The sequence below is a fragment of the Bidens hawaiensis genome, unplaced genomic scaffold (genome assembly GCF_021521415.1).
Source record: "Bidens hawaiensis isolate Kalapana, Puna unplaced genomic scaffold, B.hawaiensis_p1.1 tig00001206_1, whole genome shotgun sequence".
Classification (NCBI taxonomy): domain Eukaryota; kingdom Viridiplantae; phylum Streptophyta; class Magnoliopsida; order Asterales; family Asteraceae; genus Bidens; species Bidens hawaiensis.
In genome coordinates, this window is record NW_027491069.1 from 1,431,751 (window position 1) to 1,503,839 (window position 72,089).

General features: G+C 36.0%; 6 protein-coding genes and 1 pseudogene across 6 annotated transcripts; 5 read left to right on the plus strand and 2 right to left on the minus strand.

The window, feature by feature from the left end:
• The first annotated feature begins 552 nt into the window (after positions 1-552).
• On the plus strand, positions 553-3,034 carry LOC143564599 (phosphatidylinositol:ceramide inositolphosphotransferase 1-like). Its single transcript, XM_077051827.1, has 12 exons — positions 553-730; positions 830-919; positions 1,123-1,209; positions 1,327-1,395; positions 1,504-1,584; positions 1,905-1,976; positions 2,093-2,150; positions 2,221-2,323; positions 2,401-2,496; positions 2,577-2,623; positions 2,716-2,828; positions 2,923-3,034. Exons 1-12 carry the CDS (start codon positions 698-700, stop codon positions 2,998-3,000), a joined length of 927 nt encoding a protein of 308 aa, XP_076907942.1. The 5' UTR covers positions 553-697; the 3' UTR covers positions 3,001-3,034.
• A 1,118-nt stretch (positions 3,035-4,152) lies between these two features.
• LOC143564606 (fructose-1,6-bisphosphatase, chloroplastic-like) lies at positions 4,153-7,258 on the plus strand. Its single transcript, XM_077051836.1, has 4 exons — positions 4,153-4,560; positions 5,513-5,737; positions 6,294-6,800; positions 7,172-7,258. Exons 1-4 carry the CDS (start codon positions 4,153-4,155, stop codon positions 7,241-7,243), a joined length of 1,212 nt encoding a protein of 403 aa, XP_076907951.1. The 3' UTR covers positions 7,244-7,258.
• Positions 7,259-8,905: 1,647 nt separating this feature from the next.
• LOC143563813 (uncharacterized) lies at positions 8,906-9,820 on the plus strand. Its single transcript, XM_077051274.1, has one exon. The coding sequence runs from the start codon at positions 8,906-8,908 to the stop codon at positions 9,818-9,820; it is 915 nt and encodes a 304-aa protein (XP_076907389.1).
• A 1,858-nt stretch (positions 9,821-11,678) lies between these two features.
• On the plus strand, positions 11,679-12,563 carry LOC143563820 (uncharacterized). Its single transcript, XM_077051280.1, has one exon. It carries the CDS (start codon positions 11,679-11,681, stop codon positions 12,561-12,563), a length of 885 nt encoding a protein of 294 aa, XP_076907395.1.
• Positions 12,564-18,399: 5,836 nt separating this feature from the next.
• On the plus strand, positions 18,400-19,341 carry LOC143563835 (putative L-type lectin-domain containing receptor kinase S.7). The gene has a single exon (XM_077051295.1). The coding sequence runs from the start codon at positions 18,400-18,402 to the stop codon at positions 19,339-19,341; it is 942 nt and encodes a 313-aa protein (XP_076907410.1).
• A 975-nt stretch (positions 19,342-20,316) lies between these two features.
• Positions 20,317-24,542, minus strand: LOC143565563 (O-fucosyltransferase 19-like). The gene is made up of 7 exons (XM_077052508.1): positions 24,029-24,542; positions 22,324-22,396; positions 22,171-22,241; positions 21,985-22,073; positions 21,762-21,894; positions 21,444-21,676; positions 20,317-21,325 (listed from the first exon to the last, which is right to left on the minus strand). Exons 1-7 carry the CDS (start codon positions 24,512-24,514, stop codon positions 20,581-20,583), a joined length of 1,830 nt encoding a protein of 609 aa, XP_076908623.1. The 5' UTR covers positions 24,515-24,542; the 3' UTR covers positions 20,317-20,580.
• Positions 24,543-66,110: 41,568 nt separating this feature from the next.
• Positions 66,111-72,015, minus strand: LOC143563846 (UPF0481 protein At3g47200-like; annotated as a pseudogene).
• Between the last annotated feature and the right edge of the window lie 74 nt (positions 72,016-72,089).

A 72,089-nucleotide genomic window follows, 5' to 3' on the forward strand; every position in this document is an offset into this window, starting at 1 on the left:
ACTTAGCACTAGGGAATAGATCGGAATTGTATTGGTATCGAAAATCCTGATTCTGAAAATCGTAAATTTTTTGTATCGGTATCGATACCGGTATTTAAGATAAAATTCAGGAAATACTGGTACCATACCAGTACCGAAACTCAAAACTTTGGTACCGATTCGGAAACGATGGTACCAAACCGGTACCGGTACAGGTATAGAATTCGCTCATCCCTATTTAACACAACTACATTCTACAAGGGTTGCCTTTGTTAGTTATAAAGTAGAGGGGCATAATCGGAATAATGGTAAAGTAGGGGGGGGCGGCTTAATCGAGTAGTAAAAGCCCCCTTTCTTTGTTTGTAATCTGTATCAACGGTCTTCAACTTGCGTTTCTTCCAAATCATTTACACAATTCTCCTTCCATTATTCTTCTTATTCTTCTTCTAATTATTAATATTAATCTTCAATCTCTCTTCTTCATCAATTTCCTTTAATCCCTTCAAATATTTCACCCTCAATTCCACCCATATCATCTCAATCAATTCGCAAATCGCACGATTCCAAAATTAAAACCGCTGTCACACGATCCAACACATTAATTTCAATTTCGTGTTCAAAAAAGAAGTTGATTTTCGTTAATTTGGTTAAGAGCGATGTGGACGTTGACTACTAGGTTTATGATGTGATATGGCATTGGCGTTTATTCCATCTAACGATGTCGTTTTACATTGGTCGCGAGGCTTCCAAGGTATCTCTATTATTTCTTTTATTATTATTAATTTGTCAGATTGAATTCAAATTATTTAATTAATGGTGGTTTGCTGATCTGGGTTTTTAATTTGAATAGCTTTGGAAAAGAATTTGTGCGGAAACCACAACAGAAATCAACCTGCTTTTGGAGAATTGGAAGTATATTTTAGGCGGATTAATATGCCAGGTTTTATTTATTTATTTATTTATGTATTTGATTTATAAATGAAGTTGATACTGATGAACAGTTATTATAAACCAGATCCTTTGACCCGACTTTAAAAAGTTGTTTCATTTCGAAAAGTTTGAATCTTTCGGGTCAATAAGATTTAAAAAGTTGATCTGTGATGCTGTTTATATTAACTTTAGTTTTTTGGTGTATTTTTTCAGTATATTCATGGTCTGGCAGCTCGAGGAGTTCATTATTTTCATCACCCAGGACCGATTCTTCGGGATACCGGATTCCTTCTGCTTCCTGTATGTACAGCTTAAGGCTCAATCTTTTGCTTATATGCGTGTTAACGGTTAATTAGTTATGTGGAAAAAAATTAGTTGTTTGTTAATAATTGTATTTGTCATTCTATGGTTTTGTAGGAGCTCGGGCAAGAAAGAGCATACGTTAGTGAGACTGTGTTCACATTTGTCTTTCTATCCTTCTTCCTGGTAATCTTGATTTGTATTTAATGTGCTGAAATTTTTTTATTAGTTATTAGTTATGATTGTTATGTAAATAGCTAAATATTGTCCTGTTTGACTTTTCTTCTGGTACAGTGGACCTTCCATCCTTTCATATTCAAGAGCAAAAAGATCTATACAGTTTTAATATGGTGCAGGGTCCTCGCGTTTTTAGTTGTAAGTGGCAATTTGTACCGACGTATTCACTCAGTTTCGCAATAAATGATTATGTTTATGTGCTTTCGGGTGAAGTAAGTTTAAGGGTACTAGTATATACTTTGGCACACAATCACACATTTATATGTATGTATCTTATATATGTATACGTAGATGCAACTTGTAAGTATGTATTTATATAAGTAGTGTATACATCAACTTGTCTGGTATTTTAGATTTTTTTTTTTCAATTTGAACCAATACTCTGTTTCATCAGAAGTACTACAAATTTTATTTATAGAGGACCCTTGAAAATTGTAATTTTTTCCTATGTTATGCAGGCTTGTCAAATTCTTCGTATAATAACATTTTATTCAACTATACTTCCTGGTCCAAACTACCATTGTCGCGAGGTACCTTAATCGTTTTCTGTTAAGTTATAATTTGTTTGTTTGATCTGTAAACATCAAAATGTTAATAAAGTCGAATGAAGCCTCAATAGTTGAAACCTTTTTTTCATGTTTTGCAGGGTTCACGTCGTGCAACACTTCCTCGTCCAGATAATCTTTTCGAAGTTTTATTAATCAGTAAGTTTTATTTTCTTCTGAAACATAATTTCTTTCGGTTGGTTTCTGATGGTGCTATGTGAAATTGCAGTTCCTCGGGGCGTTCTTTTTGGTTGTGGGGATTTAATATTCTCATCTCACATGATCTTTTCTCTTGTATTTGTTCGGACGTATCAAAAATACGGTACTCGGAGGTAATGTTGCAAACTTTGACTCTGTTTGATGACATATTGTTTGAAGTTCCTAAACAGCTTTTGAATCCTTGTTGCAGATTTATAAAACAGTGTGCTTGGTTAGTTGTTGTGGTTCAAAGTTTATTAATTATTGCATCTCGTAAGCATTACACAGTTGATGTTGTTGTGGCATGGTAAGCTGATGTTTTCCACATATCTTCTATACAAATGCAATATCTGTCATGTAAGTTTAACAAAAACTTTTTTATTGCAGGTACACTGTTAATTTGGTTGTGTTCTTTGTCGACCACAAGTTGCCAGGTTAATATCATACATAATCATGGAAATATATTAAATCTACTACTTTTGTCTCGTGAACATGACGTGCTAAACATGTAATCGGTACATTGCAGAGATGCCTGATCGTAGTCTAGGTACAGTTCTGTTACCTGTGAGCAAGGATGGCCGAATGAAAGAAGAAAACACTAAACTTGTGAACGGGAACTCGGGAGATCCTGTAGATCGGGTATAATTTGTCATTACTTATTAGCAACTTCTTTTGGTTTACATTTATAAAGTTGCAGGAATAATTTAACTTAATGTTGGTGATATAATTACAGAGGTTGAGAAGTCAAGCGAATGGGAAGGTGAATGAAGATGGTGACAATGTACACATTGAAGTGGCGGATGGTTCATAGACGATGATGGTGATCAAACCGAGTATGGGTATGATGCGTTATATTGATTCAAATTCAAAGACCTGCTGAACCCTGATTTGTATCTCTACGTAAGAAAGAAGGTTTTGTTGCTGTATTCAATTTGATTTTGATTTTAATTTTGGTTTTAGATTCCGGCTAGTTGTATTATGAACTTGGTTGTTATTGTTATTAGCTTTTCTTATTTTTCAAACTGTTAAAAGTTATTATACTATTGCTTATTCAATGGAATTTCAAAGTGTATATGGTTCCACTCTTGTTGAAACGCCTAAACATGTCTAAAACAAAGTTGTTTTGTACACTAATATTTCTAATGCACTAAGTGGCGGAACCGAAACCAACGATTCTTGGCTTGCTTAGTACTAAGTGGTGGAACTGAAACCGTCCAAGAGGGCTTATAATGTCAAAAGAAAAGTCAGTTTTCCTAAACAGTTGCCCTTTCCTATTAATGGTCTAACAGGTGACCCGCTTACCACTTTTACTCGTCGTTTTAACAATTATGTGGTGAGCGCGCAAATTTCTTTTCAATGAGTCGTGTCTGCCCCAATCTTTCCTTTTGTCGCCTTAAAACAACTTGCAACATTTTGATTGCGATAAAAATCGGTAAGATGTTCATTAGGTACAAGCGAAGTTAACTATATGTTACATTGTGTGTGCACTTGGTAACTAAATTGAAAGTTATAAATTGAAAGTTATAAGTATCACTAGTTTCGTTATAAGGATTATTGTCCATATAAGGACGTGCGTATCGGAGGGAGGGGGAAATTGGTCCACCAGCAAATGACCCAACCATCAAAAGTTTTGGGGCTTTACGTACAAAGCGTTGGAGATGATTTGAAGCCCAAAGCGCTCTGAGGGTGGTGTTCCCAGCGCTCTGGGGGCGTGTTGCACCCTCAATGACACCCACTACACTTGTTGTAATAGATAGTTTAAAACATTAAGATCTTATTTGAAAATGATTCAAAAGAATCTCTCTTGTATAACTCCTTCAAAGATCACAAATGAGTGGTGGGATACCTGGGACCCAACTGAATACACCCTCTTATCAGCCTTACATTTTCCATAACCCAATCTCTTCTTATAATAAACATACACACATAATAATCAAAACTACACAAAATCTTCTCATCACCCATGGCAGCCACTACATCTTCAAACCTCCTTCACTTCTCCAGTTCCCACTTTATTTTACGTCTTACACCTCTCAAAACCACCCTCTTTTCATGCTCCAAACGACGGCCCGTGGCGTCCGCCTCCGCTGCCACTGGTGGAATCCGGTGCATGGCGGTGGCATCAGAGGCGGAATCCGTAAAGAAAACAAGTTCTTACCAAATAGTGACATTAACAAACTGGTTGTTGAAGCAAGAGCAATCCGGTGTCATTGATGCTGAGCTTACAATTGTCTTGTCCAGCATTTCGATGGCGTGTAAGCAGATTGCATCGTTGGTCCAACGAGCTAGCATATCGAACCTTACTGGAGTCCAGGGAGCGGTTAATGTTCAGGGTGAGGATCAGAAGAAGCTTGATGTTGTATCCAATGAGGTTTGCTATGTTAATAATAATTACTGTTTACGGTGATGAATACCAAATAGTAACGTTATGGCCCCAAGATATATGAAATTATGAATGTTATTTTTAAGCAACTTAGTGTTGCTTGCTACTCATTTGCCTTCTATTTGGATGTAAAAATACACTTTAATTACTGCTTAGGGTTCGTTCGTTTCACGGACTTTTTTTAAAGGATTTGGAATTGGAATGGAATGGAATGTTTGAGAATCCCTATCATGTGTTTGGTTGATTAATATGTATTGGAATTGGAATTGGAATTGGTTTCGAGCTGACACGAGTTTTCGCACTTGACAGGGTTGGGTTTCGGTTTCCTTTGTTTCTTTTTAGTCGGTTTCAAAGCACTGGATGGGTTGGGTCTCGGTTTCTTTTGTTTGTTTTTGGTCGGTTACGGATTCGTTTTCGGCCTTTTGTTTCGTTGTGGTCGGGTTTTTCAGTTTCATTTCTGTTCGGTTTCAGTTTTTTTGTTTCGTTTTGATCGATTTTTTCGGTTTCCATCAATTCAGTTCAGTTTGTGTTTCGTTTTCGTCGACTTTCAGTTTCGGTTCATTTTTCGTGTTTTTTTTTAAGAACGAGAGCAAAGGCGGAAATGTTTTAGTTTTTTTTCATTTTTCGTTTTTTATTTATATTTTGAGTTATGATTTTTTTATTAATTTTTTTGAATTTTTTTTGGATGGGTTTTTATTGTTAATAAGAAAATCCTTAACAATCCTTTAAAATAGGTGGGATTTTAAAATCCCATGAAATGCGGGATTTGATGGGATTTAGTTTCCATTCCCATTCTTTCATTTAATGAAACGAACATATCAATTCATGGTATTTAAAATCCCATTCCTTAGAATTTCTTCCAAATCCTTGAAGCAAACAGGCCCTTAAGGTTTTATGATTATGGGGAGTTTAAGTGGTTGAACATGTATGAATTGATTAGGTGTTTTCGAATTGTTTGAGATCAAGTGGAAGGACCGGAATCATTGCGTCCGAGGAGGAAGATGTGCCGGTGGCGGTGGAGGAGAGTTACTCAGGCAACTACATTGTGGTGTTTGATCCTCTTGATGGATCATCCAACATTGATGCTGCTGTGTCAACTGGTTCTATTTTTGGAATATACAGCCCCAATGACGAGTGTCTGGCTGATATCGGCGATGACTCTACGGTAAATTAATTAATTTAGGGTGGGGGCAGACTCAAGATTTTTTATTGGTGTTTGTTTTTTCGATGCTCGGAGGTCTTTCACTCGACATCCAAATTTTTGGTTTAGTATGGTTGGGTCATATAAACAGTGATTATTTGCAAAGAAGGCGGTAAAACTAAGAGTTACAATGAGGTAATCTAACAACAAAAACGCAATGGACCACTTAATAACATTTAGAAAAATAACAGAGTATTGTTTTTTTAATTCAATGTATAACTAGTCTTTTCTAAGTTAAAAAACTCGGTGGGCGTCGATTTCAAAAATCTCTAAGTGTGAAAATGAGGAATACAAAAACTACAAGTCGATTGACCCCGCATCCTATGTAGAATGTTCATCTATAGGATGAGGTACGTTTAACGAGCCCAAACGAATTTTATCAAGATTGTTAGAGATACTAGATAAATGAGTGGAGTTGCAACATAGTATTAATCGACGATAGAATTTTAAGCCCAATTATTTGCTGAGAATATATGCAAAACTTGTATTTAAAATGTCTGACCATAGTGTCAAAATGCAGCTTGACAGTGTGGAACAAAAGTGCATTGTCAATGTATGCCAGCCCGGAAACAATCTCCTAGCAGCCGGTTACTGTATGTACTCAAGCTCGGTAATCTTCGTGCTCTCAATAGGAACCGGTGTCTATGCATTCACTTTAGACCCAATGTACGGCGAGTTTGTACTCACTCAAGAAAAGATTCAAATTCCAAAATCCGGAAAGATTTACTCGTTTAATGAAGGAAACTATCAACTATGGGACGATAAGCTCAAGAAGTACATGGATGATTTAAAGGACCCGGGTCCTTCGGGGAAGCCATATTCAGCTAGGTACATTGGTAGTTTGGTTGGTGATTTTCATAGGACGCTTTTGTATGGAGGGATTTATGGATACCCGCGTGACAAAAAGAGCAAGAACGGGAAGCTTAGGCTCCTGTATGAGTGCGCACCGATGAGCTACTTGGTTGAACAAGCTGGTGGAAAGGGGTCTGATGGGCATCAACGGGTGCTTGACATCCAGCCAACCGAGGTTCGTGAAATTACAAACTAGTGGCGGCTCAACGGTTAGAAAAAAGATAAACTGAAACTTGGGGCCCATATTTATGTGGCCCCAAACTCAAGTTTTGATGACAATAACAAAGAATTAATTAAAAATAATTTATTTTCTTTAAAACTCATTTTAATTTTAATGAATAAGTGTTTTATATAAGTATATACAAAATAAGGGTGCCATCATATTTTCATGTGATTGAATCATAAGTAACAGAATATTATTTACGAAAAGAACCACGATTTTATAATCTGCTTATGGTACAAAAAGACTGAGCCCGCTCTGTTTGTAGATTGGAGCGATCTTGCATAAACGCAAATGATTTGAAATGTTGGATTTTGTTTTTTCAGATTCATCAGCGAGTTCCTCTATATATTGGAAGCGTAGAGGAAGTGGAGAAATTAGAAAAGTATTTGGCTTAAATGTAATATATATATATATATATATATATATATATATATATATATATATATATATATATATATATATATATATATATATATATATATATATGAAATTAAAGTTTGGTTAAAGAGGTGGTGTTCATGGCGGATCTTTGTCATGATCTAGTTCGTGCAATAATGGTATGACAATGTAAGTATAATCAGTTAAAAATAACTACCATACAATAAACTGTAATTTTTGTAAGAATAACTAATACGTTAAATAAAGTTTGCGCCCAGATGCATAAACCATGCAACTGTAATGTAAAAGAACAAATATAAACATAATATGTAAAAATAACATATTTGAAAAAACAGTTTAACCTATTAGTATATAAACTAAACTTATTAATATTTATATATTAAGTATAGGGGTCTTATTGTAATTAATAGGGTTAATATGTAATTATTTAGTCTATAAATAGGGAATGATGTGAGACAAATTAGTTAACGATTCCATATATTCATTCGATGTTCAGTATTGTTAAGTTTTGTGTTTGTGTATCATCATCATGTTCTATTCAATTGAATTGTCAATTGTGAATTGGGATTTGTTCTACAATTGATTTCTAACTGTGGATCAGAGCCAAGGTTTGATAATTCTTTGATCATCAGTCGATTGGATTTGAAGAATTGATCAAGGGTTATCTATCAAAGTCAGAAAAAATTGATCAAGGGCTGTTGAAAATCATAGTACGTTATTTGGTTTTTTGATTCCAGTCCTAGAACATCAAAGAATAAGGGCGTTTGTGTCGGCCTGTATTTTCATAAGGCAGAATCAAAAAGAAATATTTGGGTGGAGAAATCGATTATAGTGGTTAAAATCAAAGGCAAACAAAAGGACTGTCCACTTTTTTAATTGGTTCTCCATTATCAAAGTGGTGAAATTAGTTTTCAGTTATATGTAAAGTTTCATGTGGGCTGTTTGAATTTCTGATACAGTTTGTTGTATTCAATAATTAAATATAAGTTAAGAAGGTTTTAAATCTCAAAGGTGTTCAATAGTTTGAAACCTTAAAGATTGTTAAGAAGTTTGGAGTGTAAAATATTTGAGGGTTCTTGATATTTTTGTTTTCCAGAAAAGGTTTTAAAGAATAGTTGGTTTGATTTGTTAAGCAACCGAAAAACCCGTATATTGTTGTCGGTGGAGACAAACAATTGGTTTTGATTTGCTTTGCAACCGAAAACCCGGATACTATTCTTAGTCGAAACGGTTGGTTTTGATTCACTTGGTGACCGATAAACCTGAACACCGTTGTGTTTTAGAGTAGTTGGTTTGAGTTATTTTGACTGAAAAACCCGTGTATTGTTGTCGGTTGAGACGAACAATTGGTTTTGATTTGCCTTGGGAAACCCGTGTACTACTCTCAGTATAAAACGGTTGGTTTTGATTCATTTTGTGACTGGAAAACCCGTAAACTGTTGTTGTTGAAACAGTTGGTTTTATAAACCGAATACTGTTTATAGAATTAACAGTTGGTTTTGATTTGTCTTAAGTTGTAAGGCAATCGAAAAACCGGTGAACTGTTATTGTTAAAGGTTGATATCGATTTGATCCGATACTAGTAAAGTTGAAATCAAAGTCGATCCGAAATCGGTGATAGTCAATTTGTCAAAATTGGGAAAAAAAAAACTCAGAAAATGGTTGGGTGTAAGGATAAAGAAGTTGTAACTTCAAAGGAAGGAGGGACACCCATGAGTTTTCAATGCCCTGTGTTAAACTCCACAAATTACACCATTTGGGCTATAAAATTCAGATCGATCTTTAATGTCCATGGAATTTGGGAAGCCATCGAACCAAAAGAGGGCACCGAAGTTGATGAGAAAAAGAATAATGCCGCAATTGCATTACTATACCAATCGATTCCAGAAAATATGGTATTGCAAGTTGCTAATTTTACTTCGGCCAAAGAAATTTGGGATGCGTTAAAGATTCGACATGTTGGAGTTGACAGAGTTAAAGAAGCGCGTTTAGAAACACTAGAGTTAGATTTTGAGTCTCTAAAAATGGGTGTTGACGAGTCACTTGATGTTTATGCCGGAAAAATTAGTGAGATAGCATCACAAGCAAGCAATCTTGGGCATACTATGAATGACAAGAAACTGGTCCGAAAACTACTTAGTTCGGTGCCAGAAAAGTTCATTCAGATTGTTGTTGCAATCGAGCAGTTTGTTGATCTTGGTGCAATGCCATTCCAAGAAGCCGTTGGAAGATTGAAGGCTTTCGAGGAACGCACCAAGAAGAAAATCAAGGAGGAAGACATGTATGGCAAGCTCTTATTCTCCAAAGAAGACGGAAAGAAGAAAGCCAATGACCATAAATGTGCACGTTGCGGTCACGAAAGTTCAAAACAGGTAAACAGAGAACGTGCTCAAGACAAAAATTGGAAGTCATGGAAAAATAAAGGTGGGAAGCACGGTCATCAAAATAAAGATCACATAAGATGCTTCAATTGTAATAAACTTGGACATTTCAAACATGAATGTCCAAAAAGGGAGAAAAGAGTGGAAGCAAACCTGATCGGAGGGAAAGATGACGAACCAACGGTATTGTGATGGCAACCGCATCTTGAAGAAACGAAGTCCTCACTTAAATTAAGTTTAGTTTAAGGGGGAGTATTAGTATATAAACTAAACTTATTAATATTTATATATTAAGTATAGGGGTCTTATTGTAATTATTGTAATTAATAGGGTTAATATGTAATTATTTAGTCTATAAATAGGGAATGATGTCAGACAAATTAGGTTAACATATTCCATATATTCATTCGATGTTCAGTATTGTTAAGTTTTGTGTTTATGTATCATCATCTTGTTCTTGTTCTATTCAATTGAATTGTCAATTGTGAATTGGGATTTGTTCTGCAATTGATTTCTAACACAACCTAGATAGCGCTCCTCGCGAAACATCTTTTTCCAATACTCGTCCTACTTGCCATTATTCACTGGGCATGTGCTGATATATCCACGGGCAAGAAAGCGATCCTCGACTTCGGATATGTTGTTTCTCATGGTCCCGATCTTAACTGGAAGTCTGGAACAACGCCACGAGCATGTGCACTTGGATAGGCATCGTGTGCAACTTTGATGGGACATGTGCTATTGCTGTCCGAATTCCTCGTGTTGGGCTTTCGGGCATGTGACAATCCCTACTTTTTGATTCGTTAATTAATAATTGAAAATTTAAAATGCAGAGTATCAAATTTTGCTAATAATTTATAAGCAAGTCAATTTCGTTAGATTATTAACAACTATCTTACGTTATAACAGAATTCGTAGAGATGCACGATATAAAATTACGTCGTTATTCATCTTAAACAATAATTAATCGAGTGATAGAAACAATATTCATTATATTTAATATTGTATGAGGTAAACCATTTAAAATACGTATTGAGATACAACTTTAATGCTCTAGTTCGAATACACGGTTTGTCAACACGATATTACCAAATATCAACCAATATTTAGCGTAAGACATAATTATCATACGAAACATACATATTAATTATTATAATATTCCAAACTTATAAAAATAAATGGCTCGGTTGGGGAACATTAAGCGTTCAAACAGGTTCGTGTCCATGATTACCCTCCTTCAAACCCTAACTATATAACCCATGTTATAGCCATCTCTCTCTCATTTTATTTTTCACGCACCACTACCGAAAACCCTAGCCTCATTTTTCAACTTAACCAATTTTCCGGCGACCTTGTACCATGGCGGCTGAGTGTTCTTGGAGCAGATCGGCTCCTATAGATGTGATTTCCGTCTATAGCGATGATGGTGGTATTTGAAGGAGTAAGTCATGGTCATCATAGGACAGTTAGCTTTAGTTGCTTTCTGTTGGAGAATAAAGTGGTAGTGGAGATCTTCTCAAGTCTTCATTTTACCAAGTCTTGGGTTAACTTATTTTTGTTTATGTTAGTTTGTTCCTTCTTTTATGCAAGTTATTATTTCTTTTCTTGTATTTATAGGCGTCTGCCTTTGATTAATGAACAAGTTAAGTTTTCGTTCTATCTTTGACTACCAAATAACAATTGGTATCAGAGCGAATTCTTTCATCTTTATCACTTTCACACAGGTACGATGAGTAGCAAGAAGCTGAAGGTTCCCATATTCGAAGGCCACTATGAACATTGGAGCGAAATGATGGAAAATTTGCTGCGCGCAAAGTAGTTGTGGTCTCATTGATCCGGGAATCATTGAGCTGGCTGTAGGAATCGCTCAATCAGAGGGAAAGAGAAAGAAGTTAGAAGATCTGAGGGCGAAGGATTTGTAGGTGAAGCATTACATGTACCAGGCTATTGACAGAATCACCTTCGAGCATAATTTGGATAGAAAAACTTCTAAAGCCATGTGGGAATCAATGAAATTGAGGTTGCTGGAAACGAACGTGTCAAGAAATCCATGTTGCAGAAATTAAGGCGTGATTTCGAGATATTGGAGATGATGAAAGGAGAAACAATACCAGAATATTTCGGTAGGGTTTTAACAGTTGCAAACCAGATGAGAAGCAATGGAGAAGTCAAGTCCGATGGAAAAATCGTTGAGAAGATTCTCAGAACGTTAACTGAGAAATATGTTTATATTGTGGTATCTATAAAAAAGTCAAATGACATTGAAGCCATGACAGTTGATCAACTTCAAAGCTCTCTCGTTGTTCATAAGCTGAAATTCAAGAGAGGAGACAAGGAATATGAACAAGCCTTGAAGATGGAAGAAGGTTTTGGAAGTCGTGGCCGCGGAAGAGGTCGTGGCAGCCTAAGAGGAAGAGGTCGCGGACGAGGTCGTTCCTCGTTTAACAAGGAGACGATCGAATGCTACAAGTGTAACAGATTAGGCCATTTTGCTAATGAATGTGACCAATCAAAGGAAGCCAATTTCGCCGGGTTTGGTGATAATGAAGAAGTCATGTTGATTGCGAGTGTGGAAGAGCATGTGCTAATGGCTAGTGATGGTGAAGATAACAAAAATTGCATCTGGTTCCTCGATTCCAGTTGCTCCAATCACATGTATTGTAGTAAAGATAAGTTTGTTAACTTTGATGAATCTTTTAATACCACTGTGAAGCTGGGAAATAATATAAGAATGAATGTAAGAGGCAAAGGAAGCGTGAAACTTAGTTTAAACAGAACTAAATTTGTGATTACAGATGTGTACTACATCCCGGATTTGAAGAATTGTTTATTGAGCATTGGACAACTTCAACAAAACGGGTTGTCATTTTTATTTCAATCAAACTATTGTAAGGTATATCATCCTGAAATGGGATGTTATTTCAAAGCATCATGAGCACTAACCGATTGTATCCTCTAAATGAGGATTTCAAGGTTGCTGAACCACACTCAAATGGATGTAATCACACTAGTGTCGATAGTGAGGAAAGGCTATGGCATGAGCGACTGGGGCACATCAGCAAGACTTACCTCGAAGAAATGATAAGAAGAGATATGGTTCGTGATCTGCCAAACTTGGAAGTGAGTGAAACCGTACGTGAGCCTTGCTTGGTTGGAAAACAAACACGAGTAGAAATCCCAAAGAAGGTTAAATGGCATGCAAATGAAGTTCTTCAGTTGATTCATTCAGACATTTGTGGACGTATATCCCCTGTGTCCAATACGGGTAATCGATATTTTTAAAGTTTTATTGATGATTAAAGTAGAAAAGGATGGGTCTATGTGTTATCAAAAAAGTCTCAAGCACTTGATAAGTTTAAGGAGTTTAAAAATAAGGTTGAAAATGAAAGTGGGAAAGTGATAAAATGTTTACAGTCCGATAGGGGAGGGGAATATTTGTCAAATGAGTTTGTTGAATTTTGCAAAGAAAAGGGTATTAATAGGCAACTAACAACTCGGTTCACACCTCAGCAAAACGGGGTTGCCGAACGCAAGAATCGTACTGTTATTGGAATGATTCTTGCCTTACTTGCCTCCAAGAACATGCCTAAGATGTTCTGGGCAGAACCTGTGGTTTGGTGTTTTTATGTTTTAAATAGGACTCCAAGTAAAGCTAATTCCACTATGACACCTGAAGAAGCTTAGAGTGGATCAAAACCTACTGCTGATCACTTCATGGTGTGGGGTTCTCTAGCCCATGTTCATGTTCCAAAGGAGAAGAGAAAGAAGCTTGACGCTCGTAGTCAAGTGTGTAAGCGAGGAATCCAGGGCCTATCGGTTGGTGGATCCTCAAACCATGAAGATTGTTGTGAGTAGAGATGTAATATTTGAAGAAGATAAGTCTTGGGATTGGAGCTCAGTTAAAGGGAAAGAAAAGGAAGAGGATCCTTTAACATGGGAAATTATAATGTAGAAGAAGAAGAAGAAAATCAATCAAATGAAGAGGTTGAAAGTGTTGAAGAGGAATCCATGGGTAATGATGTTGGGGCTGTTGACCCTGGCCCTAGCACCATTAGAGCTAGGGGTAGGGTGAGAAAACCTCCTACTTACTTGCAAGATTATGTTATTGATAAATTGCCCTTTGGTATTGAAGACGAGTTGAATGCTGTGATACAAGAACAAGACCCCATACGATTTGAAGAAGTTGTGAAGTATGAGAAGTGGAGACAAGCCACGGATGTGGAGATTGAATCCATAGAAAGAAATGGTACGTGGAGTTTAGTAGATCTGCCAAAAGGTGTCAAATGCATTGGGGTGAAGTGGTTGTTTAAGACAAAATTAAATGAGAAAGGAGAAGTGGAGAAGTATAAGGCAAGACTCGTTGCTCGTGGTTATGGGCAGCAATATGGTGTTGATTATTCTAAAGTGTATGCTCCGGTGGCTAGAATGGACACCATTCGAATAATGATGGCGATGGCAGCTCAACGCGGCCGGGATATTCGCCAATTGAACATGAAATCCGCATTTTTACATGGTGTTTTGCAAGAAGAGGTGTGTGTTCAACATCCACAAGGATGCGTGATTAAGCACAATGAACACAAGCGTACAAACTCAATAAGGCCTTATACGGTCTGAAGCAAGCTCCCCGAGCTTGGTTCAATCATATTGAGACTATTTCCTAAGTGAAGGTTTTAGAAGAAGCAAGTTGGAGCACACGTTGTTTACAAAAGAAGGACAAGGTGGAAAAAGGATTCTTGTAAACATCTATGTCGATGATCTGATCTTCACAGGAGATGATGAAAGATTGATAAAGAAATTCAAGGATTCTATGAAAAATGAGTTCAAGATGACGGATTTGGGGAAGATGAGGTACTTTCTTGGTGTCGAAATAATGCAAAATCCTGCTAGAATTCACGCGTCTCAAAGAAAGTATGCTATGGAGGTATTATCTCGCTTTAATATGTTGGATTGTAATGCTGTGGTGAATCCAATAGTTCCGGGTAATAAATTGAAGAAAGGCTATGGGGAAAATGTGGAAGAGATTACATTCAAGAAAATTGTAGGGTGTTTAATGTATCTTACTTACACCAGACCTGACATCCTGTTCGTGGTTAGTCTTATCAGTCGGTTCATGTCTGGTCCTACATCCATTCATTTTGCTGCTGCTAAGAAAGTGTTACAGTACTTAAAAGGAATAGTGAACTTTGGGCTATGGTATAAAAGAGGGGGAAAAGGTGAGTTGAAGGTCTACACTGATAGTGATTTCGCAGGAGATCAAGATGATAGGAAAAACACGTTTGGGTATGTGTTTCTTTGGGATGGCACTGCGTTTAGCTGGGCTTCTAAGAAACAAAGTATTGTTGCTCTTTCATCTACCGAAGCTGAGTATGTTGTAACTGCTGCGTGTGCATGTCAAGTTATGTGGGTTCAAGGTGCATTGAAGGATCTTGGAGTTGAGGTGAAAGCTGGAACTATAATTAATTGTGACAACACATCTACTATCAAGCTATCGAAAAATCATGTCTTTCATGGAAGATGTAAACATATTGGGGTTCAATTTCACTTTCTTCGTGAGTTAGTGAATGATGGAAGCATAGAGTTAAAACATTGTGGAACTCATGATCAGATTGCAGATATTTTAACTAAGGCAGTTCATAAGATTAAGAAGTCAACTGGGATTACTTTCTTTTGGAAGCAAACTTGACTTGGTTGGTATGCCAAGTTTGAGGGAAGGTTTGAAGGAGTAAGTCATGGTCATCATAGGACCATTAGCTTTAGTTGCTTTCTGTTGGAGAATAAAGTGGTAGTGGAGATCTTCTCGGGAGGATCAAGTCTTCATTTTACCAAGTCTAAGTTTAACTTATTTTGGTTTACGTTAGTTAGTTCCTTCTTTTATGCAAGTTATTTCTTTTCTTGTACTTATAGGCGTCTGCCTTTGATTAATGAACAAGTTAAGTTTTCGTTCTATTGTTGACTACCAAATAACAAGTGTTGCAAGGTGGTTTTGGCGATAGAAGCCGGAAATGACGATGGCAGGGGTGATAGTTGGTTTTGAGCGATGGTGTAGCTGAAACTCAACAACGATAGCAGCAATAAAATTACGCTAAATTTATCTAATTTTCATACATATATTTAATTTAATCACGTGAGTCTACGAGCAGAGCTTTAACTACCCGAATAAACCCGACCAACGTCATAGTATTACAATCGAATTAATAAAGATAAAATTGCCAAATATATTATAAATGAACACCGATAAATAATAATATAGCTATATACATATTTAGTTGACAATAAACGCAAGTTGCTCATTGTTAGAGCATTCTCCGTTCATTTTTCATCTACATTGTTATAATCATGATAAAAACATTATTTTTTCTCTCTCATTTTCAATTAAATAATATTTTTTTATACTTTTCTAGCTCCTTCACTTACAACTAATTTCAAAAAACATTAGAAAATTATAGAGGCGAACAGTGCGTTTCTTCAAATTTAACCTTGAATAGTAACATTTTTCTCTATCCTCCTCTTATAACCACTTTTAACTATTTCTAAAACTAAAAACATGGAGAAATCCCTCACATAATTTTAAGAATGGATTAGGAATGCTCTTAAGTGTTATCGTGATACCTACTAATGGTATTATTATTATACTAGATTTAAAGCCCGTGTCACACACGGAATGGTCCAAATTATAAAATTACAAGTAAAACAAATAATTCCATAACATATATGAAAAAATGTATTACATTTATACGTGTATCTATACCATGTGTACATAAATTGGTTTTATTCTTCGACCGAATTCCACATGACAACCTTTTCTCTAACCGGTGGTTCAACGAATTCAGGTTAGGTTACATTATTCGCCCACTTTTTCAACTTCTTCTTCGTAGTTCGGGTTCGTGTCGGGTTTCTGGCACCACCTCTTGAACATCTTCTTCGGTTTGAAGGGTTTGACTTGAAATGCATTGTTGTTGGAGGTATGCGCTATACTTTAGTCATTCTGTCAAAAGTTAAAACCGAACCTTGCATGACTCCGAGATCGGGTTAAACTTGGGATCCATTTTGGGTTGTATAGCAAATTTGTAGAAAAGAATGGTTGAAATTTAGAGAAGAGAATGGTTAAATTGGTTTGTTTTTAGTTGAAATGGGTTATATATGTGTATTTATATTATAGATAAATAAATTAAATTTTATTTAAAAAAAGTTGCCGTTCAATGGTAAAAATAAGAGAATGATGATAATGAGTGTTGTCATTAACGTCGGTCACGCGTGACCAGTATAGGGGTGGGGAGGTGTTTAAGGGTCTCGCGCGAGGGGCGGCCAGCCACATCAGCTTCCACGTCGGACCCCTGACTGGTGTGACGGGCGTATATCTTAATATCGACTTGCCTTAGGGAATTTTCTATATATTTATTTTTACTTGATTTTTTTAAATTTTCAGCTGGTGAAAATAACCAACAATGATACATAACCTAACTAACTTTGAACTCATATTCAATTTATATTTTTGGACGGCATAAAAGAGGTCAATTAATTTCAGTTTGTTTTATAGAAACTTGGTTGCATGTCACCTCCATTGTGTAGTGTAGTGATTCTATGTATCCGACCACTAGCTTATCCTTTTGTGTTCCTTTGAACCACAAAAAAGAATTAAAAATGGGAAAGTCACGTGAAATAAAGGAAAATGTAAAGAAAGGTAATTTATTGTACATGAGGACTGAGGAGGGATACGTATCCTAGGAACAGCTGTCCCCGACCAATTATATACATTTTCACATTGGCCACTCATCTTCACAAACATTACTCCTTTTTCCCTTGCAATCAACTCCGTTCTCACTTTGCCATTAATATAATCATCAATCAATCTTACATAAAAACTAAATAATAATAATAATAATAATAATAATAATAATAACCAATTAAGATTTATAAAACCCAATTTGTGTTTAAAAAAACGATCAAACACCAATTTGGATGCAATAATAAACTTTAAATAACCAACGAATCCGACTAACCATCAAAATTAAGATAAATTTGCCATTTTGATCAGGTTAAGAGTTTCCTGATTTATTTAAGGTTTACATTTGTATTCCATTAAAAACTACTCTTAAATTTTATATACTTCAATAAAGAAATATAAAAATATAAATAATTTATCACGCACATAAATCTAATTCTGTAACACATACAGGTTATTAAGTTAACAGATTCTCTATCAAAAGTTTTATTTCACTTTAAACTCCTCAATAACTAAAAAGGTAATACATTCAATCACTTTTTTAAACATACTATTATAATGACATTTCAAAAATCTTATTATAAGATTCAATACAAAAATAATCTCAAACCATAAAAAAAAATGAACAGGTTTACACAGTGTTGTCAATCCATCCATTACAAATGCTTCAGTTTAATTTCTATTTCTCAAATAAAACCATACTTACCAATTCAGCTTGGAAATTCCATCTAAACCAATCAGAAAGACCGCAAAACCCCTACTAATAATAGTTAAGCGAAAACAAATAGAAATAGAATTTGGAGGTGAATAAGTGTCAACAAAACAAAGTAAAGGACCATGTGATAAAAAGATTCCACCCCTCTTTTAAAGTTTTTATTAAGTATTATTATTATTCTTCTTACTACTTCCCAAGTCAGCAAAAGTAAGAGAATCAGAGAGTCTAGTCTATAGCAGAAAGAACCCACTCACCCTCACCCTTTCTCTCTCTACACCACAACTTCATCTTCATCTTCAATCCTCAAACCCTAGCTTCAATTCCTCAATAACAATGTCCTCAAGGTACCTTCTAATCCTCTACTTCTTCACCATTCACCTCAAAAACCTAACCGCAGCCTCCAATTCATCCTTCTACTTCAAAAACTTCACTCACACCTCATCATTCGACTCCCTTCTCACTCTCTCCGGCGATGCCAGGGTTTCCACCGACGGCTCGTCGTTGCAACTCACGGCGCCGTTTCCTTCCAGTGCCGGTCGAGTCATTTGCAATAACGCCGTTCAGTTTTACTCAGGAAACCCTAGGAAGCTCGTCTCGTTCTCCACTTACTTCTCGTTTTCGATCTCGTCGGATTCCGGTAACGGTAACGGTTTAGCTTTTATTGTGTTTTCCGATGATAAATTGAAGTTCGTGAGTGTTGAATTTGATACGTCGGTGGATAATAAGGATGATGATGCTAATGGGAATCATATTGGGATTGATTTGTTAAAATTAGGGTTGAATAATGGTACCAGGTTGCAAGTGTGGATTGATTATGAATCAATGTCAAGAAGGTTAGAGGTTAGGTTAAGTAAATTTGGGGAAAACCGACCGCTCGATCCGATATTGTTCCAGCACGTTGATTTACCGAAAATCTGGCCCGAAAATGAGGGGTTTTTTGTGGGATTAAGTTCGGTTAACCGGAACTCTTCACAAGTATGTAACGTGTACTCGTGGAGCTTCAAGAACCGACGCGCGCCTGATTGGATGCATTCCGAGCCGTTGGACCCGAGTTTGTTAAAACAAGGGGGGGATAAGGTGAAGGCTGATAAGAAGAGTGATTGTGTTATGAGGATTCTTTCGGCTCTTATACTTGGGATCGGGTTAGGGGCGTTAGGAAGCTTTGTTGGGATATTTTTGTGGACGATATTGAGCAAACGGCAGCCGGTTTTGCCTGAAGAGTATGCGATGAAGCCTGTGGTTCATGATAAAGGGTTACCAAATGCGAAGCAATAGGTAAGTTTCACTAGTTTGTTTAGATGCTGTTTCATGTGAATTGTAAATGATTTTGCTTGTTGTGATCGTGTGACGGTTTCGTGTTGTTATGTTACTATATTTCGATGATCAAAATGTTTTGGATTTAGTGTTTGTTTATGGTAATTGTATGTTATGGTATTTGATTTTGTTGAACAGAATGTTGTATTTTTGCACTTGAAGATGTTAGTGGTAGGTGTGGTGGGTGTTTTAGTGCATTGGCATGTAACTGGTTTCTTGCTTGTTGGTTAGAAAGGAGAAAGTGTTAGATTCTGATCTGGAAAAAAAAATTTTATGGTGGAGAGGACTTGTACATGATGCATGTAATGTTGTACTTGTTTGGTTTCCATAAGATTATATTAAGACTTTTTGTTGTGATGATTGGAGTGCTTGAAAGTTTAAGTTTGGCAGCAATAGTGGTGGTAATCATAGGGGTGATCTTTAGAGAGATTCACTAATTTGTTGAGGGAAATTTACCAAAATAGACCTGGTTCAACAACTTTTTCCAATATGGAAATGAATTTACAACCTACAAATCCTATAGATATGGTTATCAGAGACCTGAATCCGACTCGCCTCCTAAGCAGAGGCATGGAAATTCGTCTAATTCACGACGTTTATGCTTCGGTGCGACACGTGTCATGCTGTAAGTAAATAACTGATAAATCCACCTAAACGTGTAGGCTAATTTAGAAGGGGCTTAGCGGCTGGCCAATAAGTCCATGTCACTAACCGATAAATTCATGTTTATTTTGGCTGATGTCTAAGATGCCTATAGGATATTCACTGGCCGAAAAATCTCATGTCTATTTAGTAAAAACCGGGCCAAGCTAGTCTATTTTGATAGCTTTCGCATTTGTTGATCACATAGTGAAGGTAAAAAAGAAAAGTACAGCCTAAAAGTCTTTGTTTACGTATAGTGTAATTGGCTTTGGGGCGATTGGGTTTACGTTTTTGAAACAAGTTTTATGATTATTATAGTTATGAAACAACGAATGAATGAATGTACCATACTCTTATACAACAACTGTGAAACAGCATAACCAAAAAAATAACGAAGCCTTAACTACCCGAATGCTACTATTTAACTCTATAGGACGGAGCTACACTGACTCTACATTGCATTGTCTGATAAACTACACGTATATTCCTATACAACAAAAATGAAGTGCTCCCGTAAAAGATATTAAAGAATTAATAATAAGAAAAAATATAACGAATCTATTCTGATGGCCGTAACGAATTCCCGATGCTGCTTGGTCTATCATCAGGTAAAACCCGGATAGTTTTATTTTTCGAACCACCACCGCATATACACCCGGGAAACGGGTTTGCATAAAAGCTCTCTTCTAGCTTAGGAGACGGGCCAGGTTGCCTCTTATATGGTGCACCCACTCGGTCTTTATGAATCGTCTTAACCTGAGAACTAAATGTCTCCCATGAGATCTCACCCGCGTCCAGCTGATCGATCAGCTTAATAAAATGTAGTCGGTGAGGGTTTATCGTTATACGGAACCCTTTGAACATCCGGTGCCCCTGGACCGCTTTAGCCATGTTCCCATTATAAGTGTAAGCAAACACATCGCTCTCAAGGGCCACATTGTAATCAAGGGCGGCTAGACGGTTCTGGTAGCGGTTAAGTGTGGCTAACTCCTCGGTGGTGGCTAGGGTGCTATGTGAATAGACGTTCGGGTACTCGGCTCGGAAAGCATCCATGCTGTTATTACCATATATTTCACCCGCGACGATGTATATTTTGGTTTTGGTAGGGTAGCCCATGGCTTTAAGAAATAAAGCAGCTTCTCTAGGTGACATAGGACACCCTCCTTGGTTTCTCTTTTCTGTGGCATTAATGTCTTTTTCTTTCCAATGCTTCACATCATATCTCATTGTTTCAAGTATTTTAGACTCTTCTGCTGTTAGGTTATGGTTGCACCCTGTGAATGCAAGCATATCCTTCTCATACCTGGAAACCGCACAAACGGTTAGGTTCGATACAACAAATAGAGGGTGGTTAGCAAAGCAAACCATATCTTGATGTTACAACAAATATAGTTATCATGAAACATAGTGCGGTGCAGTACCTTAAATGTAGCGCGATATAGGGTTGATCGTCCCTCCTAAGTCTCTCAACAAGCTTTCTACTTAGGCTCTCAATCTCATCCGAGTAACGAAGAGCCTCATAGTTTGCAAGGCACCGGAGTTTCTGATACATTGATGGGAGACCATTGTTAACGAGCCTTGCATCAGAATGCGTGAATTTAACTACTTTATGTTTTCGTAACACCGCCTTCATTTCTCCTCTATAATAACTTGACTGAATCATAAAAAATGATACAAGTTTATATCAAAAAATGGTTTACAGTTTACACAGATGGAAACGTTCGACTTTGAGTACACACCTTTGACCACGAAACCGGAGCCTTGACATACGGCTTGACTTTTGTGTATTCTCGTGGTAAAGACTCGACAATTTCAACTTCATCTTTCAAGTCATCGATGAAATGCCTCCAATCGAAAATGTCCTTAAAATCACTATAAAAAGGAAACAAAACATCAACCATGAGTTCCTAACTCATATAACTTGATACCATTAAATGTTGTATATGTATCATTGTATCCTACCTAGTATCTGTCCAAATCGATTGATGATCAAGAGACGGGAGAACCAGAGTGGCGTTCATCATCTTTGCGACAGCCACCATGTCACATATCTAACAAATAAACATGGTAAATGTTACTAAACATTAAATGAATTCTTGAAATGCAAGATTTGAATATACAAAGTTTGAGACGAGAATGAGAACTCACCCCTGTCCTCATTTGATTCAATCCGCCGTTAGCGTGGACGAGAAGATACCCGTTTGTTGAAAAGCTACTCTCTGCATAAAAACTTACTTGAGTTGGTTCTACACTAAATATAAACATTTTAAAGTTTGAGCACTTGTAATGGAAGTCACTCACTGCTTCGATCTCGAGGTCTAGTGATGCATTGATGATACTGACTACTGTTTGGTTTCATCCATATTTCAGGTACCTACGAGGTATAAACTTTATTAAGTTACTATTTTTTAATACTAATTGAACAAACTTTCATTACCATAAACGAGAATGGTACAAACGTGTATGATCGGCTAGGAGCTGAGTACAACAATTAAAGTAAAATTTTTATTTAAGTACCTAGCTTATCATAAATGAAACAATAATTTGTGATTTTATTAAACCAGTTACTTAATTTGTATTTTATTTAAAATTTAAATCAAAAAAATTTTTTATACATAGTTTATATTTTATATAGTTCTATAATTTATACGTTACTTTTATACTGCGTGACATAGTGGGACATTTGAAACATATTTTAATTAGTGTGTTTCAAACCGTGATGCCTAATTATGATTTATTAAATAAATAATATAGTTATGGAATATTAAGTGCAAAAGTATGACCCGTTTAGAAAATTAAAAAATAAAATAAAATAAAACTCGTGTAACTTTGTAAGTACAAAACGAGAAGAATTTGTTTTTTACAAATATAAATAATATTAAAATCAGATGTGACATAACAGTCAATTCCCCGAAAATAAATCTAAAGACGCGTGACTACGTTTGTTTGTATAGACTGATAATATACATATTTTTCCCGTTACTTTTAGGTCTACAACTGGAACAAATGAGGGCGAATACGACAGTTAAGAACAGTACAAATGTGGGTACAAAGGTAATTTAAGGCTAATGAATAATCTTGTTCTAACGGTCAACTAAAGATTCACATGAGGACTTCCACTCGGCTTCCATTTTGGTGATTATCCACTCTTTGGCAGGCTGCCCATCAATTATTCTCATGCCGTCATGGGTCAATATAACGGAAACTTCATATAATATTAATTTCCTTTTTATTAATTATTTATTTGGCTTTATTTTACCTTATTGAAATACATCATTTTAGTCTTTTTCATTAACCTTAACTTTTGTATAGGGTTCCTTTTTATAAAAAGGAAAACCTTTTTACTGCTTCTCCAAAAAGGAACTTCATTTTTATTTCAAAACCATGTTTTATAAAACAAATTTTCATGAAAAAAAATAATAATTAAAAAAAAAGAAACTTTAATCTTCTATATCGACTTCAAAGAACTGCAACTTTGTTTTCTTTAAAGACGGTGCTGCTTGTTGCTCGCTTACTTTAATTGGATAGTTTGTGTTTAATAATTTAATTTTAAGAAAATTGGGAATAAAAAAAATACCTTTTATAATATTTTATAACCAAAATTTCCTTAACTTTTTAAAACTAATGCTAGTAGTTTTCGGTATTTTGAGCTAAACCAAGCTAACTCGTATAATTCCAAGTCGATTTGATTCAAGTCAAGCTAGCTTGTATATTTTACATTCGAGTTGAAAAACTAGCTTCTATATTTTACTTGTTAACGGTTTATCTTTGGTTTTCAATTTTTTAGCCGAATTTTCATTATTTTCTCAAAATTATTCTGAATCTTCTGTATTTCAAACCAAACCAAGCTAACTCGTACAATTCAAGTTGATCCAAGTCAAGAGCTAGCTCGATGTTTTTCATCCGAGTTTCAACTCTAACTCGACTCGTTAACTGTATATCTTCTTCAACCATTAAATTATCAAAACCAACTAATCAAACATTATTGAGGAATAAACAAACTTACAGAATAACCAAGGGACTTGTGTAACACCCTTTTGGACAATGAAGAGCTGGAAATTGAATCAATGCCTGCTAAAACCCTCTGAGCATTCATCATACCACTCTTATAATCCCTCAATATCAACATTTGCGCATTCGACCAGCTCCGACTCACCGCCTCCTCCTCCATCTCCACCTCCGTTTCATTGTACGTAACCCTCACAAACACACTAAACCCCACAACAACAATCAAAAACCCAAGCAACATACGCCTCAAATTCCTCCCAAATTTCCCATAATTAATCCGAACTTCTTTCTGGAGCAGATTGTTAACATTAATATTATTAATATTGTTATGGTGGCAGATGGTTATGCAACTACCTAATCCATCATTGGTGTTTTCTTGTTTTTGCTGTTGTTGTTCCATTGTGACGACGTCGTTTGCATGGCGGCGGTGGGCGGATACACCCCCGAATCTCGGGCTGCCGGGGGTGGCGCCGCCGGTTGTCATCTAATCTTATTATATTGATTGATCACCAACTGGGATTTCGAAATCCGAACAAGAAGCTGAAATTAAGGATTGAAATTCGACAGGAGGAGGAGACGAGGAAGATTATGATTATTATTGTTGTAAGGAATTAATGTGGAATTTAAGAAAAGGGTAGAGTTGAAATCAATGAAAAGGGCGGAATAAAAGGTGGTTCATGTGTTTGCGTATGATTTGTGGTGTTTGGTTTATTATTTATAGTCAACTTATCCTTTTATTCCACGCGTATAAAAGTAACATTAATACCATAAAACACGTCGTTGATTTCTTAACTATATTTTGTTCTGCCAGTTGACATTTCTATTTCCTCATTTGCTTTTGGGTTTATATCGTAATTAGGTTAGAGCCGTGTTTCACACGGGTGAAAAATATATAAAAAAAAATTATTATATATAATACGTAAATTCAATTTTTTCATATAATAATTTTTATTTATGACTTTTTTTATTAAGTTTTTGATACATTATGTACTATAATTTTAAGTTAAAAACCAAATCTTGATGTTTTATTTATTTCAAATAAAATATTCATACCGATATTACTATATTAAATATTGTGTGTATAAGAATGATATTTATAACAAAATGTTGTCATAGATTTAAAAACTAAATTTACAAAGACTAAGATTTTGTTGTAAAAGAAAATAAATAAAAATATATTATATTTTAAAATAAAGAGAGAAACAATGAACAATCTTAAACTTGTGTTAAAGAGATATGAGAAGACAATATCATATTGTGAATTATGAAAATGTTAACAATTAAATATAATTTTGGTTTTATACTTGAAGAGAAATCACATTTATATATGTTAAGTCAAGAAATCAAACACAATTACCATTTTAGTGAAGTTGGTAAGCACATTTGGTTTGAAACATAAGGTTTTGGGTTCGAAACCCGTATCACACAATAATATATTTTTCAAAATTTTATAAAGCCTTACGGGTCATGGGTTATAATAGTAAAACGGGTCATGAGTTATAATATAATAGGAAATAGTGACATGACATTCACTTGGCATCTTATGTGAGATGTCTAGTTAAATGTCATGTGAACAACTTGTATTGCTTTAATAGTACAATTAGATTTTTATTGTGAGAGTTTTTATTGAATTAAGATTAGTTATACAGTTTTGTTGTGAAAATCGTGTTTGAGCATCGATTAGTCACGCATAACTACCCACCGATTAATCGCTATTTGATAAAGATTGAAAATTTTATATATAAAATTTTGAATATAAATGTATATTTGAAAATTTACATATGCATTTCAATCCGATTAACCCGATTAATCTCTATTGATTTTGATTAATTGTTAGTCTATATTCCACCTCTATCACTTGACTAGCTCCTACTGAGTTCTGTAACACTTATACTCATTGTCTCACTCTATAATATGTTATTGAAGAGGTAGGTCCCAGCAGAGCCCAGTTGGACCCGCAAGACTCACCTTAAACAGGGACGTCTACGCAGAAACCAACTGGATCCGCAGGACCAACCATGCTCAGAGACGTGACGTCCTTACGCGCAGTACGCAAGCTGGTCCCGCAGGAAATGCCTCCCAATGGTGAAGGACTCCGCCTGTCCCCGCAGCCTCGGATACAAGCCATTAGGGAAGGCCACCCGCGCAGCAAGGCTACACGCACAAGACACTTAGCTCTCAATCATTCAGTGTCACCTGGAGGAATGAGCGAAGCCGGGAACAATCCCGCACAAGGGCGGGAGGGGGAATACTCCCGCCCAAATAAGCCAGTCCGTACGATACGGCAAGATCTTCTGTACTGTACCTGACGAGGTATGGGAAAAAGATCTGACTAAAGATACGACAGCTTATGGACAACAGTATGGCGAGCAGCATGCTCCTACACTGTGTGTCACTATTAGCCGCTGCCTACTCACCAACTCTTGTCATACCACGTGCGTAGCCGGCAGTTGGTGGAATAGGAACAGTATACAGCAGGCCTGGTCGCTATCAGCCGCTACCTACCCACCAACTACCAGCAGGGCACGTGCGTAGGCTACTGTTGGTGGAACAGGAACACTGTTGCAGCCGGCCATACCTCCTTGGAAACCTACCTTCGGCTATAAATACCCCAAATGGTATGACCATCTTATCTTATCACATTATCATCATATCTTATCATATTATCATCATATCATATCTTATATCATCATATTATACCTGATATCTGCTCTAGCAATCTCTTAATATACTTTTATATTTAAAGAGCAATCTAGTCTGATTCTCACGCCGGAGGGTGGTCACAAGGAGGAACCCCCCCCCCTTCTCAGTGACGAGCTCACGGTGTCTGTTTTGCAGGTTATCAGAAGAACCATCTTCTCAGGGTCTAACCCCTCGTGGGAAACAGCTATCAAACCCCCAGGTTACCAGTAATCTGCCCGGGGTCAGGTTAGTGTTTCTTCATTGGCGCCATCCGTGCATAAAGCTAGAACTACATTTTTCTCCAGTTTTTTCAAACTTCCACAAAGATGGTTAGAGAAATTCCGGTAACCACAACCCCAGCTACTGGGGGGAATACCGGCAACACAGCTTTTACAAACACTACCCCGGTTACCCAAGCCGGGGCAAGTGAAGTAAATTTTACGAACACTACCCCAGTTACTCATGCTGGGGCAAGTGCAGTAAATGATCGCCTACTGGGATCCACTGATACCCAGGTTGAGAAACGAAGACTCCCCCGCCAAACTCTCGATGAAGTTAAGGCATGGGCGGAGGCACGACAAAAGGAATTCCAGGCTGAGTTGGACGAACGCTTGCGTTCTGTACAACAGGCCGACGAATTCGAATACTGGGAGGATGACTCGGAGGAATCCGACTCCGACGCGAACCCTCGCCATAGGGCAAAAGGGAAGCGTAAGGAAATGGAATCCCAACCGAAAAGGCATTTTGGACAAGCCTTCAAACCAAAAAGCACAGGTGGAAGTCCACGAGACTTCTCCAAAACGTTCAGACCAAACGTTGCAAATGCAGGAACGTCCAAATTTGCAAGGGACATTGCGGAAGCAATCGCCCCAAAGAGTGCCAAACAAATGCCTAACATAGGCACATATGACGGTATATCTGATCCAGACGATCATTTGAACAGGTTCATAGCGGGGGCAACCGTCAGCAATTGGACGGAACCCACGTGGTGTTACATGTTCCAAATGACGCTTGTTGGGGCTGCTAGAGCTTGGTTTGATCATCTACCGGTCAACCACATCTACGACTGGGCAGACTTCCAGCAGAAGTTTAGCCAACACTTCAGCCAGCAACGGAAGTATACCGAGGAGCAATGGACAATCCTCAAATGCATACGAGAGAAAGATGAATCTCTGCCAAACTTCATCACTCGCTTCAACTCAAAGAAGCTAAGTTTGGGCAATATCAGCGAAGATCTTGTTCGCGCTGCCTTCATCCAGGGCGCGCATGACCCAGAGCTCATCCGCACCCTAACGGGTAAAGATGGCATGCCATCCACATGGGATGCCATCATGACAGCAGCAAAACGCTATGCGGAAACGGAGAAGCAACTGGGTAGAGATCTCCCACAGAGCACAAACCTCTACACTCAGAAGACGAGAGAAGACAACGTCCTCACCGCCCGATTAAATAAAAAGCGGAAGCTAGGCATTTGGCAGTCAAGGGTAAACTTTGACACCTCATCCAGCTTGCAACATCGATTGGGCGGAAGGGATAATGTACAGCCGCACCGGAACTCCAGATGGACGCCACTCACCAAAAGCGTCACTTAGATATTCGCCACTGAGGAGCTCCCGTGGCCAAAGCCTCCAATAATCCGACATCGTCACGATGCTGATCGGAGCAAATACTGTGACTTTCACAAGACAAAAGGCCACAACACTGAAGAATGCATAGACGTAAAAGACATGGTCGAAGCATTTGTCAGAGATGGGACGCTCGCGCACCTCGTGGCGCAATAAAGGCTGAGCAGGCGGGTGCGTGTAGAACCCCAGATGGGGAAAACACGAATAGAAATTCCAGCTTCAATGTCGAGACTACATGCTGCGTAAAGAACGAGATCCCGAACCAGGTGCGTATCGGCTCGATGGCACTCCCATCCCAACAACATGGAAGGGAGCTCATTTACACAGTTTGCATGTAAATCAATTCCAATTTGTAAAGAAAAGGTCAAGAGCCACTTCTAATGGAAATGATTCTCTTTAGAACATCGAAGCTGATGATTTTACATTTATACTTTTCTGAACACTAATATGCCGGCTTTCACCGCATAATTACGTGAAGAATCGTGGCATGGGGAAGACGGCAAAAGACCGCATAAACCCAAAAAGGACAAAACCTTCACGCAGGTCAGTTGAAGGGGAAAAGTTCAGCACCCAAAAATGAAAGTGCCGGTCTATCCGCATGAATCATGAAAGGAAACTGAACACTAACCTATTGACAACCGCGCGTCGAACGGTTCAAAACAAAATTATTAAAAGGATGAGGAAAACCTACACGCAGGTCAGATAAGGGTAAAGTTTTGCCATCCTACTAAGTGCAAGTGACGGTTCTACCCGCACAATCACGAAAGAGGAAGCAAAACTTCACACATATTATCAACCACGTTCAAAGGTTAACTTATCCTCAAAAGAGGAGGAAAACCTACACGCAGGTCAGATAAGGGTAAAGTTTTGCCATCCTACTAAGTGCAAGTGACGGTTCTACCCGCACAATCACGAAAGAGGAAGCAAAACTTCACACCTATTATCAACCACGTTCAAAGGTTAACTTATCCTCAAAAGATGAGGAAAACCTACACGCAGGTCAGATAAGGGTAAAGTTTTGCCATCCTACTAAGTGCAAGTGACGGTTCTACCCGCACAATCACGAAATAGGAAGCAAAACTTCACACCTATTATCAACCACGTTCAAAGGTTAACTTATCCTCAAAAGATGAGGAAAACCTACACGCAGGTCAGATGAAGGTTAAAGTTTAGCCATCCTACTAAGTGCAAGTGACGGTTCTACCCGCACAATCACGAAAGAGGAAGCAAAACTTTAACCCATTATCAACCACGTTCAACAGGTTAACTTATTCTACACTTGGAAAATTGCTAATTTAAACTAAGTATGCAAGTCATAAGTTTATAAAGCAAGAAACCCAAAGAAGGAAATAACAATCTTATACGCAAAAAGATTAATATTTCACAAACGAATTATTACAAGAATGGCCGGGTAACTACCCGCCTACGAAAAGAAAATAAATACATCTGTACAAGACTATCCTAGCAATGGGAAGGGATCTTCAGGATCAAGCTTCAGGGCCGCTTCCACTTGGACCCGCTCCATCAGAAGAACGGGGCGGTTCGAGGAAAGCTTTAAGGATAGCTAACCCATCATCAGCAGCAGCTACTTGGTTCACCTTCTCCACCACTGGATGCGGGAAGGCGGCGTATTGATTTACTGCTTGGTCATATATGGCTTCAGTATCAACATTGTACAAAGGGAAGTTGGAAGGCGGGAAGCCTTTCTCAACGAACCCTAGACCAAGCAGGAAGCCGGCCCGTTCCCCATCCTCGTGAGAAGCGTTGAGGGCTGCGCTCATAGCATCGTCGTAGGATGTCTCTGAGAAGACCCGATGCACAACCTATAAAAGAAAATATACAAGTGTCAAAACACCTTTTCTATGTACAAAGGAAAGCGTGAATACGTAAAGCTAAACATACCTGAGGCAACGCTTCTCGAAGAAGCCATTCCTTGGCAACCAGAGCTTCTTGGAGGGCGGCTTGAGCTTGGGTGCGGGCGCGTTCGGCTTCGCTTTTGTTGAGGTTGGCAAGTAGCACTTCCTTTGCAGCAGCCTCTTCAACGCCCTTAAGCTTCCGCTCGGTGTGGTCAAGCACGCCCCTCTGGTCCAGGATCTCTTGGAGCTTCTTGGCATCTTCCATCGCCAAGGCATCATGAGCACGTTGGAGAGCCTCTAATTTGGCCTTGAGCTCCTCGTTCTCCACGCGTAAAGGCTCAGCAACGGCTTCAGCCTTGGTGGCCCTCTCGGTTGCGTTCCTCGCAGTCTCCTTAGCCAGCCGAAGCTGTTCGTTAACAGCTTGGGCAGCTTTGGAGCGGGCCTCGAGTCGCGCTTGAACCTCAACCTCGAGGGCCTTGAAGGCCTTCTCCTTCTCCGCAGCAGCTGCGGCCAACTTTTGGTTCTCCTCCCGAAGAGCCCGCGCTTGAGATACTTCCTTGGCGCGAGCTGCTTTTAACTTGTCGTTTTCACGACAAAGCAGCTCGACGCGCGGCTGCATCCGGGCCTGGAGAACCCGAAGCTCATTGGCTAGCCTACCCTCCTGGTAGCTAGCCATGGCTTCCCCCAATGCACCATGGGGAGCAGCGTGGCGAGCCCATTCCACGCACTCCACAGGGGTACGAAGGGTTGTTCCTCGGCGTATGTTCCATCGCGGAACATACACTTCATTGGAATCCGACACTGCAAAAAACAAAAAAGCAGTTAGGAAAAAGATGATAAAAAATAAAAGTGAAAAAGGGCCAAAGGAACCCTACGCACCTGTAGGGTCAATAACAGGCCGATAGCCGCCAAACCCATCACCTGAACCCAAAGGAAACCCATCCAAAAGGTCAGGCAGATGGGAAGGTGGCAAAGATTGGCGAGTACTCCCATGCGTACCTGATGGGCCGGCCGTCGGTGCCGGTGGCGGGGGCATGGTGGCAGCCGCCGCAGTCGCTGCCGCAGAATCCGCAGCAATAGTAACCGCCGGCTCGGTGAAGGATGCTGTAAAAATTGCACTCACAGCCGGCGGTGACGTCAACTCGGCTGGGACAGTCGGCTCAGAGTGAGCAACTGAACCAGCGGGAGCAGGCGCAGGCGCCTGGGTCGACGCCTCAGGTAGGCTGACCAAGCCTACCGTCATCGGCGGAGAGGTACTCCTCTGCGCTCCACCCTGGAATGCGTCAACATCCACGCCTGCACAAGAAGATAAGTGTTAACAATAAATTTATGAAATATGATAAATCTACAAAAACAAGGATGTTTGTACTTACGGGTTTTCTTGAGCCTGAACGTACGGACGGGCGGGGACGAGCCCGATGGAGCCGGTCTCTTGATGCCGGTCACCGTCGTCGTCGTTGGTTCTCCGGAGGTAACAGTAGTAGCCTCCGGAGCAGTGGTCTTCTCACCACCGGGGTTCCCCGCCACCTCTTCACTATCTGACTCGGTGTCAGATAGGAGCACCGGATCAGCTGTGGAGGCCACCTTCTCCTTCCCTTTCCCGCCGGCAGCCTTCTTCTTCCGCACCAGCGGAGGACCATCTGCGGATTCCTCAGAAGAAGACAGGATGTCAGGAATTCCAGCAGCGGGTACAGCATTGAGGGGTTGAGGATAGAGTATCGCCTTACCTGGCCGCCGTTGGCTCAGGATCTCGTGGCCTAGTGGATAGACCTCCACAAACCGATCCGCCGTTTGCTCCAGGATGGGCAACTCGTTCTCGTCTAGAGCACGAGTGCCCACCCGCACGGGACCGTCAGCTTCCCGCGGGTACAGGAGCGACTCCAAATCGTTCCCCTCTGAAAGAAAAGAAACAGTTAGAAGACAAACTCATATCAGCAAGAAAGACAAGACATACCATAAGGAATAGAGTTCAAACCGTATTCGAGAAGGATGGGAAACCGAGACGCCTCCTTCCATACCCGGCTCATCCCCAGCATCACCATCCCGGACTCCGCAAACCGGTAAACCGGAGATTGGACCCGGGATATCTTCGCGAACCATTCCGCCTCCTGGTAGCTGGAAGAGTGAAGGCTCGGAAGCGCTTGCCCCTTTTTAAACTTCATGGCAATGGGGATGGCGCGGGCAGAAATGTAGAAGAACTCCCGCTTCCACGATCGGAGACTGCGCTCGGTCACGCAAATCTTCAAACCCTTAATACGGGTTGTCAGGGTGTACCACCCCTGGACGTACCTCCAGGTATAGAAGGTCATCAGGCGGTCCACATAGGGCTCAATACCCAGAATCCGGCACACCCACTCGAAGTGCCGGATCTTGGCAATCGCCATCGGATGCACCTCGGTCAGGTGCACACCGTGCCTCTCCAGGACACGGTACACAAACTTTGTCAATGGAAACCTAAGGTTCCCATAAACAAAGAATGCAGCATATACCCCGATCTTGCCACTGGGGGCATCGTACACAGTCTGGTGGGGTTCAGGAAACTCAGGCTCAAGAGACTCAAGCATGAATTTCCTGACGACATACTGGTACTAATCGACAGGTAGAGCACACTGGCACTCGCCAGCAGTACTCCTATCGTCGGCTACAGCTTCAGCATCATGGGAAGACATATTGCAGAGGAAGAAGAAACGATTTCGGAGGAATGCTCAACTAAATAAGGGAGTATTCACCAGAAATCGCCTTAGAGATGAAGAGAAGAAGTGAAGATGTGGATTACAAAGAACCCTCTCCCCCCTTATATAGTAATCGCAATTAATGCGGTGAATTTAATGCGGAGGAGAGAGAAATCGAAGGTGCAATGAAACTATGACACGTGGCAAAAAGCAAGCTGGAAACAGCTGTTGAAAGGACGTGTGCCAGTAATTTCGCGGCCACGCGCCCGAAAAATCGCGCCCACGCGCCAGAAAAAGCGTCTGGAATGACCATATAATGTCACGTCACCATAACTTCCTGCACGTCCTGACACAGTCAGAAGAAACCGTCGCACGACATTTCAGAGGTTTGGACTGTTCCTATCTTTCCACCAACCTTTCGAATTTCAAAATTCAAAATTTAAAAATATTAAAAAGTAAGAGGGAAAATACCCCTTACCTTGGCAAACAAGTAACCGTAAGACGGATGCGGGTACAGTGTAAAGGCAAAACCCTTCACGCACCCAGCACCCGCAGGGAATTGAAGTCAAGTAAACTTTGGCGAACAAGTAACCGTAAGACGGATGCGGGTACAGTGTAAAGGCAAAACCCTTCACGCACCCAGCACCTGCAGGGAATTGAAGCCAAGTAAACTTTGGCGAACAAGTAACCGTAAGACGGATGCGGGTACAGTGTAAAGGCAAAACCCTTCACATACCTAGCACCCGCAGGGAATTGAAGCCAAATATTCCTCGGCAACCAAGTAACTATAAGACGGGTGCGGGTACAGTGTAAAGGCAAAACCCTTCACATACCTAGCACCCGCAGGGAATTGACGCCAGGAATACCTTGGAAGTAAAGTAACCGTAAGACGAGCGTTGGTACAGTGTTAAGGCAAAACCCTTCACATACCTAGCGCTCCGCTGGGAATTGAAACCAAGAAGGATCTTCTGGGCAATGCTTGCGGAAACGGAAATAACATCCCCGCATAGCGGGAACGTCGAGAACTACGTTGTTTGAAGCTCCAGGATGGAATTGGTGGTTTTAACATAATTGATCACTATGTTCAAAACTACCAAAACCTCATGGAGAGTCCACACAAGTGGGACTCAACGCTCCTGACTTGCGAGGAGGTTACAGACCTACCCGCATCATACCCAAAGACCAAGCAGGAAACTCGGGAATTTCTGCAAGTGACAAGGACTTCCGCGGGAAGAATCCCCCTGGAAAACCTTAAAAAACCCTTTTCAAAACCCTTTGCTTAAAGTCCAAAAGTTCACCTCACTTTATTAAACACGCATGAGAAGAACATTGGACTGGGGGGACTTGAAGAGGTAGGTCCCAGCAGAGCCCAGTTGGACCCGCAAGACTCACCTTAAACAGGGACGTCTGCGCAGAAACCAACTGGATCCGCAGGACCAACCATGCTCAGAGACGTGACGTCCTTACGCGCAGTACGCAAGCTGGTCCCGCAGGAAATGCCTCCCAATGGTGAAGGACTCCGCCTGTCCCCGCAGCCTCGGATACAAGCCATTAGGGAAGGCCACCCGCGCAGCAAGGCTACACGCACAAGGCACTTAGCTCTCAATCATTCAGTGTCACCTGGAGGAATGAGCGAAGCCGGGAACAATCCCGCACAAGGGCGGGAGGGGGAATACTCCCGCCCAAATAAGCCAGTCCGTACGATACGGGAAGATCTTCTGTACTGTACCTGACGAGGTATGGGAAAAAGATCTGACTAAAGATACGACAGCTTATGGACAACAGTATGGCGAGCAGCATGCTCCTACACTGTGTGTCACTATTAGCCGCTGCCTACTCACCAACTCTTGTCATACCACGTGCGTAGCCGGCAGTTGGTGGAATAGGAACAGTATACAGCAGGCCTGGTCGCTATCAGCCGCTACCTACCCACCAACTACCAGCAGGGCACGTGCGTAGGCTACTGTTGGTGGAACAGGAACACTGTTGCAGCCGGCCATACCTCCTTGGAAACCTACCTTCGGCTATAAATACCCCAAATGGTATGACCATCTTATCTTATCACATTATCATCATATCTTATCATATTATCATCATATCATATCTTATATCATCATATTATACCTGATATCTGCTCTAGCAATCTCTTAATATACTTTTATATTTAAAGAGCAATCTAGTCTGATTCTCACGCCGGAGGGTGGTCACAAGGAGGAACCCCCCCCTTCTCAGTGACGAGCTCACGGTGTCTGTTTTGCAGGTTATCAGAAGAACCATCTTCTCAGGGTCTAACCCCTCGTGGGAAACAGCTATCCAACCCCCAGGTTACCAGTAATCTGCCCGGGGTCAGGTTAGTGTTTCTTCAGTTATAAAACACAATCATATAATACCAATGAGACATTCAAAATAGAATAATCTATCCGAGCTCTTATATTTTATGTTTAAGTTATTTGTTTTAATGATTTGTAATTGTGGTTAACTTGAACCTTTTCACAAAAATCTTGGTATGGTGTTATTTACTTATTTCTATAAGTCGACAGGTTTTAGCTTCTAAGCAAGGGCAAACTATCTATGTATTAATTAGAGTGACAAGTATAACTTGTAATGATGATATAGACTTAAAACGAGTTGTATGAGTTACTTTATAATGTTTCTAAACCTTCTTTTTCTAGATTTGGGGTGAGTTACTTTTAAAATGTAAGGCTAATTGCGGCAAATTTTAACACATCTTGCGTATGACTATTGACTCTGCTATAATGCTTTGCTTAAAAGTTATAAACAAAGAACTAACACGTAATCGAATGTTATGATTTTTCTGACATAAAACGCTTCTGTTCTAATTTTGATCACTATATGTTTATGTTTTTAAAAATCACAAATAAAACACTATTATTTAGTTTTCTTTATAACTTTTGGGGCTTTGTTTCCGATTAATGATAAATAAAAAACAATTATAAGAAACCAAATATGATGCAACATTTTTATTTCTAACTTTTTATTGAAATTAATGTTGTTGTATACTTCATAAGTTCATATTGCGATATGTTGAACAGAAACTTATGCATGAAATCTAAATGCTTAGATCATGTCATGAACGTGGACGATGATAGTAATCTCAAACCACTTCGGCACTTTGTCAAACTTGATTTTAGTGATGGAAGTCAATGAAAGCCAAATTACTCTAGAGTTGTTTAGAATGGTTTAAGCGATGCTAAGGAGTTGGATAAGGCCTCACTTTCTACAGGGTGAGTGTTCAGATCTTGTGGTCATAAACAAAAAGCTGTAAATTTACGGTTAAAAAAAGTATTGTTAAAACGGTTAGAGTTACTTTTCCATTTTCTGATTTAGAATAAGATTTTAGCTTCTATTAGAACTTATCTTTTTGTTAAGTTTCATCTCCAATTATAGTTATTCACTCAAATCTTAAATTTAACATGACTAAGGAATCCATGACATGACATGATATAGAGATTGGATGTGTGCGAAGGTTGTCATGGTTGAATCGAGAAGATCTAGGGCAACTCGAATCTGGCTAGAACTTTAAATGAATTAGCTCATATCGCTTTAAAGTTGTAACTGAATTAAAAACTTAAGCTCAAACTCAGTACATATACAAAGTTACAAACTAAGCTAGCTCATGGCTCAACAAGCCAGCTCAAAATCGAAAAAGTTGATTAAATTTATATCGATATCAAAGCAGATATGTGGTTGGAGAAAGACGGGAAAATTCACAAATAAACCCTCAAATTATTTCCGATCTTGAAGCATATTCACAGGGCCGGCCCTAGGGGGGGGGGGCAGGATGGTCGACCGCCTCCGACCCTACACCCTGCTAGGCCCGAATTTTTTTTTTAAAAAAATTATATATATTTATGTAAACAAATATATAATTTAAAAGATGGGAATTCACGAAGAAACCCTCAAATTATTTCCGATCTTGAAGCATATTCACAGGGCCAGCCCTGGGGGGGGGGGGGGGCAGGGTGGTCGACCGCCTCCGACCCGACACCCTGCTAGACCCGAATTTTTTTTTTTAAAAATTATATATATTTATGTAAACAAATATGTAATTTAAATGATGAGAAATTCACGAAGAAACCCTCAAATTATTTCCGATCTTGAACCATATTCACAGGGCCAGCCCTGGGGGGGGGGGGGGGGACGACCGCCACCGGCCCAACACCTCGCTAGGCCTGATATTTTTTTAAAAACTTATATATATATGTAAAATATGTAATTTAAATGTTTAAACTCAATTACATAACTACTAGTTTGGTGTAGTAGCAAATTTGTATGACTTTCAACTCAAAAGATGTGGGCTCTAGTTACATAATTTTCTTTCTTTTTCATTTTTTTTATTTTTGCACAACCCAAAGTATAACTAAGTAAACACATTTAAAAATTTTAATGTTTGGACTAGAAAAAAAAACCTTTTTACTTAAGGTCCAAAATTTTTTTCGTCATTGGCCCAAAATTTTTTAACACATTTCGGACCCGTCATATTCATGACGATGGTTAGCTTGTCGGCACCTTGAAGGGATATTAGACAGGCAAATAGGCGAATAGCTGATAAACAAATTTGTAAAGACGTTTGTGTCCATTACTTATTAGTCATAGCTCGAAAATTAGCGAGAGTTGTATATTTTTAATGTTGATCATTTCTAGTTGGTTTGCATATTTTAATTGATCTAGGTTTGGTTCTGCTAACTCTTTGATCATCTTTGTAAAACTGTGTGGTGGTTTAACTAAAAAGTGATGGGATTATCAGGTCATATAGGTTTAAGGGCTCTTACTAACTTTTTCATAAAAAACATGTAATGGTTTAATTAATAATACAATTATTACTTAATATATTTTTATTTATGAAAACATGAGAGGGCGAAAATGATTGGCTGGAAAAACTTTTGCCCCACACTCCAAGCCTCTTCGTCGTTAGCTGGTTAGTGCCCAAGGGGGCGTGCTTCTTCCATTTTGACACATTATGAAATGGTTTGGCGGATGAAATGTGGGTGAAGTGGCAGGGGCGTCACACCACTACTGCACTACACACAGTCTATAAGATAGCATGAGTGATACACAATCAAGGAGATGCCTTTCGAGTGATGACTAGCGGATGATGAGATTCGAGACTAAGAATGATTCATACTGAGTGAACGGTGGTGGCTTTCGTCTTACGAGTTTGTCCTGACGCTCGAAGTATGCCCGAGACTCCAAGCAATACATGAACCACGTCAATAACCGTCCTCATCCAAATTTAATTATGTTATAATGCATTAATTGAACGTTAAACAACATGTATTCAATCTTCATATTACAATAAAATGAACCATTAAAATTTATAAATGATGCACTAATTTATTGTTGACCCATACTTGGGTGAGAACGGCTGAACCAGATGTCATGTCACCATTTATCGCTACGAGCAGTGTGCCGGTGTCTTATTATAGAGAGAGACTTTTCATTCCACCTTTTCGCATCACAATTAGCCGTTGTACACACGGCAGGCACATATATTTCATTTTAAATTAATATTTCATCAAAATTTAAAGTTTATCTCGCCATATGGCGACTTTTAAAAATAACGAAGTTATGTTTATGTACCATGTAACCAAGATATACCTATAGCTGCTTTTTCCAAGTAGAGTTACTTTCTCATTTTATAAGTTAAATATGGAAAATGCTTCATGTTTTAGAGTGTTTGTTGTTTTATGAATCTTCCAAATGTTTTTCACATTCAATACAAAATAAATCAAATAAAATGATAACCTTTCCCTGCTGCTGGGCAGTCACGAAGCTTAGACAAAAATGTGTGCGCTGCCTTATTATCCATAAGTAGGGCTATAAACAAACCAAACATTCAACGAACAGTTTGTGAACCATTCGACATAAAGTTCTTTTATGTTTGTTTGTTTAATAAATGAACAAGCATAAACAAGAAATTTCGTTTGATTATTTAAACAAATGAACATGAACAAAGCCCCCGTTCATCCAATTGTGTTCGCAAACGTTCGTTAATGTGTTCATGAGCGTTCGTACATGTTTGTTTGTATATGTTGCTAATGAAAGGTTTTTGTATATTTATTTGTTTTATCTAAACATTTTATATTATTTAATTTATTACCCCTAACATAAAATAAGAAAATCATATTCTCACATTGTTTTTTGTATTGTTGTCATGTACTTTCTCATTATTCACATTGATGAATACGTTGATCTCAATTTCTAGACTCTGAAGATTTTATTTGCGTTCGTTTGTGTTCGTAAACCGTACGTGAATACATTCATTTCCATAATGAACGAACACAAACATAAAATTTCGTTCGGTAACTGTTCATGAAAACATTATTTCCATAACAAACGAATATAAACATGACCTTGTTGAGTTAATTTGTTCAATTCAATTGCAGCCCCATTCTAAGGTATGTTTATAAAACTTTGATAAGCTAAAACAAATTTGATATCACTTAGTGAAGTCCAACCCTCAAATCTATTTGTTTTGTTAAATGGTGACATGATAATTGCTTTTGGAGAACTTATTAGCCGTTATATATGCTTTGCATGTGACGCATACAATATTATTAAATATTATTAAACATGATTGTAATGAATCATCAATGCCATAATAATTATACACCGAATAATCTTTGGCATAAGTGCTACTTTATCGATTCACTACTTTTTAATTTCACTTAAATTTAGCAATCAATTTCATGGAATGAATTTTACGAATTTTTTATATTTCAGGAACCTTAAAAACACAAAAAGTTGTATATTTGTTTTATTTTCTTCAATAATTATTTAGTAGTTATTGAGTTCGCTTACGAAATGACAAAATTTGTGAAAAAGGACAATTTTGTGAGATAGAACTTTTGGAAATACCCATGAATCTATGATGTTTGGTCAGGTATATGTGAGTTGAAATCCCCATTAATCGTGACTGACTCGATGAAGGGTGTATTTGAGTGTTTATCTTCAAATCTTTAATAAGATGATAATCTTTCTTTATATGTTTTTCCCTTTCATGAAATACTTGATTAGCGACAATATAGCTGACAATGTTTCGTTAGGCGGATCCTAGGCGGCCAACTGGGGAGTTGGGGGTAGTCGGAGTACTCGAGGAGTACACGGAGAGTACTCGGACATGGTAATTATAATGAAAATTAATTTTTGGACATTATATATTTGTCAACATAAGCATAATTCATGTCAAAGGGGTACTCCAGCTGACTCAGCAACTTTTGAATGACTTTTAACTGACTTTTAGAGAACCTTAGCCCGCCTAGCCCGACTTTTGATTGCCTAGCTCGACTTTTTGTTCTACTTTTTACCGACTTTTAGAAATTCCTAGCCCGACTTTTGACCGCCTAGCCCCACTAGTCCGACTTTTGACTGCCTCCGACTAATCTAGGCAGACTTGGAAAAAGTCTCCAAGGTTGGGGTCCGAGGACCGACTAGTCGCCTACTAGTCGGCCTTGGAATCCGACCTTTACAACACTGATAGCTGATTGTTTGATACAATATGATTTGTATCAACGTGTTGGAAGCATCTTAAGTTCTCTTAGAAGAGGGCATACCAATATCACCTCTAAATCGAAATCTTGCTTAACATCTTTTCTGTCTCCTTAAAATACTTTACTATAGATTATCTGTATCAACTCATTAGAATCAATCCACAATTTTCTGGGAAGAGTACGAACAAATATAACCTCTTAAGCGACCAATAGAACCTCTTAAGCGACTAATGTCATGACTCTATGTACACAAGTTGTTTGTACCTGCAATAAATCAGTAATATGTTTTTAAAGAAAATATCGGCGTGTATTTTACATTAATCGAAAACCATAGAAGCGAGTATTGATACTGGTCTTGACAATACCAACACCGGTACCTATGTTGTACGGTCGGTAGGGTTCAGTTTGTCATGGTACTTGTGTAAGGTACAATGAAGCGGTATAGTTTACGATAATTAACAAAATACAAATTCACGTTTAAACTCTATATTGGAACATTGAGAGAGAAAAAATTAATCACAAACTGCAAATTTAGTTTTTGACATGCCTAAACGATATCGACACGTATTTCCCATTCATCGAAAAGCATAAAGACACATATATGTGACATCAGTCCTGGATAATGACACTGGTACCTTTGATATTATGTTGGTATTGGTACTGTTCATCATGATACAAGTACAGTACGTGCACTCGACATAGTACGTGGCCAGGTGTTTGGACTTGTTGGAGTAGCTAGAGGTGGGAAAAAACACGGTTATCGGAACCAACCTGAAAATTGAACCAAAACTGAACTTGTTTGAAATCGATTATGTAGAAACTAGTTAGGAACCGACTGAATCGTAGGTTTTACACAGTTTGTAATTATGTCTACCGTAGCTGGTTCCAAACCGTTAATCGAAATAAAAAACGATCAAACCCAGTAAAAAAAACCTATCGTAAATCATTCAAAAAATAGTTTTAACCCAAACCGAAACCGGTCATAAATCGGTTTTGGACTGTCATTAACCAAACCAAACCGGTTTCAACCCGAACCGATTTAGGGTTTGAAACCAATTTGTGCACCTCTAGGTTGGAGGGATACTTACCATTCATCTATACTATGTATAATTGCATATAAAAAAAAATCTTATATGTCCCTTTCTGGTCGCTTTCCCCCTATCGTGGCATTAGATTTATTCAATTCTAAATGGTGAGTTCTTATTCATTTTACCCGTTTAAGTTAAAAAAAATAAGTGGGTCATTGGTCTCACTAAACCCAGATAGTCATTAAACAGATTATAAGATCTCATTTATTTCTGAAACATTTTCATCATTAAACAATAATTTTCGCACGTCATGGGTCTCACCAAACCCAGATAGCCTTAAAAGGTTATAACATCTCATTTATTTGTGAAACCATTTTATCATCAAACAATAATTTTTGCGGGTCATGGGTTTCACCAAACCCGAATAACCCTTAAAACGGATTATAACATCTCATTTATTTGTAAAACGCTTTCATTGTCAAACCCTAATTTATATTTCTCCTTTACATATTCTCCGTCGCCGGTCAATCATCCCCATCACCGATTAATTTTTGATTATTCCCCACTATCGTCAACCTTCCTTCTCATGCTGTAAGGCCTCGGACCCGGTAGCCTTACATTCGGTGTTGGATTTACTCATAAACATAGTTTGCTACAGCGGAAGTCTATACAAAACGCAGCAAAAAATTAAACCATTTATAAACCAACTTCTTTCTCTATCTATTCTTCAATATGGATAGCCTCGTACGCGCCTCGAGCTTGCCACGTCATCACAATACCTGCACGCATACTAAAAGTCGGCTATACGCTGAGTGAGTTCTAACGTTTCTTTACATTTCATAACGTACTATTTGTAAATACATCACATCTTTTATACATAACATATCGTTTATAATCTTTATTTACTCTCTCTATGTTTGTTCATCAATCATTTCATAACTATATTCTTATACGCTTACTCATCACTGAGCCTCCTACTCTTACTCATAATTAGACGTGCACAAAATAACCGGTTCCGGAACCAAACCGGTGGAACCGACCCGGAACCGGTTCTAACCCATACCCGGAACCGGTTCCTGACCGGGTATAGGATTTCTCCTCGGAGCCGGTTCCGGAACCGGAACCGGTGGAAAAAACCCGGAGGAACCGGTCAAAAACCCGAAAAAAACCCGGAGGAACCGGTCAAAACCCGACCCGGAACTGGTCAAAACCCGGTCAAATACCCGACTATACCCGGAACCGGTTCCGGAACCAAACCTGGTTTGACTTTTGTTGACCATACCCGGAACCGGTTCCTACCCGGTTCCGGGTTTTTTAAATACCCGATTTGTGCACGTCTACTCATAATCGAGTCGCCTATCCTTGCTCATAACCGAGCCTCCTATCCTTGCTCATAACCGAGCCATATAAAGTTAGTGGGATTTGCCATCCTAACTTATTGTGCATGCATGAGGCCGGAAGGCTCTACGCATGTACGTATACACATTCTTCCATACATAACATTCATACTCATTTATAATTCATATAACATTCTACGCAAGCATTAGTAGAGTTTACTCCTTAACTCTTTCTATTCTATTAACTACCATTCAAACATTCAATTATATATCAATAAGTTAATATATAAACACGTCCTTATAAAATATATATCTTAATTAAAATTACATATATCTATTCTTTCACATACGAGGATGCGTACAGCCCCAAAAACCCCAAAAACGTTTAAAGGAAAAAGGGGGCTAGAACTCACCTGGATCCTGCTACGTTTGGAGCTAACAATAATCACCTTCCTTTGTTGTGCGTGACTAACTGTTTAACACATATACTCGTTAATTAACCATGTAACTAACTAGTAGAACTAATTAAATACGTACTTCAGTTATCTAACATATTTGATAAGCTAGGCTCGTTTGTTTGGGCTAACGAATCTAACGGGGTTTAATGACGATCTTTATTTCGCGCTCATTCTCTTCATTTATATATATATATATACTAGTATATTGCCCCGCCGCGTTGCGGCAGGGTGAAGCCGTAACCGAATAAACTAACAATGTCCAAACGTTTTCATATGTTAGATGCTCGATGCCTTCCAAAAGATTTGGCTTCAACCTTGGCACAAAAGCGTTTCAGATGTTTAAACGGGATGTTGGAATTCATCTTCTTGTGGCGCTCTTCATCTTGACCTTGCAATTGAAAATTTTATTTATTAGGAGTTTAGGACAGACCGGATATTTTCACTATAACATTTTTTTGTCAAATGTTTCAACATATTTATCACACTACCAAAAGGTACAACCAAAGCCACTTTCATTATATTTATCACACTACCAAAAGGTACAACCAAAGCCACTTTCATTATATCTGAAAATCAAAACTAATGGCATGATAGGTAATTTTTCATAAAAAATATAATCCAATAAACTGAAAACATATATTTAGTAACAAACCTTGTTTCTCAACAAAGCAAAAACCGCAACCAATTCCCAATCTGCAAACAAAAAGAAAGTAATTAAAGATAAAGTTATATGGCCATTATGCACAACAATTATACTCTGTGCTTATAAGAATACATAGTACAATAAGTATGACATAAGCAAACACATTACAATAAAGAGTATCAAAAGGCTTAACACACATGAATATAGTCAACATACTTTATATCAGTTTATTAGATTAGCATACTATACTTGAAATTAAGAATTAAGTTTATATAACATAACCAAATAAATGCCTATTTGATTTGATTGTTTCATCATGTATGTAGAGGGTAATTAGGTTCCTAAAACAGTACCAAATAAGTTAACACGTTATTTGTCATACACAACGGCTATAATAATTATAAGTTTATAATGCAATCATATAAGAAACATAAATCTTTCTAAAGCCCAGGTGCCCAACAGATGTGTAGCAGACCAATTTACAACTCCTATACCAGACTAACCCAACACGTTTGAACCGAAACAGCAAAAGCCAAACCTGAAATATTAACGGTCGTTTAGTTCAGTTTTCGGTATGATTATGGATTCTACAATTTTACAAAACGCTGAATTTTGTTTACCAAATAAACCAATTGGCAGTTTCGGTTAACCATTTTGGGAGTTGGGTTGTAACTGTATCCGAATAACAAACCTTGGGATTGAATTCAGTTATTCAGTTTTAAACCGATTAAACTGGAAATTGAGTTGAACTGAAAGCATCTCAAACCTTAATATTGAAAAGCATGCATAAACAAAAATTAACATGATAATAGAGAGACAAAAAACTAACAAATAAAACAGAAAAGACAACAGCCGATTTGTGTTACCGGAACCATAGACATTTCGTCGAACAACTGGAGTGCACTGTTCACCACAACAAACAAACATAATAACCCTCAAATCGCAGATGCAAGAACAGAAAGACTAAGTATGAGAGTCAAAAAACACACCAGCCTATGACAAACTCAGATCATCACAGCCCCATTTCCGGCGACCATCACCTGCGATACAAAATCAAAATGTTGAATAACCAAATAAGGAAACATGGCAACAAAAAACTGAGATCCAGACATCAGACAAACCAGAATTCAAAGAAGACGACTTTCAAGCGCTCTCTGATGAGCCTGAAATTCGGATGAATTTGTATGACCTAAATTCAAAAACTTTCAGTATGCCAAATGCAATCGGTAAACCTCTGCTCGTTCTCGAGAGGCGAAGCACATGACAGAATTGCAGTATCGCCATCGGTCTTCAATGATGCTCATCAAGACGATTGTTAGATTGATACTCAAAGCTTGAAGTTGGAGACAGAGTAACAGTTTTGTAGGAGAGAGAAGCACAATCGGCTGTGATGACTTGGTAGGATAGAGAAGGAAACACGTATAAAGAAACATGTGTTGTGGCAGGCAACGTGGGAGAAATTGTGTTGCTCAAACATGTCACAACAAAGTACAATAGTTAATTCTCATGTTACAAACAATGATGCACAATCCTCCCACAATTGTTATATATATATAATATATATATATATATATATATATATATATATATTCCTTTCTTATATTATAAATATGTTTATTTCCTTTAATATAATATCTATCTACATATTCTAATAAAATAAATATGCACGCTTGTCATGTTTTGGTTAATTCTTATAATTTTTTCCCTTCAAAACTAATACACCCTAATATATGTAATAAATCAATAATTATTTACTTTCCTTTTACACTATATTTATATAATATCTATATATTTTTATAAATATAATTATTAACATATTATTTTACTATATATTAAAAATACCTGGTGAATTTCAAAAATTAACAATAAATCATGTTTCTCAAATGAAAATTGTTTCGGGTTTTTTTTGTGGAACTTAAATTTGATTTTATGGGTCAAAAGGGTAAATAGATTGTTTGGTACAAGTTAATTACATTTTGGTCAAAATTTGTTAGGGTCAAAAATGAAAATTTTGAGTATTTTTAAAAGGTTGAGAACGCAAAATAGATTTATCGTTAAATTTGTTATGAGTTCAAAGTGTTGACTTTAAAATGTCAAAAGTATGAAAGTTAAAATTTTAAACATGATTCGGGTTTCAAATTTATTTTTTAAGGGCATTTTTTGAAATAATCAAAAAGGTTTGGGATTTGGCAAACTGACTATTTTCCCCTCAACTATTAAAATTTAAGAAAACATTGCGAACACTTTCGGCATGCCACCCCCATGCCTATCAATGCTTAACTTTTATCAAATTTGAAATATTTATGTCAACATTAATTTTTCTTTCAATGGTGATCAAACATCGTATGGGAAGCATGACATGCTAAACTAAGCTCAAATGAAACAAAATATTTACAAAATTGAATGGGCTAACATGTTTTTTATGTTGTCATTATGACAAAGTCGAGAAGCCCTCTGAAACTTATCAAAATATTTATCATGGTGTAGCTCAAAAAAACATAGTTCTTGAAAAACATCCACTGTTACAATTTAATGTTTTATTTTCCTTTAATAAGTGGTAAATTGATAAATATATATCAATAAAGGTAACGCTCATTTTGTATTTAGGCTGAATGGTTAGAACCATTATCGTATGAGAAGTCTTATTTCTGAAATTAGTTCATAACCAAAATTCTTTAATACATATATGACAGGGAATGAATTTTTTTAGTTTGGTTTATTGTATTGGACCAACTTTGGTTATAAAGAATGGGCCTGCTTAAGATTGAACCAGTCCTATCACATCACACAAGTCCAGTCGGACCTCATAGCCCAAACGAGTCGCATGGCCCAATTTCAATTCACATCGCATACCAAGCCAAGATCCATTCAGCTTGGACTCGCGGAAAGCATATGCGAGAACCGGGATACGAACCCGGGTTCTCTCACACACAAGACAACACATTACCCACCCAACCATCTCGTTCTAACGTTTAATGTTTAGTTTAACATGTTTATATTCAGACATTGCTGTTGCCACCACACTACTCACTATCCTAAGTGATGTCATTGCAAATATCATTATCTTTTTATCGTTATTATTTTTTATCCATATTATTATTGCTGTTACTAATTCAACATTCATTTGAACTAAATTCTTACCAACTTCCATTTCATTGCCTTTGACAAATGGTCACTTATATTAGTTAAAATATAACCCAGGCACCACGTTGGCTGGTTCCTTTGCATCATTTATTTGCACATCATATTTCTTATTTTATCTAGTTAACAAGACATTGATTCTCATAGCGAGAACTCTTGGTTTAACAGCTTGCTTGCAATCAAGTTTGTTACTTTCCTAATCTACTAGTCCCAAGCTAGTAGCGTATCAAATTTTATGGCAAACGGTTAATAAAAGAACCATCTTTACATAGAAAGCATACCTTAAGTACAACCGATTTGAGTTCGGATCTTGAACCAAACTTGAGCCTAGATGATTTTCTTGCTGTTAGTGAACACAACAATTAAAACTTGAATTTTGCTTCCTTGCCTTTGTATCCAAGAAAAGGAGAGTAGGAGTGTGTGTTTTCTTGAGGTGTTTGGCAAATATGGAAAGGTATGAAGTTATGAGATCTAGGGTTGTAAGGAGGATTTAAGGTATATTTATACCCTAAGCCCATGGACCCTAAGGTCAAAATACTCATTAGCCCCTATTTTATTATAGGTTCATATTCTATTTAAGCCTACTACTCTATTATATTATTTTCAAAAGGCCGGATGTTACACATGCATCAACCACCATCGGCACCTACATCAACCACCTCTTCTTTTTCGGATTTCTCCTGAATCGTCGAATGAACACTGGTTAATGGGGCACTGGTTCTGATCTGCTTGCCCCTTACCTCCTCTTTAATTTATGAAACCCTATCCGGGTCAACCAGTTTTCATCTTCATGACTCATCACCTCACCAAGCTTGATTTCAGGCCTAGAACGGGTGTTATTGGTGGCAGATTACTAACATACTATGCTATCTTAAATTTAATGTATGATTTAGTTTTTGATGTTAATGTTCTCTGATACAAACCCAAGTTAAATATTCACAGATTTATAATATAAATGAACGGTTCATTAATATAAAAGAACGTAAACGAACGTAGATTAATATATATGAACAAACGTAAACCAACACAAACAAATATAAATAAACGCACTTGAATGAACACAAACGGACAAATATAAAACATTAAGTAGATAATTCATTCAGTTTTTCATCCAAAAATAAACATAATCAAACATAAATGAATCAAAATAGGTCCAAGTGTATTACAAACTTTCTTACAATTAATTGAATTAAAATTCAAAAAAATATTTTTTCACAATATTAAAAAATGACAAATGTAAAAAAACTCACGTAATACGAAGCTAAAAGTTAGTTACATAATATTTTCCTCACAATTAAAGTTCGGTAATTGTTGCCTATATATGGCAATTGTAAAAGGTGTTTCGATGATGATATATAAATGTAGAGATACTTTTTTTTAAAATAAAGGAAAATTAATATGTTAATCAGATGCGCTTTTTTAAAATAAAGGAAAATAACAATAAAAAAACACTTTTCACTTATAAATTGGAGTTAATATGATATAAAAGGCTTTTTGGAGAAGCAGTCGGTTAGCCGCATGGTAGCGTAACAAGGATGGCCCAACGTGGCTCATGTGCTGAGTGAGCTGTGATTCCGCCGGTGCGAACCTTCCTTCGCTGGCCGGGTTCCTAGCTAAAAGTGTAAACACGCGTCCTGTACTCCTGTTCTATTCCATTAATCATTCTTGAGCCCACTTCCTCTTAATAAATAAACTGGTATAACATCATTCAAGATGAAGCAAGTCATGTTCAACGGGTTATGCCAAAATATATTAGGTAGCGTTTTGTGGAAAGGAATGATAGGCGGAATGGAATGAGTCATTCCAAAGGAATGAGAAAACCATGTTTAGTTGTCATGTGATTAGGGGTGTTAATCGGGTCAACCCGATCAGGTTTCGGGTTAATCGGGTTTCGAAAAAAAATAATCTAACCCGCAACCCGACCCTATTAAGGTTCGGGTTTGTCGGGTTCGGGTTATTCGGGTCGGGTTAATCGGGTTGCTATATATTTTAAGTTGATTTTTGTGTTGATAACCAGTGCATTACAATATTTATCTTATTATTGTATATAGGACTGTAGATGAACCAAACGATTAGGGATGTTCATGGTTTGATACTTCGGTTTGAAACCGTTCAAACCGATCAAGCTTCATGGTCGGACTTTCTTATTAACTTTCGGTCGGTCGGTTTCAAAAATTTTAAACCGCAAAGAACGGTTTGGTTTACGGTTTTAAAATTTTCAAACCGTATAACCAGATCGGACCGTAAGATGAATATACTTTATATATATATATATATATATATATATATATATTATACTACATGTAGTTAATTATTTATATTTTGTGCTAGGCTTAATAAAAGTAAAATTTGGCTATGACTATTAACTTGCTTAAACTTTACTACTATAATAAGGTGTGTTTATGGTATTAAAATTTTCAATTCTATTAGTTATTTCATTTCATATTAAGATTGAAGCTGATTTGTTGCATATCTATTATCAGTAGATCTAGTTGATTATTGTTAATTTTTAAGAACCTTACACATGTTCACCTTAGACAGCACCTCAAAACTTGAGCAGATCCTTTGTAGCATGATGGTATGCAATAAAGGAATTTTTGTAACTAATATAATTTGTTTCATACTTTTTTATATACATACCCAAATCGTGAAACCAAACTGTTAGTAACGGTTCAGTTTGGTTCGGTTTCCTATCTTAACGGTTCAGTTTCTTTTTTATTAACGGTTTGGCTCAAGGTTTGTCCTAAAAACCGTTAAAACCGGACCATGAACACCCTTACAAACGATCAGGTACAAGGCATGTTTGTCTTCGTTTATTTAACTTTAAACGAACACGAACACTTAATCAAACAAACATTTGTGTTCATGTTCGTTCGTTTAAAAAATGAACATGTTCATATTCGTTTATATTCATTCATTTAAAATCTAAATGAACAGTTCACAAACATAAACGAACGTAAATAAACATATATGTACATGAGTAAATGAACACAAACAAACATAAATGAACACAAATGAACATACTTAAATGAACACAAACAAACACCACTAACCGGGTTATTCGGGTTAACCTGAAACCCGATTTTTTTCTAAAAACGAACTCGAAACCCGAGCCTATTAACAATTCGGGTTGTTCGGGTCAACCCGAATAACCCGATTAATACTTTTTGACCATGTTTAATCCGACCCTAAAAAGCTTATTAGGGTTCGAGTCGGGTCGGGTCGGGTTAATCGGGTTCGGGTATTTTGAACACCCCTACATGTGATAATGAAATGACCATTTCATAATGAATTGAATTCCTTCTGAATATAGGATTTTCATTCTTTAAGGAGTATGTGTTTTTTTTTTCATTCCTTCAAGGAATGGAATCAATAACAACACCAATAATAACAATAAAATATTATGATTATTATTATATCAGAATTATTATTATATTATAACTATTATTACATTATCAGATTATTATATTATTTTATTAACTTTATTGTATTATTATTTTTTTATATAATAATATAACAGTTATTATATTAGAGTTATTATTGTATTATCAATGTTATTAAAATTATTTGACGAGTCAACACTTCATAACACGCATGTGCGATTCAACATTTTGATGATTATTTTTGTTTTCTTTAGTGGTCTCGTTGAAGCAGGTCTTAAAAATGAGTTAATACGAATATTCATATTATTAATATTATTTATTATTATTACTAGCAGTAGCAGTAGTAATAATAAGGGAAAATTCTGAAAATAGTCCAAATGAGGAGAGAGGTTCCCATAATAATCCCTCAAAAAGCCATATTCCAGAAATAGTCCTTAGAAATCAATCGGCGCCGATAGTTTTGAAAAAAATCCAATGGTTTTCGAGATCCAATACCAAGCTGCCAAGTGTCCCACTACCCACCTACCCCATTGGATTTCCCCTCAAAATCATCGGTCCAGACGGTTTTCCCATCAAATCAAGCTCCTCTCAAAACCATCTCCCCACATTCCTTTCCTCCTGCTTTCATCTCCAACATTAGTACTCACTCTCAGACTTCAAAAACCTCAACAGTGCTGGACCGGTGAACACACTCACCGGAGGTACCTACACTTTGAACTTCACTGACGACTCCGACATCGTGAATATTAGGTCCGGTTGGACGAACACGGTGGTCAGCAGCATGCAACATTCGACCGACCCAGTTGCGATTTACCAGGTGAATAAAGTGTTGCTTCCGGAAGCAATTTTCGGGACTGATATTCCTGTTCCAGTGCCAGCACCTGCACCTGCGCTGGTGCCGGATGTACCTCCGGTGGCGGATGCACCCGATGCTGATGGTAGTAAAGGCCCGGCTGCTAAGGCATTGGCTCCTTCGGCTTCTCACCGGTTTAGTTGGTGGAGTGTGTGGAGGTGTTTGATGGTTGTGGTTGTTTTCGGTGGCTTTGTGGTGGTGTTGTAAGATGAAGAACAACCATTCTTTTGATATCCTCTTTATGTATTTCATTGATTGATATTGAACTCATCTAAAATTGAAAACCAACGTTGGAGATGAAAACATGAGGAAAGGAATGTGGGGAGATGGTTTTGAGATGAGCTTGATTTGATCAGAAAACCGTTTGGACCGATGATTTTGAGGGAAATCCAATGGGGGTAGGTGGGTAATAGGACACTTGGCAGCTTGGTATTGGATCTCGAAAACCATCGGATTTTTTTCAAAACTATCGGCGCCGATTGATTTCTAAGGACTATTTCGGGAATATGGCCTTTTGAGGGACTATTATGGGAACCTTTCTCAATCATTTGGACTATTTTTAGAATTTTCCCTAATAATAATAATAATAATAATAATAATAAAGGGATGATCATTTCATTCCTATATGATAACCAAACATGACAATGAAATGGTAATGGTCAATTTCATTCCTTTGTCCATTTCATTCTCATATCCATTCCATTCCCTCATACATTGCATTACGTCATACCAAACATGCACTTAGCCTCATTTATCTATATATAATATAATATTAAAAACGGTGGTTGGTGTTGCGAGTTTTTCATTGGTTTGTGTGGCACGTTCTGGTGTTACATGTCAGCTGTATTTTTCTTCAAAATTTTTAACGTTAATTTTTTGGGGCTTATTAAATTATGCTTACGATTTTGTATCAGTGCCATTGAAACCGACCAAATTCGCGGCGGTTAGCCGCTGCGACACACGCTTTGTTTTTTGTTTTTTTTTTGATTTTTTGTTACCATGCTTACCGACCGAATACACATCAGTTTGCCGCCTCAACACACAATTTATTTTTGTTTTCAATATGTTAATTTGTTATATTTTGATGTTGATGAGTTTAATTTTTGTTTAGTTCTGGTACTACAACTCGATACATACCAAATTTGCATCGGTTCACCACCTCAACATGCATATTTTTTTTAAATATGTTAGTTTGTTGTATTTAAGTGTAGACGAATTCATCTTTTGGTTTAGTTCCAGTGTTGTAACTCAATGCCGACCGAATCACATAGACTCACAGCTGCACCGCACGAATTTTACCAACTCACTACACATCGTTTTAAAAATGCCATTTAGTTATAAGTTATACGAGTGCCAATACAATTTTGCATGTTCACCTTTTGGTTTATTGTGCTTACCGTAGCAAACCTAACCTATACCAACCAAATTCACGTCATTGTGTTGCAACGCGGCCAGTTTTTGTTACCGGTTTTCGTATAATATTTTCTATTGTAAGTTTTTCTTTAATTTCAAATATTGCGTTTAATAAGTGATAACTTAAGGGTGTAGTTCGTCCCATTAGACAACTGGATAATCTCTACTATAAATAATGGAGGAGTTGAGGACCTCTTAATTGTTAAAAGGTATAAATATTTTTGCTTATATTACTAGCGTTAATGCATGTTTTAAGGAAGTTAAAAGGGTGTTTTGGTCTTTTAGTCAAGACCCCACGACACTTTAATTGTTTAAATTATAGTTACAACTTTTACCTCTCAACAATTACCCTTTCACCCCCCTCAAGTTTACCTATATATTTCACTATTTTGTTTTCAATTTGTTTTTCTATTATACTTTTTAATATATTAAGTTTAATAAATTTCGAACATACCATTGCGATATGCTTAGTTTTGTATACGCTTCAATGCAAATTTTATTAAATGATGACATGAGTATCATAATGTACAAGTCATTGTTGCATCAATGTACAAGTCAATTAAAATAAATCTTTTTAGTGATTAAATCCAAATTTTCAAAATGCCCATGCAATATTAAGCTATTTACTTTACCATGCCCACAACACTCTATTTTATTTTAATTTTTTCTTATATCTTTTAAAATATTTATTTTTAACAAAATTAATGCATACCATCGAAGTGCTTCTTTCAGTTAACGTTTCGGTATAAAGTTTATTGAACACCGATGTGCGTCTTACAATGTATAAGTCATAGCTGCATAAATATACAATTCTTTTAAGAATATAATTTCTTATAATTTTTGACTTTTTTTTACAAACCAAACCTCTATATAAAAAACCACTGATGCGTTATCCTTGGAGCTGCATATATGCGTGGTTATGCCCACAATAAAATTTATATAACAAACATAATGAAAAAAAACTAATAATATCGTTCTGCTACAAATTTGATGCATTAATAAAATATATTAAAAATAGTTAATGTACCTTTTTAAATGAATGTCATTAATATAAAATATTGTTTTATTTTTAATTGCATTAAAAAATATGTAACCATTTAATTGATTTACTTTCTGAGAAACATAAGCGTAACCATGTCTTTTCATAACTACGGTGGAGTTGGATAACTTATAATAAGATCATTTACATAACAATTAAAAAAAAGAGGGTTATTAAAATTTCAAACAATCTTAAAATGACAAAAAAAAAGCCACGAGTTGGTCTTCCACAAAACCCGCTTTCTAATGAAAAATACCCCTTAACTATGTTAATACAAAAAACATTTTTAACAAAAAATGAAAAAGGTTTTTCGTTTATACATGTCCTAGCCAATTCGTAATTGCTCATCTGCGAATTATACAGACTACAAAATATATAGTGCATACTAAACTAATTAGTAAATTGTATTTAATTTTGTTTAGTTTCATGCAAAATCGGGCAAGGTTTAACTTTTAAGCCCTGAAGGATAATGTAGAATGCAAAATAATTTGACGAGTAGTTCACATTTATGTTTTAGAATTTGAAGTAAACTATCTATTTTCTTTAAGAAAAACTGGATTTAAATAATTTCAACTATAGGATACTGACAAATAACAGTCACAACTAATGAAAAGTCTGCTGATAGTCCCATCTTATAATGTAGTTGCTCCCAACGATCCGCAACTAACAAAATTTTAACGTCGTTGGTCATTGGCGTCGAAAAAACGTTTTTGACGTTAAAACTTAACCTTTTCGTTGGAAAACTCAATTTGAATACCACCACCACCACTGAGCACCACCACCTGAAAAGGTTGAGTTTTCTGGGCATAAAGAAGTTTTTCAGCCGAAAATATATTTCCAGAGACTAAAGGCGTTATGATTGTGTTAGTAGCGGACCGTTATGTTAATATATGGGACCAATCAGTAGACATTTTATTAGTTGAGGTTGTTATTTGCGAATAGTCAATAGTTTGGATTATATAAATCCAATTTTCCTTTTTTAATGTTTTTATTTGGTCACTTTGTAACTTTATTTGGGTGAACATACCCGTATTCAAAATTTGAAATTAGAACAATTTTGAAATACAACAATAATGGTCAACAAAAGTGCTTATTTTATTTTAATTTTTCAAGTTAATCAAATATCGGCTTGAATGAACAAGGCCTATATTACAACCACAAAAATGCAGCTAACATGAAAACTTAAAGAAAAATAAAGAATGAACATAATATTTATTTGTAAAATCTTGTAGAAGTAACATAACTAACAGAAATAATATACAATATATCTAATATGATTAATAAACTAAAATATTCAACTACCGCATTACAAACCGTAATCGTCGCGGCAACGTCCGAGGTTCATACTAGTTGTACATAAGATGTATCATTTGATTCTACAAAATTATTGTAACTACATAATGATTAAACATATTGATGGATTATGAAGCGTCAAAGGTGGTTAAATTGTGAACCAATTAAGGTTTATATCACAATAATAATAGTTAATAATAATAAAAAAAAGAAATAGAATTTGAAACTTCTTAGGCGAACATAAGGATGGCAAGGGGTCGGGTTTGGGTCGAGTTTAGGTATTCCCAAACCCATACCCGGTTATAAAAGTCCATCCAAAACCCGTCGGGTTTTAATCGGATAATTACCCGTCGGGTTTCGGGTTTTCCCATCGGGTTTCGGGTTTCCTATCGGGTTTTGACAAAATACCCGTCGGGTATACCAGGCTAAAAACACGTTGGGTTTCTACCGGGGTCTTGACAAAATATAACTAATCGATTACAAAGAAGGTTACCACAAAGGTAAAATATCTCAAATAATTGACATAACCAAGTTTCGACAAATAATGTATTTGGAATATAGTATATATATATATATATAATATAATAAGCTATATCGGGTACATCGGGTATATAATCGGATAAATGGGTCTATGTTATCGGGTAATCGGGTCGGATAATTGGGTATATTAGAAATCCCAAACCCATCCCAAACCCGCGAAAAATTTCAAAACCAATCCCAAACCCTAACGAGTTGGGTATTACCCGTCCAATTTATGTCAGGTTTCGGGTTTTTCCGTCAGATTCGGGTTTCATTGCCATCCCTAGACGAGCAGAAAGATTTGGATTCAATATTCATTCATAACAAATCATTATGATAGATGCCTTATCAAATATATTTTGAATAATTACAAAAAACAATGTTCTGCTTTTTGTTCGTATTGTATGTTTTATTCATTCTTATCTAGAAATCACATTAGTTAATCACATATACAATCTTCATTGTATACAGTAGTAACACGTTTAAGTCATTTACACTGACCAACCTTATAAAATTGTTATTTTTTTTTTGTTTTAATTTTTTATTAGTAAAGTGCCAAAATCGTCCATGAGGTTTGGTAAAAAATACGACTTTCGTCCAAATAGTTTTATTTTTGCAACTGGACCCTTAAGGTTTCACACTCGTTGCCAGTTTCATCCAAATTGCTAACTTCGTTAGATTTTTTAATATCAAGTAAAGCGCATATTTGTCTTTATATATTTTTTTTATTATATCATTTTTTACTCAATGTATTTAAATACATTAATTGGTGGGCCCACCTTATCCATCTCCATCACCTCCTTCACATTCTGATTAACACCACACCCTGTTCAAAACCGGTTCTTATCTTCTTCCCACATCACACAATAGTCCGCCACCACAACACCAACTCTCTCTCTCTCTATGTGTGTGTGTGTGTGAGTGTGACATTCGTGACAAAACCGGGTACACCTTAGATACACATATCGAATAAGCGAGTAACCGCTTATTGCATAACGAACGAACGAATAACCAAACAGGTCTGATTATGACCCGGATATCCCGAGGGGACCATCTATAAGTGATATACGTATATTATATGCCAACATATTGATATTATGGCCTTAGCACGATAGCAAACTTGTTAAACGAAAACATGCTCGTTTAACTACCCATTATGGTTTTAAACACGAAAAATAATTATGAAACAAGCATTGTATCATCCGTTAAGCCGAAAAAGACTTACAAAACACTTGGTTGGGATGTTTTAAGCGATCAGTGAAAATATTTTGGATTTTTACGACCACATGGTATGTTTTTTTCTAAATTTACGAGAAATTGGCCGAAAAACACTTGTTTTCCCGCTGTTTGTCGCACCCGATATGCTTTTCTTGCCAAAATCCGAACCCGAAATAAACATGGACTCGAGATTTCACATTCGGGCATGCAAAATGAGACTAACGGGCCAAAATTGGGCCCAAAAGGGGACCCAAAAACGCCCGGCAATATCAACTACAATATCAATCTACGTAAACAATTATTTATAATAACAAAGAAAAAAACCAAAAAATTACAACAAAAGAATCAAAATCAAGAAAAAAATAATAACAACAAATACCAATAAATACTTATATCAGCAAAAGAAGAAATCTAATAATAACAACAAAATATAATTAAGCAAATACTTATAACGTCTCATAATCGAAAATTAGCAACTACGAACAAAAAATAACAGCAAACACTTATAAAAATAAACCTAATAATAACAACAAATTGGTTCTCATTGTTTTCATGTTAAGAATAAAATGTATTTGATCTTGTTTATATATATATATAAATATATATATAAACCCACTTGAGTTGTATAAACCCTATAAATTCATTCTCAACCACATGTTTTTAATTAAAGTTTGAATCATGTGGTCCACAATTAAAGTTAATAAAAAATGTAAACATAAATGTAACTTTTTTTTCTTTCCTGAAAACATATAAAAAATTAGTAAAAAAATGTTAAAAAATAGCAAAACAATTTTTTTTTGATGTTTCGATGTTTTGTATTAAATGTTACAACATATATTACGTGTGCAAAAAAAAATGATGTTACATAGGGTTTTCACAACTCAAATGGGTTTTCATTTTATACTTCCCATATATATATATATATATATATATATATATAGGAGTGGGTTATAGTAAAAAGAGATTGTTTTTTAGGAATAGTAAGAATAAATCTAGTCCGTTGGATCTATGATCTAGTGGTTAAGATTAGTAGTTTCAAAAATACCAAATAGTTTCCTAGGATCTAGGATTTAGCCTACATAGTTCCCTAAATAGGCTCACACAGTTTCCTAACTCTAAATTTTATGTCCTTCCTACTCTTCCTACAAAACTATGTATTTTTATTTTAACCCTTTTCTATATATATATATATATATATATATATATATATATGAAGTATAGAATGAAAACTCATTTGAATTGTGAAAACCCAATGTAACATCGTTTTTTTTTGCACATTTAATATATGTTGTTACATTTAATAGAAAACATCAAAAAATAAAAAATAAAAATTGTTTTGTTATTTTTTAATATTTTTCTACTAATTTTTATATTTATTTTCATGAGAGAGAAAATGTTATGTTTATGTTTATATTTTTATTAACTTTAATTGTTGACCACAAGATTCAAACTTTAATTAAAAAGATATGGTTGAGAATGTGTTTATAGAGTTTTCACAATTCAAGTGGGTTTTATTTTAACCCACCCTATATATATATATAGGGGTGTGTTAAAATAAAAAAAGATAGTTTTCTAAAAAGAGTAAATATAGATCATAGCCATTGGATCATGTTAATCAATGGTTGAGATTTAAATTTACCAAAAACCGACATAGTTTCCTATAATTACTCTTTCACCATAGGTTATAATGCCACATGTCAAAAAGCTATTGGTTCTTACCATTTTTAGGAAACTCCTTATTCTTATTTGAACCATTTTCTATATATATATATATATATATATATGTATACCTTAATACACAAGTTTCACAAAAGTTCTGGACATATGCAGCTGCTACCTTGCTTCTTCATACTCTTCAACCAAAACCCTAAGGTAAACATGAAGAATTGGTCATTTTTTGCTTGATTTTAACATGTTTAAACACATAAGATCATGGTTTGATTAGTAAAAACCATGATTAACCATGCAAAACTATTAAAAATAATCTGAAAACAGATTTTTATCCTACACACATGTAATAAACTGAATTAAATAGTTTTTTTGGCCAGAAACACAGATTAGAGGGTTTAAATCACGGTTTTACGGTTCAAAAGTTCGGTTTAAAACCCTAACCGAAACCCTAAGTTTAAAGGCTGGAATTTTGACGATACATGCTTGTTTTTTTTGATATAGTACTTGTAGTTACTCTAGCTAGAAGTCCAATAACCCGAAAAAGGGAGAAAATGGTTGAAACAGTCGAAAACCGCAAAGGTATTGCCGAAATACTCGTTTAAGGGCTGTTTAGGATTAGATTGTGACTTGCTTGTTGTTAGATTATAAAATTTTTCAAGGGCATCAGGGACCATATGAATGAGTCCCTGTCCAAATTTGGTAATTTTTCGACCGCCCGGGAATATTTGGCGAATTTATTACCGTTTAGGAAAGTTTATTTGGGAAAAATACTTAAACTTCTTGAAAAATTATGAAATTTTATGGAGAACTCAGGTATGACATAATATGATCACCTGTAAAATTTGGGGTCATTTGTAGAACCCTAGATATGTTTTCTGGATTCGCGTTTATTCGAGTGTTTAAAGTAGTTTTTGGCTCGAAAAGGTAACTTAGAAAGATTTTTAGATTTTGGGAATTTTATAGATTGGTTTGGGAGGCATTTGGATCACTCAGACATGTTTTTGGATTTTTCATAAATCATTTGGTATAAACGTACGATTTACGGGTTAAATATAGCATATAAAATGAATTTTTTTAAATTAATAAATAAGTAAATAATTCCAGAAATATTTTTATAAAAATCTACATATTTTACTTGATAAGTTTATAAATTTTCATAATTTAATGATAAACGGATAATTAATTGTGCTAAATTGAAAGCTAAAACAAATTCATTTATGATAAAAACCGACAGGTTTGTGATTAACGAATATGTTGGAATATCAGAACATCAAAAGTGATCGCGAAACATATTTTTGGGTTAATTGAGTAAAACCTATGTTTTGTGAGAAATCCGGACAATTCAGATGGATTGTGCGTGTTTTTCTCTAAACCAGATTGAATAAACGAAAATAAACCCCATAGGGAATCCAGACATCTAATATACGATCTACCTTTATAAATTTAATCATTTTATCAATTAACGCATTTACTAAGTTTACATACCCGTACCTATTCTCCAAACGTGTAAACGATCAACTTGGCCCAGCTGGTGAAATGGGGAAATTGAGCCAAGTTCGGTTTTAAACATAAGACATTGAACAACGTCACAATCTAAGCCTATCGGCGTGTTCTGGGTGTGACTGCTATACCCAGACTATATATACAGTCCGGTTTAGTATGTAGATTATAATAATATTAAAATATTAATATTATTATGATATTGACTATAGGGATTAAGTGATAGCAATGGAAACGAACCTGAGCTGACATCGCACTGAGTACCCACTAAACCGTTGTAACATTTTGATTTTTCGTATTTGTTTAAACCAATTCGAGAATGTAATTCGGATCTTTCAAACTATTTAAAACTTGTATTTATTGGTATTTAACTTGGTTTAACTTATTTTATAATTACATAACTTTTAATTATGCCAAATAGTCCTTAATAACCTTTAAAATCGCTTAAAACGGCTAAAAATCGCATTTTCAGGAACTGCAGGGACTAATTTTGCCAGTACTTTCCTATTTTCGATTAAATTAATGAAACTTAAACTCCAAGAAATGTTATTGCATGTCCAATTTCATTTTATTCTTGTCCAAACCGAATTTTGATTGTTAATTGGTTCGATTATGTCATTAATTGATTATTTTGTTTCCTAGTTCGTTTTTGGTACATAATCGTTTATTTTTGGACCATATCACGTGTTTTAAACCCCAAGAAATCTCACATAGACTAAATACTTGTTCATATACATTACCCCTTCCTCAAGAATGAATATTGGCTGCAATTTTAGTTGATTTAATCATTAAAATTAACGAGTAAACTAGCTAAATGCAATCTTTAAATATTGCAAACATTTAAATGAAATTCTTAAGTTCAAGAGTATAGATTTGAACAAGGTTAACGGAGATTTTGATGAATCGAGTTTGATTAGATGATAAACTTGTGGAATTTAAAGAGAAAAAATTGATATGAAATTATAGCATTGCAAGTTGTGAATTTGAGATGAGATAAATTCAAATTACAAGATTTAAGTATTATAATAAATAGTAAATAGTAATTGAAATATTAATGAAAATGTGAAAATGTACGTATTCGAATAAATCGTTAATAGATTAAATTGGGAAGCGGATATTCCCGAATCCCGAGATAGTCATATTCAAAGTAAATCTTTAAAATTAGATATAATATAAGGTGTGTCATTGGAGTATCCATGAATTACAAGGAATCTTCCTATTTCCATAAAATTGTTATAAATAATATGAAATAAGTAAATTGAATTATTCATGATTTATCATGAAAATTTAAGTAAATAACGAATAATAAATTAACAGTGATAATGAAAATGAGATGTGAAATAATATAATAAAATAAAAGAAATGCGGGATTAGAAATACATGAATCACTATGACTATTCTAATAACTAATAAAGCCATCCCCAAAACATCAATTTCTCAAGTTGTATCGAAAATCAATGCAGGGAGTTGAAATATTTAAGAACCACCGTGAAATTTCAACTAAATAACGAAATTTAATAAAAATAAAAATAGATCGTTGAGATACCCATGAACCACCGCAGGTTTTCAACAATAATCGTGAAAATGTCAATAAATGAAATGAGTGATTGAGTTATATATGAATCTCTATGAAAATTCAATCAAGAAGGAAAAAGTCAATTTAATAATAAAATTAAATTAATTAATGAAAGATTTAAATTAATAGTGGAAATTAAATTTAAACAATGAAAAACTCAATTTAATAATAAAATTGCAATAATTGAACTTTAATAATAAAGAATTATGAGATAGAAAGTAAGTTGTGAAAAATAATACAAGATATATGAAAACATGAATTACTAAAATGTTAATAGTTAAGTTGAGGGTAATGAAATTGAAACGTGTTTGATAGTTTGAGAATATGATAAAATAAAATAACTGAGAGAAGATAATTTAAATAACATAACAAAATGATAATTATTTAAGCAAACTGTGATAACTGCGTCTGGAGGATTGTGTTGAATCGTGGGAATTAAAATACTTTGATTAATTGAGTAAAGTGAATAAATCACATCATGAAATTTTGATTAAGTAAAATCAATTAAATAAATGAATAAACGAATATCTTTCGATGGGTTGGGCTTTCCATGAGCCTTCCATGGCATTTTATTGTCCTAACTTGTTAGCATACAAAAATAAATAAATTTGTGAGTTGGGTTTTCCATGGCATTTTATTGGCCCAGCTAAATAGCAAAATATCTATTTGTGAGTTAGGACTCCTATGACCGTTCCATAGCATTTTAAATGACTCAAAAATTAACGAATTATCAAAACAGTTGGGGCCCATGAGCGTTACATGGCATTTTAATTGACCCAACTACATAATGAACTAACGGATTCAAATATGAGTAGTTGGAGCATCTCGTGAACCACCACAGATGATAACCTCCACCAAAACGTTAGAATCAAAACGGGTTGAGAAATGGATAGTTGGAGTGCCCGTGGGTTGACATGGATTTTTCACCCAACTAAACACTTTAAAAATAATAATATAAATATTGGAAAATTTTCCGAATCACTGTGAATTTGGTTTTTATATAAAGGAATGTGACCATTTAACCGGTCACGTTGACCACTTAAAGTACCGGTCGTATGACATCTGTTCCGCTTTGGCCTAAAAGATCGAGTACTATGGTCAGGTTATCCTCCAGTTAAGGAATGTCGTCTTACCTTTGGTTCTTGGAAACGTCTTGCCAATGCCCGACTCACAGCTCTCTCCCCTTTCCAGTTACTACAAGAACATGTCATACTCACATGCTTTAAGGTGCGGGAGTAAAAACAAAAACTAGGGAATTTTTAAGGAATTTCCCAAAATAAAAACAATCTACTCGATTTATTAAATAAAGGAATTTAAAATATTTTGAGTGTGAGGCACCGCCTCGGGGTTTGTGTGTGCACAAGATTAAAATAATAAAATAAATAAACAATTTAAATAAGCTGTAAACACATAAAATAAGCACGTAAGGCAATCAAGTAAGCACGTATAGATTCCTAAGCATATTACTAGGACATTTTTAATGACCTATCTTATAACCTTTGGCTCTGAAACCAATCTGTCACACCCTAACCTAAGACGGAAATGCGAGGGTGTGAATCATTGGTTCACAGCTCACAAGGTACTATCATACAATTTAAATATGACAATAACTAATTAATTTATTTATTTCAAAATTCCAATCAAGTACACAAATTTTAAACAAATTTCAAAAATAAAAATAGAACACAAATATCTTTTATTTCATTAACTAAGGTCTCTCTAAGTGTTTCTTCACCTTAGCTTCAAACCAACTGATAACCTGCATATGCGTACAAAATAAACATAGATTTGTCAACACGAGATTGAGTAAGAAAAGTCACTAGTTTTGACACTAATAATAATGTACATGTGAAATGAGCAAAACTGATATTGTGAGTATGAATCAGTCAAACCATGTGCAAATAATTGACCATTGCCTAGCGAATCGGGCTTGGCTACTATGACAAGCAAATACAAATAAGGGTGTCGGTTGACCATTGCCTATCGAATCAGGCTTTGGCTACTAAGACGACGTATGATCATACTTTAATGTAATTATGATGGACCTCTCCGAATGCGATAAAGTAAACAATTAATCAATTAAGCAAATATCATTTAATTGATAACACATAACATTCACAGTTTGTTAGTTCGAATAATATATAATATGCAAATACTGATAAGTACGCAAATGTCCCCAAAACGTTTAAAAGCTGTAAAACTAGGGGAGTGACTTTTCACCTTGACGATTAAGCGAATAAACCGAGAGATAGAATAAACGAGCAAAGTTAACGTGACACGTGTTCTGATTCAACCAGACCTGAGACTTATACAAAATAAAATAGAGTCAAAACCGAGAACATAGACGCTAGAATCAACCCAAATGGATGTCTAGAACTCCGGTTATGAGATTTTCAATAAATAAGCGAGCTGGTACTGGCAAGAATTCGAACAGCGAGTCGGAAGTGGGCTTTTGGTCAGTACACTCAAAATTTCGCGATAAAACTAAAAGTATTCTGGCCCGAAAGCTAATTCCAATCAGAAGATATATTAATTGAAAAATCATTAAAATTGACTTTTATGCCCTAAAACTGGTCGGAAAGCAATTGACCAATAAAACCCCATCAATCAGTAAAATTGATAGAGGGCTTTTATTATTTAGATAAAAGCCTATGAAAATTCAAAAGACAACTTACATGGAAGATGAATGGAACAATGACAAAACACGAGTCAAAGGGTCTTGAAACACCAAAGTCAACTGAAGATTGAAGAACTTGAAATAATTCATTGATGGAAGCACCAAGTCATGAAATTGATGATGGAGGCTGAGGTTTGCAGATGTGTTTAGGGTTTTATGATAGGTTATAATAATAATAATAAAATAATAATAAGATTCAAAATTCATTTATGGAAACCAATTTGGTAAATAGGCTTGTTTAGGAAGTAAATCACTGACTAAATCGAGCCTTTTAATAATCAAAATTCGTATATAATATTAGAGGTATGAATATGGACATGTTATAATATCATATGACTTATTTTGGGGTTTAAGTTTTCTTTATTTTTGGAAAAAATAGTTCATGTACTTCTACTAATGTGATTTTTAGCCGTTTTAAGCGATTTTAAGGGGTTTTAAGCATAGTTTGACGAGTTTGAAAGTTGTGAGAATATAAAATAGGTTAAACCAAATAAAATTCAAGTTTTTATTAGCACAAAAGGTTTGAATTACATTCCTGAGTCGGGTAAACAAATAAGAATACGAATATGAAAGATCCGAGATGTTACAAAAATTACATAACAAGGAGCAGGTTTTTCAACCACTTGGTCTAGCTAATTTTATTTTTACATTCCTACTCGAAACCCACTAAAACACCAAGGCCATAATCGAAACCAGGAGGTCATTTTTGTTAAAGACAACATCATTCCATTTCCTTCAAATGAACCACCAAATCGAGTAAATATTCGATTAAAACTTTCTTTTATTTATTATACGACACAAAATCCAACCAAGAAAACATCTCCTCAGGCATTTTAGAATTTGGCCAAGACACCTCTAACCATCTACCGGCCGTCCTCATGTACATGGGTTAGAGGTGCTCAATATTAGATCGGACTTGAAAAGCACGAAATTCAATTCGAATTCTTTTTTTCAATATTCAAATTTGATTTAAATTCAATAATTGAATTTTGAATCAAACATGTTTATGTGACCACTATCGAGTTTATATGGGGGGAGCGTAGAATCAGAAAAACATGTCAATTTGACTTTTTAAAAGGCAAATGCAACTCAAAGGGAAAAGCCAAACTCATGTTTAAACCGAGCGTAGTTGAGTTTACAAACCGAATAATGTTGTAGTTATGATTGATCAAGAAGAAAATCCAAAAGGAGCTCGAGCTTTTGAATTGGCTTGAATGTGCTTTTAGTTAAGCTCAAGCCAACTTCATATATTTTTGTCATTTTTTAAATTTATTTTACACATAATGATTTATATAAAACAAAATAAATATTGTTTTATAAAAAACGTACATTGTAAAGTTTATAAACCAGAAAATCTATAATTATTATATGTACTACTTTTTCTTTACATTTTTCTAAAAAGATCGAGAGGCAATTCAAAATATTATTTTTTCTAAATATTATTATTATTATACCCTTGTAAGTTAACAAAGTTTTCTAATATTATTAGCAAGTTGGACAGAAATGACAAAAAAAAAAATCACAAACTATGTGTCTCACCAGCAAGAAACCTAAAATTTGCATTAAATTAATTGACCGTGCTGACCAAACCACATAAACTAAAATAAAACTAAACTATTTTTAAAATATAAGAAAGTAAAAAAGATCAATTTTTAATTTTTTTTTAAAGAAATTAGCGTGTGATCGATGTGCATGTTATGAAGTCCACTTTTAATAATTATAATAAACAAAACAATTATCAATTATGCCAATTGTTGACGCTGAAAATGGCTCTCTTTTCTACTTCCTCATAATTTCTTTTCAGTTCATTCTTTTTATTCTCAAAAAAAAATGTACTTATACGAAAATGGAGTTAGAAGACTCAAATTTATTATATATGTATATTTTACAAATTAGTGAAAGTTAAAAGTGTTTCAATATGGAGTCATCTCATTAGTTAGAATTCAAATTAAGCAGGTGTTGATGGAGTACTAAAGCATATGGAGTCATCGTCCCTGTTGGTTGATCGTGAAGTAAGTCTGCACAAAACCGGTGACAAGTATGGCACTACCCACTAACAAACCAGCCGCCTTCCATGGACTACCAATGTAGTCAGTAGTCAACTCCGCAACCCACGTCTTATATTTGGTATCATTTAGCTTCTCAATCTCTTGCCTGATATGATGAAACATGAAAAGATTAACAGCCGGGACTTCAATCTCATCGTACATCTTCGCCACTTCTTCATCACTACCAAGACTATGAACCAATATATTATTATGTCTCAGCTCTTTCACATCTTCACCTTGAGTGATTAACGATTTCATTACTCGAAGATAAGTTGAAACCCGATAGTCATTCGGGTTACGTGGGCACATCTCATATGCGATCATGTTGAGGTAAATAGCTTTTGTATTGGAGGAGACCGCTCTACGCGCAAGCTTAAACACACAAGACCATCGATACCACTCAAATTTCATGTCACTCGTTGACTCATCGGATATGCATCTCAAATAAATCCATCTACCTTTGAGTTGTGTCACTGAAGCAAACGATCGGCTTAGTTTTACATAATTATAATTTTCACCTGGTTTCAACTCTTGCGTTATGCTTGACATTTCAGAAGAACGATCAAAAGATGGTGAATGAAGAACAAAAAGCGAAATGAAATAAGACCTGCCACAACATTGAAGTAGGTCCCAGAAGTTTAATAGTAAATAATGTTATTTAATAAATGGGCCCAACCCGGAGTTTTACCCACTTATCGAGCTCAAGTTGGCTAACGAGCCTAATATTTAAATAAATTTTATTAATATATTTATAAAATAGTAAATATTATGAATATTATTAACAAAATAACATAATGCCTTATATATAAAAACTCATATATATATATATATATATATATATATATATAATGAAAACCCGTTTGAGTTGTGAAAACCCGTGAAAATCATACAAAACATTGAAAAATAAAAAGAAAATTTTTTTTGCTATTTTAAACATCTTTTTACTAATTTTTATATATGTTTTCAGAAGATAGAAAAAGTTATATTTATATTTACATTTTTTATTCACTTTAATTGTGGATCACAAGATTTAAACTTAAATTAAAAACAAATGGTTGAGAATGAGTTTCTAGAACTTTCACAACTCAAGTGGGTTTTCATTTTAATCCTTCTCTCTCTCTCTATATATATATATATATATATTTAGGTTGATTAATAAATAATAAATTAGCCGAGCTTAAGCTTGAACATAAGCAAAAAGCCAAGTTCGAGATAACTGTCATAAGTTAAAGGAGACGAGCTTGAGCCTAGTTAGGCTCGAGCTCAGTACAACTCGTTTACACCCCTACCTGTAAAGCTCGAGAAGATGAAGCGGTTGTTGGGTATATTCCAACACCTTTTTATCCTTCTTGATCATCACCTCGCCATAGTTTAAGTAGTTAAAGAATCCGTTCAGGATATATTCGCCTTTATCATTCGGGAACTTTAACTTCAACAAAACTTCCAGTACTACAAAAGGGATCTGGTTCTCTAGTAACAAAATATCACGCGATATGTTTATACCTCCTATTGTGCCCAGGTGGTCAGCGTTTAAAAATATAATATCCTGTCTACGCGACATGCTTTCGATATAGAACAAAACAAAACAAGCGTCGCGTAACATCATTTGACTAAATTCTTCGTCTGTGTAAGAATCAGTAGAACCATCAATATAACACTTTTTGGCATCATGTACCACTTCAAACACTTTGTTGTATAATGCATCTACGGTTTTTCCGGCGCCGAAACTATACTCTTCTAGTGTTATAAGTTTGTACTTCTCGGCTTCAGCAAGACCGGGTTGGTTATGGTGTTACGGGCCAAGTGAAACCACTGCAGGCTCGTAACGCTCATTGTTCCTACGCCCTTTCTCGCTTTTTAAGAGTAACCGTGGTACTTTTTCAATATGTCGTTCACGCTTGCAGCTTTTGGTGGTCTTGCCTGTAAGGCAGTCAACCCACTCCTTGGCTACACTATTGTTGTCGTGGTTAATATTATGAGGGATTCCAACCAATACACACTCACTTTCACTCATCTGCAATGACTTTGATCTGTTGAAATATAATAGTAGTTATAAGTATCTCAAATGCATATAAAAAAACACGGATAAGAGACTTTCTAAATAAATACATTAGGATGCGTAACACTTGCATGTTTTATTTTGTTTTAGGAGTAGTGCGTGAAGGTAGTCATGCAAATTTAATTACACGTGTGTTTTAAAATTATGTACATAAAGTTACACACATCATGGTAATCAATCAGACACATTGTTTAAAGAGATTAATCATATATGCGTCCGTATGGTTATAATGCAAGCGCACAATGTGTCCATAAAAATTAAAATGATACACTCTGGTCCTTTTGTTTATAAGCTGGCAATAGTGGCTCCCTCAGGTTGACGGAGCCGGAGCTCAATTTATGGGCAATTTAGTCTTTTCACATTCAAATACCCGGGATTATGTTTATTCCCTTTAGGTAACGAATTGACACACCATGCAACCTTTCACGCTTATTCTTTGATAAGAGAACCCTTATACTTAAATCTTTACCTTCATATCCACCACACCACAACCAGGCTCCGAGAAAGCATAAAATTTTTTGACTGAAGGCGAAATTTTTTGGGCCTTAACTAAAAGGAGTATTTTGTTGGGTTTAAACATTCTAATTTTTATACGGGCTTGTTAGGTTATAATTTGGGCTGTATAAAAAAAATATTAAACATGTCTCAAGTGAGTATAGAACCAACAACCTCTTGATTGTAAGCAATAATACCTATTTGCCACTACACCAAGCTGATGGTTACGTAATTGTGTTTAAGCAATAAATATACATACTATTTTTAATAAAAACACATAATTTTTTTCCAAAAAAATTTTTTCCGGCCTAACGGGGTGTTGGGCCTTTGGCTATCAACCACCCAGCCACACCCATGGGCCGGCCCTGACCACAACCACTGCCCCATCATCTGCCACCACCCTCCGCCTCCTCCCGCAACTCCTCCTCCCACAGCCACTGCTTCTCCCAACCTCCCCTCCACTGTCTCTCCATACCTCTACCACCCATCGACCAACCGATTCTCCGCCCCCGATCCACCAACCCCTCCACCGATTCGTCTCACCACCACCTACAATCACCGTCGTCACCCCATCCAATCAACTCCACCACCGATTCTCCCCGCCACCGGCTCCCCACCACTATGGCACCACTGATCCACCACCACCGCCTACATGGAAATTAACTTCAACGTGTCCCGCATGTCAGACTACCTCACATGTAAATCCTTGAACAATCGGACTGAGTTGATTAGTTTTGTTGATAAATCCTCGATTAATCAGTTTTTTTTTTGCAGTCGGATTTTGGATCGATGTGATTTCGATAAACATAATGGCGGGAGTGGCGGCTTTGCCACAACTCACGGCCAACTACGGATGGGAATGACCTCTCGCAGCGTTGTCTTACCGGTGATTTTGTAAATAGATAATTAGTATTATTAATGGATTATTACGTTTAATAGTGGAATTGATCAGGGTATTTTTGCGAAACAAGTGTAGTTTTTCTTGATCACGTTCACTATTTATTATCTCGACTATTATGTTATGTTAGTTTTTTTTGAATGATAAAGGATGATTATGTTAATGATATGGGATGATTGTGTTGGTTTTTGTTATAATATAAGATGATTATGTTATGATATTGGATGGTTTGTATAAAAAATTTGGATAATAAAATTAATAAATTTTTACAAAGTTTTAGCTTAAAGTTTTAAAAACATCATGTTTTTATAATTTTGTAGGGGTAAAAGTGATTTTTTAATGAAGTTTTAGGTTGAAATTTTGAAAAAAATTATGTTTTATAAACTTTGGAAGGGCAAAAATGAAGTTTTTATAAAGTTTGAGGTTAAAATTTTAAAAAGAAATTGTTTTTTTTTTAAATTTGGAGGAAAATTTTGGCAAAGGGACGCGAACTAAATGTTACTATACCATAAGGACATAATATGAATGTTAAAAGGGGTATAATAGTCATTTCGTGATTTTGGCTGAACGAAATGAGTCACTTTTTTCCCGCTTTTAAACCAACGGGATTCAAGTGTATCATTTTGACTTTTAATAGCACATTGTGCGCCTGCGTTATAACCACAAGGACATAAGCATGAATAATCTGTTATTTAAACGAGAAAGACTACTCGTATAATCAAAACTCATTCCTACAGCAAATTGGGCTTAAAAGTTAGATTAAACTTAGTAATGACTTGGAAATACTATTTTAGTAATTAGACATCAAAAAGCCTTTATAAAACCAATTAAAATCAGAGTTTTTTTTTTCTCAAACTAGTATTTGTGAAAAAAGTATTCATCATTTTGGTGTTTTTTGAAAACTAATTACCAAACTAAACCTTTTCATTTATTTTGTTTTCACCTTTTACATTTAAACCAACATATTAAAGTCTTTTTATTTTTCTATTTAGTTAATATATTATCAATTTTTTGTAAAGTATTTCTTATATATTTTTATCAAAGTAGTAGCTACTTTTTTTATTTTATTAATCAACCTTGTTTTTAATTACCAAATCATTGTACACATTTGTTTTATTTCTTTCTTTCATCAACTATTATCAAAAACATAAATCATTCTAAATAAATTCATAATAAAATAAGAAGCATAAAGAATATTGTTGAGACCGCTAGTGACTCAATTTGATTTGACGTCTTTTATTTTTGTTTGGGTTTGATCTTAAATCGCTAGCAAGTAGCGACTCGATTTTGTTTAACAATTTTTATTTTTGTTTGTGTTTGCTATTTATTCAGTAGTGACTTGACTTTATATGAATTTTAAAATTTTGATAATATTTGATATTGAGACTTGTAACAGATCAAGTTTAATGTTTCATTATTCTTTTTATGTTTCTTATTTCATTTTCAACATCAAGCTCACCAACGTTGTGGGGGAAACACCCCCACCTCCAAGACACCCCCGGAGTGAGAGGGGGGGGGGTATAGATGGGGAAGGTGTCCCACTACGAATGGTCTAACATTAAACTATAATAAAATTATCATACAAACCATGAACTCTAATAGTTCTTTATCTTAATTATTTATGCTTCTACCCTTTTTTTTTCTACTCAATTTTTGTCTCTAATATGTCCTAAATTTTAATATACTTATCAGTATAGTAATTTTTTTTACAATTTTTTTTCTTTTAGCTTCCACTTCACACGTTTAATTATTATTTTAAACTTTTTTTATTTAATTACTATAATTAAAACTAACATTAACCCTAGAAATATTTAGTTAACCATATGACATGCTTATTTTCAACGTTGATTAGGTTAAAGTATACATTGTCTATATAAATCTATCAATATACAGAGCATCCTCTTACAACACCGGCACGAAGCATAGGCTCTATTACGAGTTTTGAAGTATCAAAATTGCCCCTTTTTGTTGACTTTTTTGTTATTAATTATTAATTTCATCAATTTTATAAGATCAAATATATTTATATATACGACATCCTTCTTTTTTAGAAGTTGAACATAAAATCAAACATTTTAATTTCTTTAATATGATAATTGCTTAATTTTATTTAAAAAAAATGACATTTAAGAAAAAGAAAAGATCTAATGCATTTGTAATACAACTTTTAGGTTATATACCATATGATGCTTTTATCTCTATTTAAATGGTGCAGATTTGTGGTTAGTGAATCTATACAGTGGATGTGTGCCAAGGTCTGAAACGAGTATTGATTATCATGAACTAAGAGGGTGCGTGGTTGTACCATTATACAATGTGTTGTCTACGAGCCATAAACTTGTGACATGTGTGCGTATATGGCACAAATACCTCTCGCCATTTAGTCTCATAGATGTAATGTATCATGGCATTTTTGCTTTCTACGCTTTTTAAATCAAATTCGCTTTGTACCGGAATTGACTGT

Bases quoted from the DNA above. Each gene is read 5' to 3' on its own strand.
- LOC143564599 (XM_077051827.1), top strand. From the start codon at position 698: ATGTCGTTTTACATTGGTCGCGAGGCTTCCAAG. The intron at 1,585-1,904 runs GTAAGTGGCAAT...TATGTTATGCAG, and splicing joins GGGTCCTCGCGTTTTTAGTT to GCTTGTCAAATTCTTCGTAT. The intron at 2,624-2,715 runs GTTAATATCATA...GGTACATTGCAG, and splicing joins TGTCGACCACAAGTTGCCAG to AGATGCCTGATCGTAGTCTA.
- LOC143563813 (XM_077051274.1), top strand. From the start codon at position 8,906: ATGGTTGGGTGTAAGGATAAAGAAGTTGTAACTTCAAAGGAAGGAGGG.
- LOC143565563 (XM_077052508.1), bottom strand. From the start codon at position 24,514: ATGACAACCGGCGGCGCCACCCCCGGCAGCCCGAGATTCGGGGGTGTA. The intron at 22,397-24,028 runs GTAAGTTTGTTT...TATACCTCGTAG, and splicing joins ACAAGTCCCTTGGTTATTCT to GTACCTGAAATATGGATGAA. The intron at 22,074-22,170 runs GTGAGTTCTCAT...TTTATTTGTTAG, and splicing joins TGAATCAAATGAGGACAGGG to ATATGTGACATGGTGGCTGT.
- LOC143564606 (XM_077051836.1), top strand. From the start codon at position 4,153: ATGGCAGCCACTACATCTTCAAACCTCCTTCACTTCTCCAGTTCCCAC. The intron at 5,738-6,293 runs GTAAATTAATTA...GTCAAAATGCAG, and splicing joins ATATCGGCGATGACTCTACG to CTTGACAGTGTGGAACAAAA. The intron at 6,801-7,171 runs GTTCGTGAAATT...TTGTTTTTTCAG, and splicing joins TTGACATCCAGCCAACCGAG to ATTCATCAGCGAGTTCCTCT.
- LOC143563835 (XM_077051295.1), top strand. From the start codon at position 18,400: ATGTCCTCAAGGTACCTTCTAATCCTCTACTTCTTCACCATTCACCTC.
- LOC143563820 (XM_077051280.1), top strand. From the start codon at position 11,679: ATGTTGCAGAAATTAAGGCGTGATTTCGAGATATTGGAGATGATGAAA.